Source organism: Sinohyriopsis cumingii, chromosome 16, assembly GCF_028554795.1.
Source record: "Sinohyriopsis cumingii isolate HCF-2022 chromosome 16, ASM2855479v2, whole genome shotgun sequence".
NCBI lineage: Eukaryota > Metazoa > Mollusca > Bivalvia > Unionida > Unionidae > Sinohyriopsis > Sinohyriopsis cumingii.
Window position 1 is genome coordinate 25104384 of NC_142976.1, and position 72089 is coordinate 25176472.

Consider the following 72089-nt stretch of genomic DNA (forward strand, 5'->3'; position numbering starts at 1 on the left):
TTCTCCATGTTAATTTCCCTTGTCGCTCAACAGTCCCACGATTTTTCTCCATGTTAATTTCCCTTGTCGCCAGATTGTCCCACGATTTTTCTCCATGTTAATTTTCCATTGTCGCCAGATTGTCGCAAGGGGGGTCTGTAATGCTAATTCCCATTGTCGCTAGGGTATCCCACTTCACTACTTACATAACAGTATGATTCCCTATTTAGTGTGTATTTTTATAACTTGGAAAGTACAGGCTTATTCCTAGCTTGAGACTGACAGGAAAGCTGACTTGCAACATTAGATCAACTTCGTGGAAAGTGAAAATTGTTCCGCGGCTTACTTCGTGGTATTCGCTTTGAATGTGTGTAATATACAAAAATAAGTTGGTGCGTGTATAGTGTGTTTGATCCACATTTGCCGATAGTCTCTCTTTAGAATTTCAGTACAATTATTCCTTGACAATTGTACTGTTTTATGATAATTGTTCTGTTATAATTGTATTGTTTTGCGATAATTGTATTGTTATAATTCTACTGCTTTGTTATAATTCAAAAATACTGTCGGGACTCCTCCTGTATAACAGTATATTTGAAAAACTACATTTATTTCATCGTTTAGCTAGAATAGTATCTATATATCTATTATGTTAATTTGTACCCATTTCAAGGGTTAGTTCAAGGGTTAGAGTATGTTTGCGTATGTGTAAGCACTCCTACCTTTGTGTGTGTGTGTGTGTGTGTGTGTGTGTGTTCCTATCCTTTTCTCTCCTTTCACTTCACTGCTAGGGCTTTAGGAGTTATGACGGTGGTAGGGGGATTTAGAGTTGTTTATAAAGAAGTTATTGGGTGAAATTATATTGGGTTGGGGAGTTGGGGAATTGTATTTTTGTTCCACTCTTTTGTGTGTGATCATGCGCGCGCGCGCGCGCGTGTGTGTGTGTGTTAGCATTCGTCCCTTTGTGTGTGATAGCATACCATCGATTAATCTTCTAAGGGAAAACAAATATAGTGGAAATCTACATACGTCCATAATGAGTATCCATCAAGGTAAAAGGATTCTGTCTTACACTATGCAAATAATTAAAACATACCCCTGCAAATCGGAGCCAGTTTCACGTTAAAATCTACAATGAAGTATTTGTCGTACTATTGCCATTGTTCACAGTATTTGGAAAGGACAGAATAAGAAAATAAAACAAGCACACACACACTTAGTAAAAATGGTACGTAAGGTGGTTTTTTTTATATTGGGTCCAGAAAATATCCCACCTGATGTGGTTTTTATAGATAAATTATTATCTTTTAACAATGCCGACCACGTGACACAGTTATCAATTGACCTTCTTGTCACTCAGATTGTATCTGTACATTTGTCTAAGTTTCGTTTGAAACAGAGTTACGTACATCCCGTATCTGTACATTTGTCTAAGTTTCGTTTGAAACAGAGTTACGTACATCCCGTATCTGTACATTTGTCTAAGTTTCGTTTGAAACAGAGTTACGTACATCCCGTATCTGTACATTTGTCTAAGTTTCGTTTGAAACAGAGTTACGTACATCCCGTATCTGTACATTAAATTCGAAACCTACACCATTCATGCCTACTCATCCAACTTACATTGAAAGCTATTAAGTGTAATTGCCAATAGACACCTTGAAGGTGTACCTTTATCAAAAAACAAAGCCTATTTTATGGCAAGATATTTTAAATTTAAAACTTACCAACTTTCCTTATTTAATTGTTTGGGCTAAAAATATATATCTTACATTATGGAAAGTTTTATGTCAAATCATACAATTCTTTTCGTTATTTGAATTTATAGAACGGATTGGTAATCGTTGGTAACTTATAATCAAAGGGGACATTTTACCATTGTTTAAAAGAATACCTGAAATATGTTAAATTACTTAGTACTTTTACCTAGAAATCAGTATTTACCAGTGATAAAGTTCCGGACTTCTAATCATAAACTCCCCGTTTAAATCGGTCGTTGGGACAATAGACCGTTTGAAGAAAGAAAATATAATCATTGTGATACAAATGACACCAGGGACGTGAAATTTTGATGTCATGTTTCGAGAAATCGAATATCACGTGAGGGATCAAATTGCATGTCCTTAAAGTTCCATTGTCTAGATGGAGATTTTAGATGTTATATCTTGAATTATACAGTGGTGGTTTAAAGTTCTATTTCCTATATCGACGTTTAACAATTAAAATTTCAGTATTATATGTCAAGAATCCTTAATTCACACGCTGAATGTAACTGCTTGTGATGAAAGTTCCATTTTATATAGTGAGTATTTAGATTTTATCTGAGCGAAATTCATGGTAATTCTCGACCTGTGAATGGTAACTTTCAAACTGTAAATGTATGAAATGTAATGGCGCCTCGTAATTGAATACACGAATGATGTATCTTAATACACGATATTATTTTGAATTTTTAAAGCGGACATTGTGTAATTTTACTTTTCACACTAACACATCATTTCATCTTATAAAAATAGCAATTCTGACAAGCACAATAAAATGTCCAACTACCGCTGTGTAATTCAACATATACAATCTAAAAACTCAACATACGAAATGGAACTTTCAGCACAATCAATGCGATTCAACATGTTAAAATGAAACTCTCGACATATGACATTAAAAATGTCAACACCCAACGTGTAATTCAAAAGATACAATTATTTTTTTTAAAAATCGACATTGGACATCGAATTTTCAACCAGCGGTGTGTAGTTCAACAGATGAAATCTAAATACTCAACATATGAAATCGAACTTTCAACATAAACTCTTTGAAACAACACGTAGATTAGGAATTCTCGACGCACCGCCGTGTAATTAAAAAATCTCGGCATAGAAAACATAACTTTCAACCACTACTGTTTAATTCAAAAGATACAATCTAAAATCTCGTCCTAGAAAATGGAACTTTAAGAACAATCATTTTCGATACAACACGTGAATTTGGAATTCTGGACATATTACATTTACATTTCAACGGCAAAGTTCTGATTGGACCAGCTTTTGTCCGCTATGGCGCCCCATACTATTTGCCACCAAAAATCTCAAAATTCTTCAAAATCTTGCTAACTTTTTAACTGTAATAATGAAAAGAATATCATAAAATTTTCCATAATTTAATTCACAGCATTCTCTCTCTCTCTCTCTCTCTCTCTCTCTCTCTCTCTCACACACACACACACACACACACAACTTTTGTACACTCTATGAAAGGCATTGTGCTCAACGAAAACAATGTTACATTTATGTAACCAAATGATGTCACAAACGTCTGAATGTTTAGTCTTACTCTGATTATAAATGTTGACCTATGATGTGATATGTATCTTAATATGTTAGTGACGTCGCCTTACAATATTTTAGCAGTTGTGGTATTCTCATACGCTACCTATGTGCATCTTCGCTAGCCAAGGTTCCGATAACCCTTTCTACACCTTGGCATGTCAAGCAGATATTGTTGTGCTTCATGTCTGTGAATTTCATTGGTTGCGGCGGCAAGCCACCGCATCCAATCAAAATTAACTTGTTCAAATTTGAACACTATTCCTACGTGATCCAGACAAGGAGAGTACACAACTTGAATGGACTGATAAATAAGCACTTTTCCAGTACAGGTCCATGTTTGCACAAATACCTTTCACTCAAATAGACCTGTAATGGCTTCACTCTGGTACGTAGTCATAATTTCGATGTTAAACTTGTCAGATATATATATATATATATATATATATATATATATATATATATATATATATATATATATATATATATATAATATCAGCAGTTTTATATATACCAATAAATGTCATCAGTATATATATATATATATATATATATATATATGTGTGTGTGTGTGTGTGTGTGTGTGTGTATCAATAAATATATCAGTTTTATATATATACCAATAAATGTCATCAGCATTTTATATACGTAAATATGTAATTAGTATTTGATATACCAAAAAATATGTCATCAGTATTACTTATACCAATACATATGTCATCAGTACTACATATACTAATCAATATGTCACACAAAACAATTTTAATCAGATTCTTTTTCCTTGTTCACAATAGCTTACGGAAGTTAAAGAACCAGGCGTTTTTGACTGTATTCCTCCCTGTTTATGTTTATTCTATCAAAGATAGACCCAGTGACATAACGAGTGTCAAGCCAATATGAATATCAGCCTAATGGCACTTGGATCTTTTCTTCTTCTTTCTAACCAGCGGAATCATTAAACCTATGATTTTCATTTAGTCACTACATTCCAACAACACGAGACATTTTGAATACAAACAGCATGCAATTGAGCCACATGGACTAGTTCCACGTACAGAGACTAATTCTCTATACACAGTATGGAAGTTGCTTCGTCTGCTTTCTTACACACAAACACATGCAAGAGTAGCTGGTATTATTATTACACAATGCCCGTGTTTTCTTCAGGAAGAGGAATCAAATAATTACGCCTATTTTTATGATATCGGAACAAACACGTCAGCCTGAATCAAAAGTTTATTTAAAAAAATGACCCCAGTCCTCATCCTGCATAAATATTAAGTACATCTTTATAAGAAATATTAAACACATCTTTATAAATAATGACTCCAGTCCTCATCCTGCAGAAATATTAAGTACATCTTTATAAGAAATATTAAGCACATGTTTATAAATAATGACTCCAGTCCTCATCCTGCATAAATATTAAGTACATCTTTATAAATAATGACTCCAGTCCTCATCCTGCAGAAATATTAAGTACATCTTTATAAATAATGACTCCAGTCCTCATCCTGCAGAAATATTAAGTACATCTTTATAAGAAATATTAAACACATCTTTATAAATAATGACTCCAGTCCTCATCCTGCAGAAATATTAAGTACATCTTTATAAGAAATATTAAGCACATCTTTATAAATAATGACTCCAGTCCTCATCCTGCAGAAATATTAAGTACATCTTTATAAATAATGACTCCAGTCCTCATCCTGCAGAAATATTAAGTACATCTTTATAAGAAATATTAAGCACATCTTTATAAATAATGACTCCAGTCCTCATCCTGCAGAAATATTAAGCACATGTTTATAAATAATGACTCCAGTCCTCATCCTGCAGAAATATTAAGTACATCTTTATAAATAATGACTTCAGTCCTCATCCTGCAGAAATATTAAGTACATCTTTATAAGAAATATTAAACACATCTTTATAAATAATGACTCCAGTCCTCATCCTGCAGAAATATTAAGTACATCTTTATAAGAAATATCAAGCACATGTTTATAAATAATGACTCCAGTCCTCATCCTGCAGAAATATTAAGTACATGTTTATAAATAATGACTCCAGTCCTCATCCTGCAGAAATATTAAGCACATCTTTATAAATAATGACTCCATTCCTCATCCTGCAGAAATATTAAGCACATCTTTATAAGAAATATTAAACACATCTTTATAAATAATGACTCCAGTCCTCATCCTGCAGAAATATTAAGTACATCTTTATAAGAAATATTAAGCACATCTTTATAAATAATGACTCCAGTCCTCATCCTGCAGAAATATTAAGTACATCTTATAAATAATGACTCCAGTCCTCATCCTGCAGAAATATTAAGTACATCTTTATAAGAAATATTAAGCACATCTTTATAAATAATGACTCCAGTCCTCATCCTGCAGAAATATTAAGCACATCTTTATAAATAATGACTCCAGTCCTCATCCTGCAGAAATATTAAGTACATCTTTATAAATAATGACTCCAGTCCTCATCCTGCAGAAATATTAAGTACATCTTTATAAATAATGAATCCAGTCCTCATCCTGCAGAAATATTAAGTACATCTTTATAAATAATGACTCCAGTCCTCATCATGCAGAAATATTAAGTACATCTTTATAAGAAATATTAAACACATCTTTATAAATAATGACTCCAGTCCTCATCCTGCAGAAATATTAAGTACATCTTTATAAATAATGACTCCAGTCCTCATCCTGCAGAAATATTAAGTACATCTTTATAAGAAATATTAAACACATCTTTATAAATAATGACTCCAGTCCTCATCCTGCAGAAATATTAAGTACATCTTTATAAGAAATATTAAGCACATGTTTATAAATAATGACTCCAGTCCTCATCCTGCAGAAATATTAAGTACATGTTTATAAATAATGACTCCAGTCCTCATCCTGCAGAAATATTAAGCACATCTTTATAAATAATGACTCCATTCCTCATCCTGCAGAAATATTAAGCACATCATTATAAATAATGACTCCAATCCTCATCCTGCAGAAATATTAAGTACATCTTTATAAATAATGACTCCAGTCCTCATCCTGCAGAAATATTAAGTACATCTTTATAAGAAATATTAAGCACATGTTTATAAATAATGACTCCAGTCCTCATCCTGCAGACATATTAAGTACATGTTTATAAATAATGACTCCAGTCCTCATCCTGTAGAAATATTAAGCACATCTTTATAAATAATGACTCCAGTCCTCATCCTGTAGAAATATTAAGCACATCTTTATAAATAATGACTCCAGTCCTCATCCTGCAGAAATATTAAGTACATCTTTATAAATAATGACTCCAGTCCTCATCCTGCAGAAATATTAAGTACATCTTTATAAATAATGACTCCATTCCTCATCCTGCAGAAATATTAAGTACATGTTTATAAATAATGACTCCAGTCCTCATCCTGCAGAAATATTAAGTACATGTTTATAAATAATGACTCCAGTCCTCATCCTGCAGAAATATTAAGCACATCTTTATAAATAATGACTCCAGTCCTCATCCTGCAGAAATATTAAGTACATCTTTATAAATAATGACTCCAGTCCTCATCCTGCAGAAATATTAAGTACATCTTTATAAGAAATATTAAGCACATCTTTATAAATAATGACTCCAGTCCTCATCCTGCAGAAATATTAAGTACATCTTTATAAATAATGACTCCAGTCCTCATCCTGCAGAAATATTAAGCACATCTTTATAAATAATGACTCCAGTCCTCATCCTGCAGAAATATTAAGTACATGTTTATAAATAATGACTCCAGTCCTCATCCTGCAGAAATATTAAGTACATGTTTATAAATAATGACTCCAGTCCTCATCCTGCAGAAATATTAAGTACATCTTTATAAGAAATATTAAGCACATCTTTATAAATAATGACTCCAGTCCTCATCCTGCAGAAATATTAAGCACATCTTTATAAATAATGACTCCAATCCTCATCCTGCAGAAATATTAAGTACATCTTTATAAATAATGACTCCAGTCCTCATCCTGCAGAAATATTAAGTACATCTTTATAAGAAATATTAAACACATGTTTATAAATAATGACTCCAGTCCTCATCCTGCAGAAATATTAAGTACATGTTTATAAATAATGACTCCAGTCCTCATCCTGTAGAAATATTAAGCACATCTTTATAAATAATGACTCCATTCCTCATCCTGCAGAAATATTAAGTACATCTTTATAAATAATGACTCCAGTCCTCATCCTGCAGAAATATTAAGCACATCTTTATAAATAATGACTCCATTCCTCATCCTGCAGAAATATTAAGTACATCTTTATAAATAATGACTCCAGTCCTCATCCTGCAGAAATATTAAGTACATCTTTATAAATAATGACTCCATTCCTCATCCTGCAGAAATATTAAGTACATCTTTATAAATAATGACTCCAGTCCTCATCCTGCAGAAATATTAAGCATATCTTTATAAATAATGACTACAGTCCTCATCCTGCAGAATTATTAAGTACATCTTTATAAATAATGACTCCAGTCCTCATCCTGCAGAAATATTAAGTACATCTTTATAAGAAATATTAAGCACATCTTTATAAATAATGACTCCAGTCCTCATCCTGCAGAAATATTAAGTACATCTTTATAAATAATGACTCCAGTCCTCATCCTGCAGAAATATTAAGCACATCTTTATAAATAATGACTCCAGTCCTCATCCTGCAGAAATATTAAGTACATCTTTATAAATAATGACTCCAGTCCTCATCCTGCAGAAATATTAAGTACATCTTTATAAGAAATATTAAGCACATCTTTATAAATAATGACTCCAGTCCTCATCCTGCAGAAATATTAAGCACATCTTTATAATAATGACTCCAGTCCTCATCCTGCAGAAATATTAAGTACATCTTTATAAGAAATATTAAGCACATCTTTATAAAGAATGACTCCAGTCCTCATCCTGCAGAAATATTAAGTACATCTTTATAAATAATGACTCCAGTCCTCATCCTGCAGAAATATTAAGCACATCTTTAAAATTAATGACTCCAGTCCTCATCCTGCAGAAATATTAAGTACATGTTTATAAATAATGACTCCAGTCCTCATCCTGCAGAAATATTAAGTACATCTTTATAAATAATGACTCCAGTCCTCATCCTAAGTGGAGTTGTCTTATTTAAGAGAGGTTGGTCCTCAACGTAAGTGCAGGTATTGGGTTTAATTCTTTTGTTTTTTCTTTGCTTGATCGTCAAGCCCTTATAACCATGTTTGAAACTCTTGATCGATTTCTCATAAATTTTCATATGGCGCATCTTCATGCAAAAGTCGCGAAGAAAAAACGATTCCACTAGGAAGATATAAAGAAGTAGATGATCATTCGGTCCTTCTGAATTTTGACGGAAAAGGACGAATGATTATAACAAAATGAACACAGACAACAAATACAACATCATCATCATCATCATCATCATCATCACAACAACAACAACAACAAGAAAAAAGTAGCATCTTAGGAATTGTGTTGTTTATGAATTGTGTCCAAAAGTTGAAACAACTCACTAGCATTATACATCTCAGACCACGAGTTCTATACAACGACTGAAACAATATGATACCAGAGAGACGGCGACAGAGAAACAGAGACACACAGCAAATATTGAAACAGAAAAAAAAAATCAACAAGGAGCTCTTTTTAATTACATTTCATTTTTTAAAAATTTTTTAAAACCTTGTTACTATAAATACATTAGGAATGGCATGCCGAATGCCGACACATATGATTGAATAGTTCACCCTTAATACCAATGGAAAAATCACGGGGAAAAAAATCACTTTTAAAATGTCGATTAGGCAGGCAATTACTGCGCGCGAGGGGCCCCGAGTGGCCGAGTGGTCTAACGCGCTCTCCGTTACGGATCACTGCCATCTCACCTCTGTCTGCGTGGGTTCGAGTCTCGGATTCGGCTAATGTGGGTATGTGAGAAAGCTTGCCAGTAGCTTCTCGTGGGTCGGTGGTTCTTTCTGGAGTTTTCCCGGGTTCTTCCTCCACCATTAATACTGGCCGCCATGTATAGCCTATCATGTGCTGAAAAATGGCGTTAAACCCTACAACAACAACAACAAAATTACTGCGCGCTCATGAGTGTGTGCGTGCGAGCTCGCGCGCGCGTGTGTGTGTACATCTACTTATTTGCATTTGATCTGACTCCCGGACCTACCTACCTCACATACCTATTTCACTACCTATGCATATACATTCTGAACAACAGTAAAACAAAAACCATAATGTACATGAAGAGTCATGTCAGTAAGGGAGACGGATGGAGGGACAGATGGTTTCCTTAACACGAGGATTATATTATTCCCTACTAGAGTATAGTTGCCGAGTATATTATAAACCAGGGTGGTGTTTCAACATTATGATACCTGATATTTGTACGTATTATTTAAACTGCTCTCATTCAGATCTTATCATTCATCATTAACGATACCTTCTGATCAAGTTTAAACTTTTCTTCTCAGTTTGCGCTAAAGTTTAATACCTGTTTACTTAAAATATATTACAAACCTGACGATTATTTCTATTTCATACTGACAAATAACTTCTCAAACTTTAACTTAACAAAATGACACACACACATGTCGTGGATAGAAAATATATTTATTGAAAGTATTACAATATTCTGTTGTCAAGTTTCGCTGATATGAAACTTACTGAGACCATTATAGCATTTATGTATGCTTAGTTTCGCTAAGATATCAAATGGGTGAACACTATATACGTCTTTTTAGTAAAGATTACATCGTCATTTGAACCTGATTATTTCTGTAACTACAGTAAATTTGCCTCAAGTGTGCCACAAAGCAAACTTTCTCCATCGTCATTTTGAATTGTAAGCTTCACCTTGATAGTCCCCTGTAAAACGACAAAATAAAATTAAATCTAGGATAGAAATATAACCATTGAAAACATCCAATGTAATCTACAGACATGATAGGTCTTCAACTATGTAACAGAAGAAAGCGAAATCAGCATGTTTGGCAAAATCAACAATTTAGTTCCCATGAGAACAAACTGAAAATTCGAACGACACAATCTGTCACATGTCCAAGAATATAAAATGATCCGAATGAATTCCAACAGTCTTTAATGTTCTAATATGCAAATAGTCATGATACACTAATAAGGCTTTCCAGAATGTCCTTGAATGAATTCACAAAAATCCTAGGTAATGTATTAAGTCAAAGAACACTTTGGTAACTCTGATAACAAACGAATTCCAGAGACTGATCTTGAGATAGGAAGGAATTATTTGTTTATCAAGTCCCTGTATATACAGATTTTCACTACAACTCAATAGAATATTCTGAAAACCTTATAATTTGAATGGAAAATGTAACTAACTCGTAAAAAAAAGATGCATTGAACTCAACTTTTAGTAAACATCTTTTTAACTACTTGAAAATTCATGGACAAAAGTCAGGTATGCAAAACCTCCATCCACATCACTCAATCATGGACATAAGTGAAGCACACAATATAAATTATATATACATAACAAGGATACCTTATCGTTTAATTATTAAGTTCGAGAAAAAAAAATCAGCAGAAAGAAGAAGGTATTAAGAATGATCGAAAGGTCCTTTTTTTCTATCACTAAAATAGCTTGATAACACCCAATCAATGATATATCCATACTTGCGCTATTGAATAAAAGGAGATCTTAAAGATTGGAGGGCATGAACGGCGTTTGGGGGTGGCAAGTGGGGCGACTTCCCCAGGCCCCGCACTTTAGGCCTTAAAGTCGTCCTCATGTGTTTGTCAAGCTATATTCTCCGGAAAATTGAAAACGCTGGTACAGTTATGACCAAGACGTCGACGTTCAGAGTACACTTGCAATTAAGCAAATTATTGTTCTTCGTGTCTTCATGTTATTTGAAAAATGACAACAATAATCAGTTTATTAGGCCAAAAACTAAATTCGTGCGCCAAATCGCGAAAGTTGATCTAGTCTAGACATAATCAATGTCTGCAGCAGCATACCAATCGAGATACAAATACTCTGGCTCCGCACGGTCATGGTCGGCCCTAGGCCCCGCGTACTCCTAACACCACCGCTGTTGGAGGGTTTAGATTGATATTCAGCAACACGGGAGCAAATACATTATAGTTAGTGATGTGGCAATTAGAATGGAATACCTTGCCCAATTACACACCACGATAACCGACCCTGGCTGATCAAATGGTCGGATTTAAACCCGTATCTGTTCTGTCGCAAGACCGGCACGCTAACCACTAAGTCACTGCGGTTTCTGTATCCATATAATGAAAAGCGACTTGGGTTATATATATACATATATATATATATATATATATATATATATATATATATATATATATATATATATATATATATATATATATATATATATATATATATATATATATATATTTCTTTAATTTTACTCAGTCCCTCACAAAGACTTTGCATCTGGAACACACTTACGAGGAATAACAATCGACAGTGAACATTTTTTTATAGAACTTTTGAAAAGTACTGTAATATTTTGTAGGTATAATAGTCCGTTTAAAGAAAATCTCCCGTTGACAGTCTTAAAGCAATTGGATGTTGGAATACCAAGCTAGATTCATAATTTTTTTTATCAAATCAGACACACTTTGTATATGGTCTCTGCAGCTGCAATCCTTGCTAAAAGATCTGGAATCAACCATTACCTCGACAGTTGGGTAAAAGATGGCTTGCTGATCCAGGAATCCGTACATTTCCAGTCTGTGCATAAATCATATATTATTTGACTAAAAAGGGCTTTAAGAGGAAAAAAACACCGTTCGAATGAGAACCACCGTGCTTCCCCTAGTCCTAAAATTAATTAGTGCCTAATTATAATTTGCCATTATACAAAAACCTTATGTATCTCAAATTACGAAGTTTTTGGTACTTTTGTTGTTGCTGACAGCTTAACAAAACAACGATATATTTTCTTGCAACCAGTGGTGCATATCCGTGTCTTTGTCTGTGTCTCTGTGCAATAACTCAATCGTAACTAACCTTGAAATTCTTGAAACGGATGACATCTCTGTAGACCACTTTGTAGTTGACAATACCGAACTCTACAAAAAATAAAAATATGATCCAAAATATTCTTCATTAAACATCTTAAAATTTAATTACTTTAATTAAAACGGCAAAGGTAACGAATCATTCCCAATTTTGTAAACGTTCATAAGCTATGCATCATATTTTCCAGTCGTAAAGCTGATACTTAATCATGTATTGATTTTTCTTTTGATTTTCTCGTAAAAAAGAACTCCGCATTCATCGCCTCCTACAATAGGTCGTGTTTCCTGTCATGGAATCCGTTCTTGTAGTGTTTGATTATTATTGTTGCTGTTGTTACTACTACACTACTGTGGTAACACCTGTCATAATTAATTGACAGCTAAACAAAGAAACCAGTGGGTTTCTAATTTAATCTCGTACAGAGGGAGACATATCAAAGACATTTATCTATGTATAAGAGGGATCAATTTGATTAAATTCGAGATCTGCTTATAATTGTTAGATTTGAAGTCTCCGATAAAGGTTCATGTTCTACGGACCTCTGGAATTTTCCAGTCCACTTATTTCTAGTATCCTATTAGAAACGGCGCTTCACTTCGTGTTAGGGAGAGTTATTGTTAGAATTGAGATATTACAAATGAAGTTTTCATAACTGTGGAAACTGTATATTGATTGGCGAATCGAAAGGTCAACAAAACTTGACCTCGTATATATGTCCGTCATATTTCTGTTACGTCGGAGATCTCGATTTTGATGAGATTTAACTATGGTCGTAATCGTTATTCTGTTTCCTTATACAGATGACAAACTCGTGGAGAGTTTCGTCTCGGTTTTTAAGCAGCTGAACGAGTACCAAAATGATAACATGATGAACACATTTACCCCATAGTCTAACGATCTACTCATGTAATTGGCATTCCAAAACCATTATTTTAAAACATTGAAGTATGACATATAATACTGCTACAAGTCAGGGATATTTGCTTGACGAGCGGTGTCAAACCCTGGCGCGATTCCGCTAGAAGTCATAGTTTACCCCAAATTTCCAAAGACTTCTATACAACTTCAGTTGTAAATTAGAAAGCCCGACGTGTCCATTCTATATATCAATTTTACTCTAATCAGTGCAAAACCACGGATCTCACAACTTGCCAAATATCTATCAACCGCACATCTGCATGGTTTCTCTTCATCAGGTTTCCGTACCGCCAGCAGTTCATGCCGTTGAAATTATACGACTATCATCTAGCACAGGGAACTATTTAAACTACGCCACCTTAGGCCAGTCAATTCATGGTTTCGAGGCACATTTCGCCAGTAAAACTACATCACATTTGCCACCATAGCGACATAAACGGTGTCTGCTAAGTCCCATCTTGTTGATTCCATTATGTAATTTACCAGCTTCCTACTTCAGTCACACCACCAATGTACACCGCTAGATTTTAATAGGGACTATGGTACGACATGCGGCTCTGACCCGAATTCACCACTAATTGACCGTGGCATCATGGAAACTCACTAACACTTCACTTCACGACGTTTAGCAGCAGAGAGGGCGATCAGACCACTTTAGGGAATGGTCACCCTTGTTTTTAGAAAAAAAAAATAGTGACCCTTCATAGAGGTCAATACCACGTCTACGATTATTGTTTCTCCCAAACAGAATTGTAGACGGGCCCTCTCTGCTGCTATGTTATTCTGAATAATTTTGGGAATCTTCATCTGAATCCTGGGAATTTGTTCTATGTTTCAAGTAATATTCAAGTTCTGATAGTGGTTTTTCTATTTTTGGATTTATGTTCTTTCTTTTTCTGTAATATATCATCAAACTTCTGTATCGATCTCCAACGCAATTTTTGCAGATCTGATATAATCCTCTAACGCCGTTGTCACAACCAACACAGCTTCGTGGACCAGCATGAGGGTTTTTCTTTATAAGATAATTATGTTTTTTGCAATATTCCCCACGGCACCTTTTGTTGCATTTATTTGTTGTTCCTTGATGCAGCCACGCACAATTGTTCATTATATTAATTATATCTTTTTAATTAAATTTACACCCCTTCTGCTGATATCAATTAAAAAATTGTTATATTAAAAAAAAATGGTATATCCAGAATCTCATACTGCAAGAATAGCACGAGAACGATTAGAAGCAATTAAAAAATTTCTTCCTGTCAGAGACTCATTTAGAAAAAATCTGCAAGCGCAGCAAGAAGCACAAGTTGAGTACGAAGAGGACACTAAAAACTGTTTAAACCCGTCACTGCAGCTACTGAACAAGTTGCAACTGTCATCAAAGAAGATCTTCTTCCGGTATCAAAACAAACAGCAGAACAAGCTGAAAAAAATAGCAAGAAGAACTAAACAAACAAAGAAGATTTTACGAGATCTTCCAATTGATATAGCTGCGGCTCAGCCTCCACCTGTCGGCGAAGAAATACTTGAAAGTATTGGAAAACTTCTTACTGAAGTCACCGGTGCCAAGAAAGAACAGTAAAAGGAAATATAAAATTAATTGCAAAATTCAAAGAAGGGGTTGTCGAAGAAATTAGAAATACTGAAAGAGAAAAATTACCCGAAAAAATATTAGGTTATATATCTGACAAATCTGGTATTTTAAAAACCCCTTATGAAAAAACAAAAAATGATGATTTTATTAAATGGATATATCATGTATATGCAAATAAAAAACGGGTTGAAGGTGGTGATTCGGAATATGGAAAACTTTATGAAGAAGTAGAAATACTTCATAGAGAGAGAGACTGAAACAACTAGAACAAGAAGAATTCTCCCAGTATCAGCTTCCTCCACCTCTGCAACAAATATAACAACAGCAATCTTCTTCGCCGCAGCAAAGGTTGAAGTCGGAACTTAAAAGGTCTGAAGAGCTACTTAAAAAATCAGCAGATAAAAGATCACCCTTAAAATTATTTAAGAAAACAGTAGAAGAAGAAGTAACTGAAAGTGGTCTGGGAAATAATTTTATTTGTCCTGATAATATCATTAATGACTTGTCACGGTTAGAGGTTCTCATAGGGGGAAAACGAGCTGGAAATAATTCACCAGAAATAATTAATGAAGCAGCTGATATTTGTCGGCGATTATTTCAAGGTGGTATCATGGATATCGGAGTTTACCGAGAACTTATCGATGAACTTGTTGATGACTAGTTGTTAAATAAATGGTAAATTAAAAAAGATGATCATACATAATAATCATCGTAAACCCGTACAGGTCAGAGTGGTGAACTCACGATTACCAATCTATAAAGCTACTTACGGAGATGGACTTGGTGATGCTATTCAGGGATTATTCACAAGGATGGCTCCAAAAGTAGCACCTGTTGCAAAACAATTATCGATGAAAGCTATTGATATTGTTCGTGATAAAGCCGCTGGAGCAATTGTCAATGTTGCTGGTAAGGCGTTTTCGGCAATCAAAGAAAGACTAGCACGATTATTGCGACGAAAACAACAACCGGTAAAATTACCAAGTACTGAAATTATGCCCGCAGACGTAAGTAAAATAATAAATCAGGCTGCAAATAATAAACTAGCGGAATTATCTGAAGAGGCAGAAAGAAATATAACATCAAATTTGATAGCAGATCAAGGACTTGGTGAACAAAGGAATAATATTTCAAGTTTGATATCAGAAAGTGGAACTTCCCGAACGCGATAATCAACATGTTAAACGAAAATAATTATAATAAAATGTTCAAGCGTGAATCAGACACAGCATTTGATATGGAGGCACCTGTCCTTAAAGATGAATCGGTACGTGATTATCAGTTTTATTCTTATGAAGCACGAATACCAGATCAACGTGAAAGAATTGAACTACAAGTTCATGACACAAGTAGATACTTTTTACCCGCTGAGGCTTTTCTTGAGGTAGAAGGTACAATTGTGAAATTGGATGATACTAATTACTTAGATGTAGTAAAAATTGGTTTTGTCAACAACAGGATCATGGCACTGTTTGATAGCGCCACTTATATGATCGATGGAAAAAATATCGAATCGATTAAGAAAGATGTAGACGTTGCTACAACAATAATAGGATTAGCAAGATATTCTGATGATTATACAAGATCAGCAGGTCCTACAATGATGTTTGTGAAAGATAATACTAATCTCCCCAACGATAATCCGTATAATATAAGACGACCAAGAACTTTTGCCGATGATGCTGCTGCTGCTGTGTGGCCAGTGGTTCATGGTTCTAACACAGATTTCAACTTGGGATTTGCAGCGCGTAAAAGTATGTTGCTAGGAGCTAATAGAAGATTCTCATGTGCAATTCCACTATCGCATATTTTTGGATTTTGCAGAAATTTTAGAAAGGTTATTTTTGGAGCTAGACACACGGTTGTTCTTGTAAGAAAGGGTGATGATAACGATGCTCTGTGGAGACCTGCTGGTGATGCTGGTAAAGTAGTACTATCGAAACTTTCACTGTGGATGCCGGTAATGACTCCAACGATCGCAGTGGAACAAAACTTAATTTCTTTCATGGATGCTGGTGGTAAATCCTTATTGTCATGGTTAACAACAAGCACAAATAGTATGCAAACTAACGTTAACGGTCAGTTTACATGGCATATAGCATCACAACAGAGTGTTTCTGCACCGCGACATATTTTTATTGCGTTTCAGGAAACTAATCGATTAAACTCACAAACTCACTCTCATATGATATTTGACAAACTAGGTATCATAGATTTTTCTTTACGGATAAACGTACAACAAGAACCAACAGAGAATATACAACTAAATTATGAGCAGAATCATATAGGACGTGCATATCATCGTTTGATGTCATTTATGGGACGTGATCAAAATGTTGATACTGGATTGCAAATATCGCAGCATGATTTCAGAACTTTGTATCCGATTTATTATTTTTCATTAGAACATCTTGATCTATCAAAACAATCTGTCGTTGATATACATCTTAATGCAACATTGAATACAGGTGGTGTTGATTATAGGGCAATCGCGGTCATACTTAGCGATAAAGCCATGTTACTTGAAAGTGGTAGTGGTCGAATGAGAGTCGTTGATGCACCAGTGGAAAATCTTTAATTATTCAGAAAAATATTATTTATATAAAAATGTCGTATGGTCATGTTAATGTTACTCTGACTCCTGGTCAGGTCAAAAAACTTCAATCAAAAACCACCAGCAAATGTGGAAATAACATATCACTAAAACGAGATCAGATGGGTGGTGGTCCAAACAAATTATCGTTGACAAATAATCAGATTAAACATTTCAATAAAGCCCTAGAATCAAAACCCGGAGTTCAATTACATCTTTCTCCGAGCGCCATCAAGGACATGGTTAAAATAGGTGGTATATTTCCACTTCTCGCGGCTATACCAGCATTAATAGCTGCTGCTGCTCCAGCCGTAGCAAAAGCAGCCGCGTTAGGTGCTGTTGGAACAGCTGCTGGAATGGCTGTAAAGAAAGCAACTGGAAATGGATACAAAAAAGGGACGCGGCCTAAGATTACCGGGATCTCGCTGGGGAAGAGGTCTGATGCTTCCACGTTAGATACTCCAGCATCAAATTTTGATTTACTTAATGCTGCTAAAAAAATTAAAAATAAAAGCCTTTAGAGGTGTTTTTATGCGAGATCAATTACCAAAACAACCGCATAAACTCGAAACAGGTATTATTAATCTAGACTCGAGTTCAGGTCCCGGTACTCATTGGGTATCATACGCGGTTGATCCACGTGGAATCGTTTATTTTGATTCGTACGGGTTAGCTCCACCTGTTGAATTTATCAAGTATGTTGCACCACTTCACGCAAGAACCTCTGGTTGTAAAGTTTGGTATTCAACGCTACCCACACAAACAATGACAGATCCGCCAATATGTGGCCGTGAGGTAATTAATGTACTTAACGCTATATCAAAATCATCCAAACCGCCACATAAAGTTGTGCATGATTATACAAGCAACCGATTCGTTGCGCGTAAAGCGTTTTAAACAGATCTTTAGATTATAATGGTTGATATTTACGGAAGAAGATCTTCTACCAGTAAGAAAATAAAATCCGACGTTGATCTGTCGAAGTATGCGACTAAAGATGAACTTGCTGATATCATGAATCTTACTGGAGTTGACCCAGATGAGGTTGTTATTTTTCAAGATCGATATGGTAAACTAAAAACGAGCAATATCAGATGGAATGATTTAGTTCGACGAGTACTCGGTGTAGTTACAGATAATATTCCTGTGTTTACTGACGGTGGTAGAATCAGAGATTCAAGTGTATCATTTACAACCATCAGAGATGAAATTGCAAGAAACTTTGCTAATCGCGTGAAAAATACCGGTAACACAATGACAGGTGAACTTAGCATGAACGGGAACAAAATAGTAGTTTTAAGACATCCAACATCCGACGAAGACGCAGCAACAAAAAAATACGTCTACACCGTAGATGGTAAACTATCCACGTTGCGGGCTGAGTATGACGTTCACGTAGGCGCGTTTACAAGATTTCGAAGAAATCATCAAAAAACCGATGAATGTATGGATAAATTCTTCGGCACTCCGCACTCCGTTGACATGAAACTTTCTGATATCAAGACGAACATCGACACAACTAAAAAAACAATTGAAGACATCGTAGCGGAGATTCCTGAGATCGTTAATAAAACCAATTTGATTAAAATTCCAGCCGGAATAACTCCTGGGCATATCACAAACATCGTATACACAGTATCATCGGGATTCGCAACATGGTCGCAGAAAAATAAAACCATCAAATATACCGCAACAGTCACTGGCGTGTACAGGTTGTCTGTGTTCAGTGCTGCAAAATTTGAAATATTTACAACGTTTCCATGGCGTCATTCAACTGATAGGTTTTCCGGGGTTGTATCTGTTATATTAAATAGCGGAACCGAAGAAATATTTATCCTGGAAGCAGACGATAAGAAATTAACCCCAGCATCTTACTGGTGGTGTTTGGAATTTGTAGCTGAAACACCTCAATTGGTAACTGCATAAAAATATATGGACGGTGCACAGTACAGATACAATCAAGTGCGTGAATGGCAGGCGGCGCTAAAAGATCAAGTCGAACAACATACAGTAAAAGTAAAAAAATATCGACGACGATTAGTTATCGTTGATGTGATTGTTTATTCAGTATCCGCTGTTGTTGCTGAAGCAGGTGTTATATTATCAGCGGTGACAATGATGGCACCAGTAGCCGTAACTATTTGTATTTCAGCAGCAACAACGATTGCAGGTGTGTTCAATATCATCACAAAAAAATATGTACTTGCATGAATGAAAAATTATCCGATTACATGATAAGATTGCATACAGCGACGGTCGCATACTCGAAGTTATCCTCGTTGTTATCAGCGAGTCTCAGTGATGGAATTATATCTGATTTCGAGTTTTCAATGATGACTAAAATATATGACGAAGGTATCGGTATTAAAGATACAAGTACTAATAATGACAGAATTACTCCAGCAGATCGTGACTAACACAACTCCGTCAAAGATAACGATGATCTCGGTAAGTTCAACTAATCCTGAATTTAGCATTAACTTTCCTACTGCAATTCCAGTAAAGGAAATTGCACTAGCGCAATTACGAGTATATTACAGCTGGCCAAATATCAGATCAAAATCATTTCATGGTACACCAGCAAATAATTTGCTTGTATTTGCTAACAAGAACAAACCAGATGGTAATCCTGACTGGATAGATGTTGGAATACCCACTGGCAGTTATGAGATCGAACAAATCAATGAGGAATTTCAACGTAGAATAAAATCAATAACCGGAAAAGAAACAAAAATATCAATTAAGTCAATACAACTATACTCAGAAATAAAAAGGATATTTGGAATTTAGGGAGAAGGAAATTAGAAGAATTTAGTAAGTTCATTAAAAACAGTTTTTGGAGAGATGTAATTTTGGCAGTATCTAAATGGAAAGAAGAACCACAAAGTCCTAACGAGTATCTATCCATGAGTATTTTAAATTTTGTCCCCCCTAAAATGATTGATCAATGCTTTGGTCGTTACCCGCTGACATAATTTTTCTTAAGTATTTTATGCGGGTACTGATTGTTTTTTTGTTTCGTTTCGTACTCGCTGGATAATCCCGATCTGACCTTTTCTACTGCGACAGAAAGAGGAATAAATTCATTTACTTGATCATCGCTCACCATAGCCAGTGACTGAAACATAGCTGCCTGAATCCGCTTTATGAACTTATATTGAGATGATAGAACATACTTATTTTCATTTTTAATTTCTTCTAACGTTTCAAAATCAGATATTATTTTTTCAGGATTTAGTTCATCAGATATATTCATTCCGTTTTCTTCTTGTTTTTTAATAGCAGAAATAATGTCTTTGATATTTTCATGGTTCATTATATAATACATAAATTTTTAAAATAAAAAAAATTTATCCCTATAGAACCCCTATCGAGTGGTTAGCGAGTTCGTCGGGATGTTTCAAGAACGGCACAACATATACAATGAATGAAGAGCCCCTATTCGAGTGTCTTAGCGAGCTCAGATTATGGATGACGAGCCCCTATTCGAGTGTATTAGCGAGCTCAGATCATATGTAATGAATGAAGGACGGCACAAACATATATTATGAAATGAACTTGTATTCGAGTTTTTTAGCAAGTTCATTAGGTATGAAATGAAATATATACAATGAATGAATGAACTGAAATAAATGAATGAATGAAATCAATGAAGGACGGCACAAACATATACGCTCAGCAAAACCCCACCCACAATAATCAAGCCCATGGGTGATACGCAAATATGTATCAACCACCAGTTGATATGTGGCTGAGTTTTGCTGAGCTTTTGCGGTGCCCCCAATTATTATAAAAATCGCAATTATGCGTAAACCACCAACCAGTTGTCAGCCATGGGGATTCGATCCTGGACCGCGAGCGTCACAGTCCAATACGATACCGATTGAGCTATCGAAGCTTCTTACAAACATGTTTCGGAAGTTAATATGTAGTTTCGGTACATATATTTACACTAAAACAACGGTTTCTGAATAATAATAGTTTCTACATTTAAATAACTATTTCTGCATTAAAATAACGGTTTCTGAATATATCTGTATTCAGAAACAGTTTCTGAATATATCTGTATTCAGAAACAATTCCTAAACAGACTGCAAATACAAACCTGCGAAATCAATAACAGGTCCTCTAAGTGGTATGAATACAGCGTGTTCCACCTGCATATCGATTTTGTACCATAACAACAGTTTCTAAGCTGCTTGTAAATGTAGCGTGTTTTGCCTGTGTATAACTACCTTGCGGATCAATAACAACGGTTCCAAGCAGATTGTAAATTGCCCTGATTTCTCGTAACAGATCCGCTATGTTGTTTGATGGGAATATTTAAAAACCATAAATATACTTCTATGAGTAATTTATATAGAGCTGATATATGACGTAAATGGTTAAATTGACTAATTACGACCATAAAAAATCAGAAATCTACAAATACAGAAGTGATCTCCCTTTCGTGAGTCAAAAATAAGTAATGTATGGAGGAAAAACTGTGACATAAATTTAAAAAATTAATTCAAGGTGGTGATGATAATTATTGATATCGGAAGGTGATTCTATGTTTACATTTTTTGAGAAAGCGGTTTTATATATATTTTCCGCGACAAATTGTACTGAAGGTGAATTAATATCAAAGTATTTCGCAGCTGAGTACATTGACTGAAATGTAATTTCTTCACCGGTTTCTATGTTTGTAGACTTTACTGCCCTTCTTACAATTGTTTTACATCTTCCAGTATTACCACATGCAGAGTTCACGCTCTGTGTGACAACTCGAAGGTTGGATAAACTATTATTTTGAGGATCCCAGTCAACATGATCGACCACAAGACCGTCTTTGATCAATCCGTTGAAACACTCGTACGTAAATCTATGACAGCGATAATGTTTCTTCCCAACAGTAAATATGAGATAACCAAAAATATTAATATAACCAACTGGTTTTTTCAACCTACAATTTCTAATCATGCCATTACGATCCGATTCATAGTTTGTTATAACAGGATGTGGGACAAATTTATTTTGCTCCATATATGCAACAATATTATTTGTTTGAATCATTGTTTGTCTGAAATCTTGATATATAATCCTCCACGGATTTTATAGCGTTTTCACCATTATTACTTTTTTGTCATAATATTTTTTAAGTTCTCTGAACCGTTTTCCACCGCACTTTCCACATAATCCTGTTTTTCCTCGCACTCCAATACCACATCGCAGACATGGTATTGGTCCTAGACTTCCTCGTCGTATACTTTGTAAGTGCATCCAGCAAAATTCACCTCTACAGGATTTACTGCATCGATTTACTGAACCGATCATGAACCATCTGCATTGAGACATTGTATATATGATATTCTTTATTTAAATATTTGTCTTAATTATATGAATGAGTTTGAGAGATTATCCCAAACTAGGCTTTCTAAATATAAATTCAACCTCGACAGATTATCTCCAGACTTACCAGTACAAGATTTGGTTGATCCGAAAAATAAAAGTTTGATCAATAAAATTCATGACGCCAAGAAAGAATTTTATACAGATGGTGCATCTCATACATGGTCAACGTTCAAGATTATACGCAATACTGTCAAGGACGTTACAATGAATGACAAACGAGCGGCAACTATCATTAACTACATCGCTGAGTATGAGGGCAATCAAAAATATTTCTTCAGAGTAAAATTTATTGTATTAACAGAAACAGGTAGTTGGATTATCCGTGACAAATATGATCCTGTCCTTGGTAATAATAAAATTGCCATATTAAGTAAAAATTCCAGACCGGGTCTGTTGACGGGTATTGACAAACCTTATTATGAGCGAGCGTATCCTGTAACAGCGGTTATTTATGGAATCTATGAGATAAATAAAAAAAACCAACGTTGATAAACTGACACCAATGAAATTTTCAAGGTTAAATTGTGTAGCCGAACGAGTAATAGAACACTTTACAAACGCGATGCGTGGAAACGGATTAACTGATTTAAGACGTGAAAAAATAAACTCGTGGGCTGATTCAGTTAAGGATACCGGTGCTACAATAAAAGATGTTGCTGAGTTAGGAAAAATATTAGAATTTCCAATGACCGTAGCAACAATAACGGGAGAAATACTGTACGAATCGAAATATAAATCGAAAGGAGCTTCAATAAATATTATTGATCATAACGCGCACGCATGGACCAGCGCAGTAACAATATTTCCACGTGATCGAACTATTAGATTTTACCCCTCAGATATGAGTACGCTTGATTTTATCAACGAAATAAGTAATAACGATCCTGTATCGGTATGGTTAGTTAAAAGTAATGAGGAAGGTGTATTTGATCAGTTTGTTAGACCAAACGGTGAAATATATCGAACAGAATTTCTCCATGACGAGATGAAAAATCTTGTGGAGAAGTTTTCAGACTGCAAGCACGTGGAAAATACTGACAAATTACTAACTAATTGCTTTACTGTTCCATCTGTTGCGGCTCATTTCGCTAGAGAAAAAAATTCATGGAAACCAACACGATTTGATTTACTCGAGGACGTACGCGCAAGTTGCGTCGAATACGGACACGGTGGATTATGGAATACCAAATATAATTACAATGATGTTATTTCGGTTGATATGGTTGCATGTTATCCGGGAAGTTTTCTAGGATACGGAGATTGTTCTGTGTATTTTAAAAGATTCGGTCACCTACAAACGAAATGACGCGAGTGGCAATTAATGGACCATTACCTGATTTTGATCTGACTGGATTCGCTTGTGTTGAATCATTCGAGCTTAAAGAAAATCTTCACAAGATTTGTTATGTTTGGTTTGGCAGACATTTATGTGAAAAACGTTGGGCGCCTATAGTTTTATTACGATATATGCTAGATTGTGCGGTACTGATATCGTTGGTTGTCAGTGAGGCAATTATATCATATCATGCACAGACCGAAGTTTGGTTGCCCATGTTAGATTCTATCAGTTTTGATGAAGTTATTAAGGAATTTAAGGAAAAATGTCCTGGCGTTTCCGAAGATGATATTATCAAAGAAGCTCCTAAAATTCTTGAGATTAAACTCAAAACCGCAAAAGATCTCGGTAGAAAAATTATAGGTAAATTTACTCAAGGTGGTGCATATGATCATAAAAGACATCACGCACGATTAATTCTAGATGATGCCGAGTACGATTTTATAATCGCTGATACAACAGCGAGAAATATATTTGTAAATCGAGAAAGTGTTTATTTATCCGACGGAACAAAATTGGGTACGATCGTTAGTTACATAAATGATATCTCCCCACAGTATACTCATCTAAGATCTTCCATGTTGGCTTATGTTTCTATAAATTTATTATCGATGATTAATAGATTTCCTGAGACCGCAGTCAGAGTCGCAACAGATTCGTCTCATATTTCGAGTAAATATTTAGAGTCTGTTATGAAATTTACAAGTAATGATGAACGATGGAGTTCATGGAGAATAAAAAAGGAAATATTACACAATTATACAGAATCAGCAGATGTTCCGATGAGACATTTTTATCGTAAGGGTAATAAAATATCAGAAATGTCGAAAGCGCCATCGTTGAGTGATCCAATAACTAGATATAAGACAGTATATCTCAATGGACCTGGTGGATGCGGCAAAACGACTCGAGCGATTAATGTTTTTAGAAATTCAGATATGATCGTGCTGACACCCACACATAGACTTGCACGGTAATGAAACAACGGCAAGTACAATCGTGTACGTATCATAGTTTCTTTCGGTGGCGCGGAGATACATGGACTCCTGAACGAATGGGAGAAAAATATATACCTAAAATAATTATTTGGGACGAGATCTGCACGGTGTCATTGGATACATTAAAAATGTTTCTTGATTGGTTGCTGACGAAAAATACCGCTATAATAATGTGTGGCGATCATGGTCAACCGCCGCCTTTTGTTGGACCATCTCCACATGATTGGTTAAAAAATTTCGTTGATTATTACGAAGACATAGATGATGATCATAGAGCTCTCGATGAAGATTTAAAGGAATTTTAAAAATTAATCAGATTACAATCAAACAAAATTCAGTGTGAAATAATACGCGGAGTAATCTCAGAGACCTCAATGAGTAATTTTTTAAATTTATGGAGACCCAACGATTTGATAGCAGCAAGCAGAAAAATAATCAGAGACGATTTACAACAGCAGTTATGTCAGCTGCATAAAGAAAAATATTCAGAATTACCCGTACCGTTGTGTTATAGACCATCAGATACACGAAAACAGAATATCAATGTTGATATTCCAGGACAGACTGAGAAGCAAAATCTCGTATTAAATGATATGGTCGCTGTTGATATCAGTGTGGTCGAAGATGCATTACGCGCTGACAAATCTCCATGGGTGTTGGGATACGCTATGACGATCCACTCGTCTCAGGGATTAACTATTTCTGATACACGAGTCTGGATTGTAGACGATCGTATCGAGTGGTCAAATTTAGTCTATTTAGCGGTATCGAGGGTGAGAAAAATATCTCAATTACGGAGAATTATAATTCCTGAAATCGTTGATAAATTTAACATCATCGATGATGATATAATAAGAAAAAAATTAATCGGATACAACAATCTGTTAAAAAAACATAAACGCGACTTTGATCTTGATGTTGAATTTATTATTGAGCTAAAACAGCAGCAGAATAATCATTGCGCAAGTTGCAATTGTATAATGCTGTGAAGGTATTCGAATAATGATTCAAGACAATTTACCGTAGACAGAAAAAATAATAGTCGCGGTCATACACGAGAAAATACCATGTTGACCTGTCTTGAGTGTAATCGACGTAGAGGCGCTAGTTAAGTGATCGCGATGGTAATTGTGTATCCTCGGGAATTACTTGTAATTGTTCACGTGTAAATCCACGCTGAGGAGCAGCCGAATCTAATCTGTAGATTGCAGGTCTACCTGAGGATCTTGTCACGGTGGATATTTTGTGTGTGGTAACACTCCAAATAGGATCAGTCGCTCTCGCTTTACCACCTTCAAGTTCACCCGTTTCATATAAATATCTAACTGTAACATCACCCAGTATTTTTTGTTTTTCAATATTCTTTCGTTGTAATGGTATATTTTTTTGTTGTAATTGCATTAATGGGTTTCATGTTGGTTGTTCGTGTAATCTCATTGTTTAATGCAGCTATCACGCTTGGTAATTTTGCAACCCATTCGCGAGATCTTTTATCTTGAATAAATTCCTTAGCGTATTGATATCCAAATAACCGCTCAGCAAGTGTTCGATTAAATCGCTCAACAATTGCCTGATCACGGTGAATTGCAGTATGACCTCGTCGTATTTTGGTATTATGTTGTTTCATCAACGATGATACTGGACCAAGAAACTCCATACCAGGATCAACCTGTAGTAGCTGTGGCCATCGCAGACCACCTTGTGGTCCGGGTCCTCGTTGATAAATTCGTTCAAACGCATCGGCTACTTCATATGCTGTTTTCGTTGATAGCGGCTCTGCCTCTTTATATCTACTTGCAACATCAACTACAGTTAACGCGTATTTATGTTTTTCTGCGTACAGTATCATATGGTAAAAACAGAATATCTGCTTGATGAACTTCATTAGGAACACTAACATCGAAATACGCATACTGAATTCGTTTCGGTGGTGGTAGATAAATTTGCCATATTGCCTGTTTGGATAACCACGCTTTAGCAGTAGAATATTTAACCGCTGCTGCATCAGCAAGTTTACCTATTGCTGCTTTACCTTTCCAGTATCCTCTTGGTGAATAATAAATTAATTCCATTATATATTACCAGACCCAAACGCTAATTTACCTTTCATCGCGGATCTTACTAACCAATTAGCTAATGATTCTCTAATATTTTTATTTTTTATAGAATTTAATACATGAATTAATTTCAGATCTGCAATATGCCTGTCTTGTAGATTTTTACTCTTATACGCAACATCATGAACATGACAAGCTTTATCAATAGCGTTTACTGGTTCCTCGCCTGGTTTTGGTTGATCTTGATTATCAAGTCTGATATTAAGTCGAGTACCAGGACCGCAATAATTATATCCTGGTAGATGTTTTTCTCCTGAGTATTTAGCCCATGGAGTACCTGGAAACTTTGACATCAAATTAGCAATATCACCACCGCGTTTATTAGATAAAAACGAAAATTTCTTTCTACCGCACACAGAACATTTTCCACCATACGCTATTTTTTTATTTTTTGTTATAACTGTAGCTAAATCAGTAGTTGGAGTTTTAACTCTACAGCGCAAGCAATATAAATTCATGTTATAAAATATATGGATATAATTGGTTTCTCAGCGACAAGAAAACGAGAACCTGTTAAGCATCATCCTGCGCTACCGAATTCCATCAGAATGATTATCATAGGACCATCTGGATCGGGTAAGACGCAGTTATTACTTAATCTGATAATGAGATGGTTGAAATGGGATAAATTATATTTAGTAGCACCATCCGTTGATGATCAACGATGTTATGATGTACTTAAAGATTTCAATGAAAACGCAAGATTACTGGACGAAGATAATGATGTTATAGAGTTTATAACAGATATTGATGAAGCACCGTCCGTTGATGTTTTAGACGGATTTATTAATAATTTAGTTGTGTATGATGATGTGATGCTAGATAAACAATCAAATCCAGCCAGAATATTTTCTCGCGGCAGACATAAAAATACAGATGTGATCTATGTTACTCAACGATATACACAAATACCAAAAGTGATCAGGGACAATTGTAATATTTTAGTTGTGTTCAATGGCGTAGACACACACACGCTGCGAAATATTCGTCAAACTTGGTGCAGCGGTGACATGGATATAATTAAATTCAGAAATTTCTTCTCACGAGCGCAAACTGCTCCGCATGGATTTATAACAATAAATTTGCACGATCCTAGAACAAGATATCGTGTAGGTCTTGATAAAATATTTGGATAACAGGGGTGATGATAAAATTAAACTTAATTAAAAAGATGTCATTAATATAATGAACAATTGTGCGTGGCTGCGTCAAGAAACAACAAATAAATGCAACAAAAGGTGCCGTGGAGAATATTGCGAAAAACATAATTATCTTATAAAGAAAAACCCTCATAATGGTCCACGAAGTTGTGTTGGTTGTGACAACGGCGTTAGAGGATTATATCAGATTTGCAAAAATTGCGTTGGAGATCGATACAGAAGTTTGATGATATATTACAGAAAAAGAAAGAACATAAATCCAAAAATAGAAAAACCACCATCAGAACTTGAATATTACTTGAAACATAGAACAAATTCCCAGGATTCAGATGAAGATTCCCAAGATTATTCAGAATAACATAGCAGCAGAGAGGGCTCGTCTACAATTCTGTTTGGGACAAACAATACTCGTACACGTCGTATTGACCTCTATGAAGGGTCACTATTTTTTTTGGGGTCTAGAAACAAGGGTGACCATTCCCTAAAGTGGTCTGATCGCCCTCTCTGCTGCTTGTTTGCTCCTAGTAACTAGCTAATTATTTCGGGCGAAGGAATATTTCGATTACACCTAGTTGCAATAATCAAACAAGCATTCACACAAATCTAAGAATTCCTTAAAATGGGGCGCTATAACAAAATGTGTATACTACAAATTTATTAGAATACCAATCGTACATAAGAAGCAGACAAATAATACGCAATTGCAGGACATACATTATATGTTTAGCAGATGAATCAACGCACACATCATAGACACTGATCGAACATTTTTATATGAAGGTACTTCGGGATCTAATTTTTCATTCTACTTTGAATCCATGAAAACCGCGTCGACTGATTCACCAGGGTACTATTTGATAGCAGATCAGGATCCAGCGATTCATCTTACTTAAAAATCCATGCGAACAGCGATGACCCAGATTGACCAATATATTATCAGGGTCTGTACAGTTTGTAGTTGATTGCTTCTTATACCGGGTTAAATACGATAGATTAAATTTGTACAATAGAACGTAGAACACACGTACGTCTGCATAAAGACTAAGATTATCATGAACGAATGAAGGCGTTGTGTTCAACATGTAGAGGAGGAATTGCATAATATATAGCAAACAAACACAAACATACGAACAAACGGTATTACATAGATCTTGTAAATTATAATGTCTTACTTTCTTTCTCAACTGGGCAAGCTAAAGAAAATATCTTGAGTAAATCTTTTTGACACGTTATTTTCGTCGTCTTGCTGACATGGATAAAACTGTACTTTATGTCCACGGTAAATTCTCCACTAACAAATCGAGCAGCTGTTAAAAAATGGAATCAATCACTTTAAAAAATCTATTATTTTCTACAATGTTACTAATTATATATACGAAACTGTGCATGCATACATACATACATACATACATACATACATACATACATACATACATACATACATACATACATGCATGCATGCATGCATGCATGCATGCATACATACATACATACATACATACATACATACATGCATACATACATACATGCATACGTACATATATTAGGACAGAATTGTTTTAGTAAAAGTAATAAGATTGAAAATTCTCTAAATTGTATGTAAAGTTTAAAAGAATTCATTAAATTGTATTGAAAGTAACTTTCTATTAAAATACATTAAGATTAAATCCATTTATTTCAGTATTACAATTATATACTATTTAATAAAGATTGCGCCCTTATGAGCAAAAGGCAAAACTCTATACATTTCTCGTGTATCATAAGTCAGCAAACACTACACTCGCTAAGTTGTGTAAGTTGCTGAATTAGCGAATGCCTAAAATTCCTGACAAAGCTATAAGCTCCATGCGCTGACGTGGTAGAATTGTCTGTTTAATGACGTACATAGACCCAGATGACAGTCTGTAAGGAACGATGGAGCCTCACTTTGAGATTCTGGCGATAACACACGAACTAGACGTATGTCCATATTTGGCCATGTCCTAAGAAACTGGTATCAAAAGCATCAATCTGCGTACACGCTAGTTCATTCGTCAGAGACTCAAACAGGCTTGTGTCGTTACAGCACCCCTTACCTCCAGCAACGCCACATTCCCCAGATGTAGCCGTGTCTACACCATTATGAGTGACACATCTTTCAAGATAGCCCGGAACTCTTTCCCTCTCTCTCTCTCTCTCTCTCTCTCTCTCTCTCTCTCTCTCTCTCCATGAGCAAAGATGCTTCTTGACTGATGTTTAATTCCTTCTCATAGCAAGAAACGAGAAGAAGGTTATGAGAAATATCCTTTTCTATAACAAGAGGTGGAGAATCCGGGTATATCTGAGATTTATAGGTGTACATAAATTCCAACGCGAAAGGACGGTTCCTTCGCTTTCTTGTCAAACCTCTGTTTGGATGTGTGTTGCATTTGAACCTATTTTTAATTTTTGAATTAACTGATCTATTATGCATTACTGTGTTTGTTTCTGGACAGTCTCTCGTGGTGTAAGAGACACATCTAAAGGTAAATTCATTTCTTTCCCAAAGGCTATGTAATAAGGTGAGTAGTCCGTCGATTTAACTGCACAATTCATTCGGAATGCCATCATTATACTGGGTAATAGCGACGGCCAATCATCTTGGTGTTTACTACAGTATGCCCTTAGCGAATAACTAATGGTGCTATTCGAATGTTCACATACGGCGTTAGTTTGAGGGTGATATGAACTGGTATGGTGACGTGTTACTTGAAATAGTTCACAGAGTGCTAGGACAATTTGAGACATAAAGTTTCGTCCACGATCATTGACAAGTGCTCGCGGTGCACCATAACGTGTGAATATTTCATTGTACTAAACACTGGCGATTTCCATTGTTGTTTGAGAACGTAAGGGAAATGATTCACACCAATGTGACAAACTATCTGTCACCAATAAGACATACTGGTAACCTTCCTTACTTTTTGGCATGCACAAAATGTCCATGTGCCACCGAGAAAATACGTCTTCCGGAGGCAACGGGTGTAATGGGGCCTTTCGCGCATTTGTGTCTTGTTTAATGAGTTGACATTGAGAACATGATGTAATGTAGTCATACACATTGTGATACATTTTAGGCAAATAGTATTTTTGTTTGATAGCTTGATATGTTCTTTGATAACTTCATGCCTTTGATAAGATAGAAGAACGTCGTGTCTCAAATTTGTTGATCTGAGGAAGTTTTGTGTTTTGCTCGAGGCTGGAAAATATAATGTAAGACACCACTGATAAGTTCATACTGACTTGATTCATACGGAATAGCTTTTGCGCGACTAGAATTTTCTGGTAATATTCCTTGCTCTAAGTAAACATATATATCCTTGAAATCATGACACTCGCTCTGATATTGGGCGACATCTGGTAGTTCTGAAGAAGGATCACTAAGTGTGCTCTCATTTGTGTGTACTGCGGATAGGATTGAAGTATCTTCCTTATTGTAGTATAATGTCATTTCCGTTCATTATTTTGGAATAGTGTGAACAGCTGGTAAATATTGTTTGTGGGTGTAGTACGTCCACAGATATTAATACTGTATTGGCACGTACATGCATTGCCATTGGAGTGGGGTTGCTGAATTAGCGAATGCCTAAAATTCCTGTCTAAGCTATAAGCTCCATGCGCTGACATGGTAGAATTGTCTGTTTAATGACGCACATAGACCCAGATGACAGTCTGTAAGGAACGATGGAGCCTCACTTTGAGATTCTGGCGATAACACACGAACTAGACGTATGTCCATATTTGGCCATGTCCCAAGAAACTGGTATCAAAAGCGTAAATCCGCGGACACGCTAGTTCAGTCGTCAGAGACTCAAAGGGGCTTGTGTCGTTACAACATCCCGTACCTCCCGCAACGCCATATTCCCTAGATGTAACCGTATCTACACCGTTATGAGTGACACATCTTTCAAGAGAGCCCGGAATTCTCTCTGTCTCTCTTTCTCTCTCTCTCTCTCTCTCTCTCTCTCTCTCTCTCTCGCCATGAGCAAAGATATTTCTTGACTGATGATTAATTCCTTCTCATAGCTAGGAACGAGAAGAAGGTTATGAGAAAAACCCTTTTTCCATAGCACATACTTACAAACATATATTGTGGCTTGACACAGATTAAAAATGGTTAGAATTCAAGGATTTTTTTATCATAGGTAACAGAATGATTGCATGACTGCAAATGTCACATATACTTGGTAGCATAGGACCTACATCAAAGGGCAACACAATTCTATTACAAAAACAAGGATATATTTTTAAGAAGCAATGACAATGCCTAACTGACCTTTCACTTCTATTATACTGAATATTGAAAATATACCGATTATCATTCATAAACTAATAGATATATAGTAAAGTTATACAAGTATATTGTTCCTTTAAATGTTTCATGAGACACGTACTGTATTTCTATGTGGACTAACTGTATTTTTACATACCCACCCACCTCACATTAAGAATTTATTTAATTACTTGCTTGCTTTCCTACAATGGTTTTATTGTGTTAGACAGTGGTTACATCTCTGTTAAACAAGTTATTTGCATTTAACATCTTTTATCTAAAGCTCTTCAATCTTTTTTCCTTATGTTAATGTTTTTTATTGTTTGTTTTTTTTTAATTTTTATAACAGTTATTGTATTTTAGTGGCTTTGTTACTAATCCGATTGACAAAATGAGGTTCATCGTCTATTTGTTCTCTCAATGCTGTACTATTTTTTCAAATTATTATCCTCCAAAACCTCAAACATTTGACTATAATATGAGTATTTACAAATTGTCTGGTATAATTATCGTTTGATTTCATTGGCGAATTTAAAAAGTTCAATATTGAAGTTATTTGTGTTTAAATGAGTGTTTAATATAAACCTCTTATTGTTCTTTCATTGATTTCTCTTCCAGTGAATTCAAACCTATTTCGTAAAGAAACTTCATGATAATTCTGTTTATTGTTTTATGATATTTGCCTAACATGAAAAATGAATGGTACTCGATCCATGAATGTCCCTGTCTTTTCCATCTTTATCTTTTAAGCTTATATTTAATATGTTTATTGATCCTCCTTCGTAGTTGCTTGTAATGACTACTAGCAATGTAATAAATAAACTCACAGTGGAAAACATGTTTAGCATATTGAGACTCAATCAAACTTAATTAATATGTACTAGAGTACTTGTTTGCGTGATTGGGTTGATATTAGAAAATGCATACTTTATGAGGTCTCAAAAAATGCAAAAGTATTATGTAAAATTATTAGATTAATAACTGTAACTTTTGAATTTAAATTGTCTGCACTCAAATCCAACTCTTTCTTCATCATCGTCATTTCCGTTTCATGGCTGCTGAACCATCAGGAATTAAAACAGTCATTGTTTCTATTTTGTCTTTGATGTAATAAAATAAACTATCATGCTATTGATTGTTTACAATCTCTGTTATCAACTGGATTTTTTTAAAAACAAATTTCTTTTTCAGGATGTCTTTCAATTGTATTTTGGCCATTTGTATATAATAAATTATTTAACTTTGTTTCTTTTGTTATGATTCATCAATATGTTTCCCTCTTCCATAAACGTTCGATGCAAGGTTCTGCCTCAGCTCGAGTCAATACTGTCTGGCAGTGTCTTCTACTGTTTTGGATACTTTGTTCCTGACTGCATTCTTTACTTCCTTTTATCTGTTATACTCATTATCTATCAAATTAATTTCTTACTAGCTAATTTTTGTGTCAAAAGCATGTTATCAATGTTTAGTTAATAGCAAAAATTATAGTTTAATCGTGTTCTACATATTTTTAATAATAATAATAATAATAATAATAATAATAATAATAATAATAATAATTATAAAAGCAATAGCTTACGATTTGTGTAAGTTATGAAAAATGTCAATGAACCATGCGGATCAATGTCTTTGGGAACCCAGGAAAGACTATAGTTCGAACTGAGATCTGAAAGTAGAAAAATTTGTATAGTTTACATATTTCTGCTCGCAAATTTCGCACGAGTACTGCAAGAAAATCTTTTAGGAAAAAAAAGAGATCGAGAATATTGCAGCCTAGAAAAAGTAAAAGACATTACTTTATCGGTTAAAAAGAAAACATCACTCTTGTTCAAATATAAAAAATCCCACCCGTTTCCTGTGTCCGCTTCATGTGTCCGTTGCTTCCAATCTCAGGTTTCATAACCAGCTGAGAGGTATGCCTTTAAACATGTAGACAGCTCCGGTGGCCTAAGTTGATACTCTCTATATAAATTTGGAATAACATACCAAAATATGAGATTGAATAGTCCAATCACAATCTGGATATAAAAACATTACAAAGATGATTATTGTCCCAGCGATTGGTGACTTTGTTAACTGTGAGCCAAACATATATTTACAGTGTGTGTGTGTGTGTGTGTGTGTGCGTTTACATGCACCCACTTGCTCTTTAACCTGACGACCGGATCTACCTGCCTCGCCTACACATAGCTACGTAACTACTTAACACATAATGGCCAAAATATATATGCTAATTAGTTTGAATTTTAAAGAACAGTATTTTATTACATGTATAGTCAGATTAAAAGAGAGACAAATACAGGTGGTTTCCTTACTGCAATTTTTCATATAACCCATCTCTTGCCCATGCGATCCGAAATTAACTGCAGCCGATTCCAACGAAGGTTCGCCCAAAAAATCCAAGAAAGAGTCGTCTGTCGAGAATGACGTCGAGATAGTCTGACTGATCAGGAAAAGTAGGATAAGATTCATATCGGGAGATTACAGGTCTGCAAACAAAATAGGAATTATCATCAACATTCTCATCATCTATAAATGGCTTCTTATTTGTCCATGCATATCAAATAAGTACTCACAACATCCTTAAAGACTCCACTTTATACCGCTCCTTTCCACACAACGTAACTTGAAAGACTTAAAGAGAGACAGACGGACAAAGAGATAGTGAAAGACAGACTGACATATTGTGCTAGATGAAAAAAGAAAATTACCTGATGTCGTGTGAAAGGTGTATACTTTTATATCATGCTCTCTCTTTTTAAAGTTAATACCGTACGGTCACATATGTCATAAGCATTTATTTCCTTCTCGAAACAAAAAACAGCTTAAGGAACTTAAAGTGTATCGTCTCATTAACGAAACTTAGATATGGTGAGCAGTGTGTCAACATCACGATACAAGCTGAAAGAAAAATAAAATACATCATCCACTGAGGTGGCGCAGTGACGTATCAAACGTATTAAATGCAATCATTAGACTTATATAAAAAAATTCTGAATATGTTCTTATAACTATTTTGTTTATTTGTAGCTGCCATTAAATTTAATGTTGAAAGAAAGACAAAATAACGGTCGATATAATGTTTAGGCCGATAAATCAAGTCCCCAAACATGTGCTGTTACTGATGGATAGTTTTGAAGGCTGGTCTCGCCTATTCATTCAATCATACACTTTAGTGCAGCTATACTTGTTCGAACACATCAGTGTAAATTTTAGATGGCGATTTTTCTCGCTGATACTGAGTTATATGCAGAATATTTCCATGTCAAATCGGATGTCTTACAGCTTGTAAATCCACTTGGAATAACACAACCCTGCCTCCTGAGCCCTTCGTGGCTATGTCGTGGAAAAAACTTGGAATAAGCCTTTTCTGGAGAGATTTCACTTACCAAGTCGGAATTCCAAATTGCTGTGCTCTTTCTCAGTAAATTGTATGGAGAGGTTATCGGAGTGTTTTAAAGTCAAAGTTGATCAAGAAGCCTCTTCAGAGATTTTCATCAGGGTACAGGAATAATTTATGCCTCTCCCGATACAAATTAATAACATAAGATGCATGAACATGTCTATATTTTCCGACTTGGGAACATTTGTTTTTTTGGGGGTTTTTTATAGTGAAAATTTGGAATGTTGAACACTGTCAAGATCTTCAGAGTGTTTTAAATTGTTGCATGATGTCGGCATGCCATTTTTGTGAAAGAAGAAATACATATAATATTTTGAAGACAATGTGTGTGGTTTTTCTTTGTTTCGTTTTTAGTTATTTTTTGGGCTGCATTGTTTATTTTTGATAATTTGGGCATATAAAGGATATTATAACGGTAGGATATTAAAATGGCAGGATATTATAACGGCAGGATATGTGTATGAAGGCTGTTACTATTGGTGTTGTACTTCCAAGTTGTTGATTGATCAATGCAGGTTATTTCTAACACTTTCGGCATGCAAAAAGTATTTGCATGGTATGAAAGATCTAAGGGGACTTTTACCATCACCCAGTGAAGCTGTATTACATAGTTATAAAAGTGAATTGTTGCACGATGCCTGCTTGGCATTGTTTTGGAATTTAGTCCATAAAAGACTATTTTAAAGGTGGGGGATGTCTTTAAGGGAGCTGAAAGGTGGGAGAGGTCGTGGAAAGAATATTTGGGAGGTATTAAATCTCTAAAAGGACTGTTATTATTGCCCGGGAAGCCATCATTCACAGTTACGAAATTAATGCACTATTTATGCATGCCATTTTTCGGAATTTTGTTGTTAATACTGTATGTTTGTTTCATGGGGAAAGCGTGTTCAGTTTTATAAATAAAGTGCTTTGTGTCTTACCTAGAAATTATAACATTTAAAAATAATTATAGTGGATAATAAATAGTTGGTTTTTGAAAATATATATGTCTTATATTGTAGGGCGTTCAGTTTTGAACCTAAAAATACGCATAATTATTTTCGGGTAAGTTGGGAGAGATCGTGTAGCGGTCAGTTTTTTTTTAAGTTTCACGGATGTAGGCCAAAACATGTTCAGAGGTGAAATGGGGTGGGTGGAGGGCGCCCATGATCCCTACATAGTCATACTTATTATTAATTTCCCATCAACTCCCATGGGGCCCTACTTATTGTTTATTCCCATAGATCCTCTTAGTGTGCCTTATTTCCTGTATTATCCTATTTTATCCCACATATATTAGATACACTGTTCACATTAGTCTGAGTAGCAGATTTACCTGTAGTTTTAGTTTTACCGTCAATATATTTGTCACTGCAGTTTGTTAAAAATGAAAATGATCTTTTCAAAGCTTTTCCTATTCACAGAACTAACCAGGTGATCGGATCTTGTTATTTCTCTAGAAAAGGCGCAGCAACTCTTCCAAATTGTTGGCCAACCTATCCACGAACAAGAAATTTGCCAGCGGAGGTCCGGTTGTGTTATTCCAAGTGGATTTACAAGTTGTCAAAAATAAAATTTGATCTATAAAATATTCTGTACATATCGTTGATAGGACCCTTCAGGCGACAGCAACTCAAGAACGCGTGAAATGCTGGTAAGTATATAAAAACAATGTACACTGATGTGTGCATACAAGTTTGTTTGCACTAAATTGCACGATTTAATGAATAAGCTAGATCAACATATAATAACCGTCCATTAGTATCAGCACAGGTTAGGACAACCGATTTTAGTGACCTATACAATTATTGTGGTTGCATATGCAGCATGCTGGATATTGACCTAGCTGTATTGAGTTAAAAGATAGAGGCATAAAACGGCCCAGTGAAAATAGCAGAACAGCAGAACCAGACACATGTACCCGGACGACCTGCCTTTTGCATGAAAAGATAATGCGCATAAAACTCTCTTGATAAACCGATTGCGTAGAGAAATGTATGGTCTCTGCTCGTTTCCTCCGATCCAAACATTATTATTTTATCTTGAGTCGGGTTAAAAAAGGAACTGAATGTTTAATCACCTGTGATAATCTTTTCATGCAAAAGGCCGTTCACCCGGGTACATGTGTCTGGTTCTGCTATTTTCACTGGGCCGTTTTATGCCTCTAAATGTTGCCAAAAGCTGTAGAACACTATCAAACTACCCGTTTGCGCAAAGGTAACCGATGATATACAGCTACTCCATGACAGCGAATAAATCCGCCGACGTGACAGACTTCCTGAAGGAGCACAGCATCCAAACATTGCCACATCCTACACCTTGCTTGGATTTAGCTCAAAAAACTTTTTTTTAAATTCCGTTTTCAAAGATTTGCTGAGGGGCGGACGATAAAACCGCTATGCGTTTGGAAGTGCAGATTTTAAGGGTGTAAAACAGATGAAAATGTAAATACAAAACACTATTTAATAATTGAACAATGAGGCGGAGAACGTGTGTAGAGATGCATTGGTTATTTCGACAGGATGCAATTGCGTACTGTTCTCTAATAAAGAATTTTCTTGTATCTGGCTGATGCTTATCCTGAACATAGCTGCAGATTTAATTTTTTTTTACAAACATTAGTCTCCATTCCTTTTTATACTAATACAATCATTATATTTATATTTCTAAACGCTTTACCAACATATCATCAGTGATGATATAAATACCTTTTCACGCAAAATTGGTGAAAAAAGAGGAATCCAGCATAAGGATATACAAAAGTGGAACAACCTCGGCTTTTCTGAGTTTTGACAGAAAAAGCCGAATACTGTTCCGATTGAAGGTGTAAACTCATAAGTTGTACCAAATGATACAGACTGATCTGGGAAAGACTGAAAAATATAATCTTTGTTATTATCGAACATTTTGAAATTATCACGTTTTACGACGCTCAAGTTAACACACCATTGGTCAATCAAAGCATTCGAAGGTTGAGTTAGGACAGTTGAATGAATGCTTGCATAGAAAGCGATGTGGTCAAGCATCGTTGTCACAGCAGGTCACGGTGATTCCTTCTGACTAAAATAATTCACCATACAATTATTTGGAGAATTTTATCATCACCTTTCCATAGATTTGTGATGAAAGAGATGAACAATTTTCGTTCCAGTGAAGTGCAGCTGCGTTCTGAAACATTATGTTTCGATGGGATCGATAAATACATTTTTCGTAAGTATTTGCATCATATTTTCACAACAGAGGAGTCATTTTCATGTCTTATTGTAGCTTCTTTATTATCTTATTCCCAGGGGCCGAGTGGTCTAAAGCGCTCGCCGTTACGGATCACTGCCATCTCACCTCTCTCTCTGCGTCGGTTCGAGTCCAAGGCTCGGCTAGCGTTGGTACGTGGGAAAGTCTGCCAGTAGCTTCTCGTGGGTCGGTGGTTCTTCCCTGGGTTTTCCAGGGTTCTTCCTCCACCAGTTATACTGGCCGCCATGTATAGCCTATCTTGTGCTGAAAAATGGCGTTAAACCCTAGAACAACAACAAGAACAACAACCTTATTCCCAGACCAGATTAAGCATCGTTGTTGTTTGTTTGTTTGTTTGTTTTTTGTTACCCACAACTCCCTTTATGTTGAACACCTCCGTAGGTAGAGCGTAGCAATAGAGTCTGTTCCTTGGGGATCACCACCATTAATTTCACCTTTACAACATGTTTAGTATTTCTGGTAACCATTTCCTCGTAACTTACGTTCCAAGTATTTACGACGCCATTTACAAATTAGGACTTCGTCATGTTGAGTCTCAAATGTCCATTCTATAGATTTTGGTGCGACCATGGTCTCGACTGATCATCAAAGTGCTTGCAATTTTATTGTCCTAGTCGCTTATAATTATAAAATGATAAATTTATACCATACGACATACAGTACTTAAATTATACTAATCGTAGTCTTAATTTGTGCTGTAAAATTTAAAATAAAAATTATTTCAGTCTTTCAGTATATAGCTGTTTGCTTTATTAATTAGGTAACAAGCTGATCGTGCATGCGGCTAGCAGGCAAAGCTACTTCTATATAGTGCGGGTGTTTGGTGAACATGTTTAGTTATAAACGAGCTCTGAATGTCCTTTGCTGTTGTTATGTATATTTCATTTACATTGTGTGATTGACCTTTGTTCTTAATTGAGGGTAGGAGTTTGGGCATACGTGACTGTCTTTTTTCGAAACAACATATTACATAGTAATTTTTGTCTATGATTGTAGGTTATATTTTAAAATAAGTATTACTTGTACATGTTTACTTGGATTTGGGTCCAGGACATTGGTTCTTCTCTCAAGAATTGCCCTTCTATCAGATTTTCATCATGTTCTTTATTAAAGTAGTTAAAGCCTTGATCATATTTACAACATAGAATGTTCTAGAAATGCACTTTTGACCCTCATTCTGGTCCCCTTATTGTGTCTTAGGTTTTTATATCAATGTTGTTTGCATCAGAATTAATTATTCGTATCTTAACATATGACTAGTGTAATTAGTCTTTCAGTTGCCTTCAGTTTTAATTTGAGAGGATTTATTTATCTAAAGTATTCACTGGAATTACAAAGTGATCATTGGTCCTTTCGACAAAATCACTGTTTTGGAATTATTGTTCATACCTTTAGAGGTATTTTGGATATTGTTAGCGCATTAACACTGTTTAAGGCTATTGGTATATCAGCACATTCAAAATTGAAATTCATTCGGAACATCACTGGAATTCATTTGGAACACTGTATGTCACGGAATGGTGTAAATGTTGTTAATTAAATACATGTACTCGGGTTTCGTTTCTTTTTCTCTGTACAACGATACCCGAGGGTGATTATAATATGGTCTATGTATTTCGAAATCGTGAGTACGATTCGTCCTGTGCCACACGTGCAAGGCGCCTTTGATAAAGAATAACGAAAATTCTAAAGGTATAAATACGTTACTACATGTAAAGGACCTTTACAATACTAATGGTTTTGTCAGCAAGCGGCCTGCTAAAAGGATTCGCACAACTCCAGCTGTAGGGGTAGGTAATGTTTTGGGTTTTAAGTGATAACTAGTGTATTACCATATTTGCCTTTGCATATTTGTTATGGTTTTCTTTACATACCATAATGCGTGCATTTTTTATTCTTGTTGCGACGTAGTGCAGGACTTATATTAGTAATGTAAAGCTACATTTTTTAAAAGAATTGTTTACTATTGTCTTATCAAGCAGGGTTAGGTTTACTATTGAACCTCTGTTTTGTAATTGCCATAATAATATAATCTTTTTAACTTACCATGTATAACGTCCTTACGTTATGTCTGTATCAAGTTTAGTACACTGTATCGGGTATATTTTCAGCTGAGTGAGTGAGTGAGGTTTTGATGGTAGGAATATCCGGGGTGTCCGGTGTTGTCAGAGGGTAGAAACGTCCGTGTGTCCGGAGCGTTTAAGGTGCCGGAGCGTCTAATGTCTAGCGTCCGGAGTGTCCAGAGGGACTAAGGTGACCCAGCTGTAGAGCCGTCAAAGGACCAGGGGGTCCGGAGGGTCTAATATTTCAAGTGTCCGGAGGGTCTAATGTTTCAAGTGATCATAGTATTCCGAGGGTCCGGAGTCTATATTGGTTGTGAAATTGATTCAGGGGAGCTGTGGAGCGGATATGGTGCACGGGTGACGGAGTGCATCTCCACACATGTATTTTTAGCTGTATGCTAATTTTGGGTTAGTAAGACCCAGTGTATTATTCAGGACTGGAAGGATAGATTGTATATCCGTTCTTGTTTAGTGACATAATTTCGCTACCTGAGCGAATACATTTTTTACTATGTGTAAAGACTTACATTGTTTACTATTTGAGCGAACTATATTCATCTTTCCATTATTGAATCATTTGGCTTACATTGTTTACTATTTGAGTGAACTATATTCATCTTTCCATTATTGAATCATTTGTGAAATCATTTATCCTGTATTTTAGGGTTACTGAACTAAATTTATTTGTATATTTTTTCCATTTTTAAAACTGTGCGTTTTTTATGTTAAATAGATCCAATATTTGGATTATAAATACGCACACATCTTCATAATCCACTACTCATATAAATCGCCATATTAAATCATATGTCTGTGTCGTCAAAACGTGTTCTGTTGTTAATCCGAGATATCCCACCCGGTTATCTTGTTACACTGTACTTTTGGACTTGTAACAGAACCTTTAAGACAATTTGGGATAAAATTCACAATAATTTAAGTTCTTTTTATTTTTCACATTGTATTTTATGGAAATAAATTATTTGTTGAACTTTATTAAACTTGTTCGTTATCGCTCTTTTCTGTTACTTAGTTTAAGACCAAAGAGTAGTAACCCTATTTGTGGTAGAGTGGTTAACTTTAGTCTACAATTCTACCAACTAATTAAATATAGCAAGAGACTGTTGTAACATCTGTAGCTTAGGTTAAATGGATTAACTAATCCATTAGTACGCTTTAAATTAATTTTTCAGTGGCACTATATTAACGACCGACTTATACCGTTGAAACTTTAAGAAGGTACCCTGACATTCTGAATTATTCCTATCTCTAACTACTTAACACTTGCACGTGAGATTATCCATAGGATTCCTTATCTTAAGAAAGCTTGATCACTCTGAGAAACTAATCCGTGCTACCATAAAGTATAATGAATACGGCTCATTATACCAACTAATTGGCTAAAAACTGGATTTTATAAAAGTTTTCTCATTACCGAATTCCAATGATCACAAATCACACATTCATACAAGCAGACGAAAAGTACAAATATCGCTTAGTTTAGCTTTGTTATAAAACAAATCTCTTCCAGTCGAGGGTAATCAAAAACCACCAAACATAATTTAATGTATCCCATTCGCTGAATTACACCGAAGTATATATCTTCCCAAAATGATCAAAGCAGACAGAACAATATGCAATAGAGAAACGTAGCCTAAACGCGGCCATTAAGTTAACAGTAGAGAACGTAAATCGCAAATAGGGGAACAGTCTGGGCTGCTCCTTTATGTTCTTTCAAGATGGCGGCGGACAAAATGGGGTTTATCGAAATTTAGTACAGACTCTAAAATTTGCATCGGTTTGTTATTTCAGTAAACAACCTCGTGAAATAACATCTGCATTGTTCAATATTCAAATATGGTGTGACTTTTTATCTTGATTGTTAAGTCCACCCATGTTACTAGTTCATCTTCAACGTAATTATACAACACTGTGTGCAACAATAGTGTAAGCGATCAGCATTTTCTGTTGTATCATATATTTTCCCACCCAGCCAGAAGCGAATCAAACACGCCCAAATGATGAGTATTCCGACAACTGCCTTCGAGGTTATTTCCTGACGGAAAAGGCCCTGCGACGCTCCATTGAATATCTAGGGCCAAGCCCTTGTTGTAAGAAAAACAGCCGATCTGACATTGGAAACAACAGGCCATTAAGCATTCTGAGCAATCTAACATCATACCTATCGAACACACCATATTCTTGATGTGAATGAAACAATAGCTGAACCCATGACTGAACCTGTGTGATGCCACATGGTAATATCCGGGCATCGTCTTATTTTGCTCCACATAAATGAAATAGTCGTTCAAATCGTAAACTTAAAAGTATCAGGAATTTCAGTGTTGAATGTAACGGCCTTGACATCAAGTCATATGAACAGTAAAAAAATAATTTGACCCTACACTGGATCAATACTAGTCTGAGAGATAATAGCAAATGGTTGTTGTTATTATTTTGGGTGTACTTTTGAACAAACGGTGAGCTATACATGGCGCCCAGTATAACTGGTGGAGGAAGAATCCGGGGAAAATCCCAATAAGAACCACCGGACTATGGAAGCTACAGGCAAGCTTTTCTCACGTACTGATATTACCAGAGCCTGGCAATAAGAAAGTTAATAATAGGCCTAAGATTATTTAAAGACAATAGCATTTTTTGAAAGAAAACTTGAAAAGTCTGTGTGGTCTGTATTCAGTGTTGCTTAGATTATTGTTGTTCCTCGTAGTTTTTGGACTTAGTAATTGTTGGGAAAACAAACCAAGGTAAAAACTAAGTCTTATGGACAACGTTTATTTGCATATCAGGGCCCAGCAACTTGGAGGGAACTGCTTATGGATCTCAGACATAGAGTCAATGTTTACATTCAAGAGTGTTCTCCAGACACATCTTTTCCACCAGCAAGAATAAATTTGACATTCATCCCTTTGTCATTATGTTTACATTAAAAATTTATTGTAAACTCATTTTGTGGTTTTGTTATTGTGTATACTTTTTAAAGTTATTCCGTGAAATTATTCATTTGCTTTTACGTCGTTTGTGAGACATTTTTAATGTTTTATGTTGCTTGTATGCAAACATTGAATTCCCCTATGTGCTAACTTGATGTTGTAAAGCGCTTAGAACTTTTTCTGAAAAGGATTAAGTATTCTATTAAGTTGTCATTATTATTATTATTATTATTATTATTATTATTATTATTATTATTATTATATTGGTACAATGTATAGGATCTTCGGACAATATATTGCAAGTTTTATGTGGAATTATTCAGCAAATTGTCTAATCGTTTCAGTTTTTAATGAAAGTTGAGCAAGGTGTCTAACCATTAAGTGTACCGACATTTGAAAATATATAGATATGCAAGACCTCGATTTATTAGTTGATTTTAATACAAACACCATTGAGACTGCCGGAACACGTACCATTCCGCTCAAGTATAACAACGTGGTTAATGGGAAATGTGCACTGTCCTAAAATAGATCCCGTAGGCAGCCGATCAGAATTTGAAACGTTATCTATTCTGTCATATACAGAATAGCATTCGGGTAGAGTTATGTATGTTTTTGTGTTAAATAAGTAAAATTTGATACGGTGAAGTTGGCATGGTCTGAAGTGTGGTGATAGATATAGAGTGCATTCAGAGAGGTATATTAGTGTGAACTGGCTAAAGTTATTATAATGAAGTGGTCATGGTCTAGAGCACGATCAGGGACTGACAGAATCCGCCACTAGAGTGTAATTATATGTAGCGAAAAGTCAAAGTACTAACTGACCTTCGGCTTGAGTAGCGTACCATGCATCTGTTTGTAATTAAAAGTTTGTGAATTGGGAATCGGAGTGAGTCAAATTAAAACTACATTACTTCTTTTCCAAGTAATGGAAAATTGTTGATATTAAAGAATTACTTTATATGACGCAAAAATGGACGAAACAGTTCGTTTGGAACGCGATATAAATTAGAGAATGCTGGACACACACTGACTAAATAATAAAGAAATATGGAGGAAAAGTGCACATTTTGCATATTACATGGATTCTCACTCGAACTAGCGATATTGTTTTTGTTTTTTTTTTTTCTTTCTGTTAATTAAATTGATGAAATCCAGAGCAACCGAGACTGCTGTCACTGGCGAGCTAAATATTTCATCATAAAAAGCCAAATCTTAACACGATGTGTTCTCCTTAAGACGAATCCCTTCGCCGACAGCAGAACATTTGTTGTAGTCCATAGAATACTGACTTAATTGGAGGGCTGATGCCGAGGCAGTAGAAATTCGCTGCCTTGAGTACAGATGCGCCACGCCAGTCGACTCTGGCTGCTCTTAATGGGATTCGAAACCCGCTACCCACTGGTTATGCTTGTAAGCTACCGAATGAGCCTCCAGTGACGAATTCACTCACTTGTAAAAACTAAGTCATGAAGGCCTAAGTTTTGGTATGGTGGAGTTATTTGAGATGCCTCCACGTACCAAATGTTCGTGAGGGTGTGAATGGAGGCTCCGCTTAACTATATTAGACATGCAAGCAGGTTTTCTTGTGTGAAAATTGAGCAGGAAATAAAAACACGTGGAAATCAAATAAGTACTGAAGTATGAAAGTTATACAATGGATGGTTTGTGGTTTTAAGCTGATGGTCGAAAATAGCACAGAGATATGGAGTATAGTATAGAGAATGAAAATAGGAATGAAGAAGGAACTATAGTACAAAACACATTTTAAATTAGAAAATAATAATAACTTTGAGATATTGTTGCAATGAAATTAAAACACAGTTTAATTGATTCTTCTCTTGCAAAATTATTAATGCAAATTCAAATAAAAATAAATGTTTCAAATCTAATTTGTTTAATATAATCATTATGATAGTAGTCGGTGTCTTCGTTCCAGTAATATAGTATGCTAAATGACGTTAGCTTTCACGATTCCACAAAATAGTTGTGTCTCACTGCTGTTGTAAAGAAGGATCTTCACTACTATAGAGCCCTGCAATTAAAATAATAATTTTACAATACTTGAAATCACAAATAATAAGTGCAGACATAATGAGATATTAGTTTAGTTCGATTTTTGGGACAAGTTTAATCCTAACGCTAGGCTAGTGTGTGTGTTTACCAGACTGTCATTTTTAAACAAATTGTTGACAAGTACATGGGATCCTTGTGGACTTCCATTTATGGCTTGACGATTGCGAAGACATTTTTTCGATAAATGCACGAGAATAAAAATAGACAATTTTAGTTGCTTTTTTAAAAGTTACATGAAACTAATCTTTTAAGAATTGTTTTTACGAATTTCACACTGATTAATGTTCTTTGACCTTATGATTTCTTTTGTAATATGAAAAAGTTGTTGACAAAGGCAAGAGATAAGATATGATTTTCCTTTCTCCATTGTAATCGCACGAGTTAAAAATCAAACAAAGAGCTATGTTTTCTGTCTCAAACTCATGGTCCTCACAGTTCTTACGCTTGCAGAATATATCTAATGTAGGGATATCGAGCAATTACATTATGTCACTGACAAGCAAAACTAAGCTGAACAATTAAAATATTTGTTTGTTTTTTATTTTAAAAATTAGGGAAATACTTAAAGACAATTGACTCTATGTCCAAACCTATACTGGAGTATCTATGTACTGCTACGTATTTAGTATGTAACATTTATAAATATTTACATACTCTGTTAAGCTTACATGGTTTGTTATTATTGTCTAATGTTTGATACGTATTTTCAATCCATATTTCCGTGCCGCATGCATAGAATGAAATTATCAAGGTATTTTAAGTGACGTATGAGCGTCTATATCACAGTTTATTCAGAATTCCATTCACATTGCAGAGCAAAATAAATACAAAACCACATTCGTGTTTTGTTCTGAGTCAGGAGAAAGAACTCGTTTGATACCCCAGCCTGTCGGTTGTCGACGAATACCTGCGCCATAGCAAACTCGCTCTTTCTGCAGACTCTTAAACAATGCAATTAATATATAGCGACACTTACACGAAACCTCTTTAGAGCAGACAGATCATTGATGGTAAACTGACCTTTTACTGTTTCTGTAAAAAAATATGATTATATATATAAATATAAAATATACATCTGTGTGTGTGTGTGTGTGTGTGGTGAGAGAGTGAGTTACAAATATGCACCGAACAGAACGTTAAGTGCTATCTCTGGATTCTACAGGAGAATGGTTGATAACACTTGGCAAATTAATATTTAATGCAAATAATACTGTCATGCGGGTTAAATAATTTTAATACATACTCCACGTAGATTCGAACCAAGGTCCTAGGATAAAAGGCACCCATCGCCTTGCCTCTGACACCAGTACATTTAACGTCAAGACTGAGCACACAACACCAAAAATGTGTGCTACCAAACCGGCGGTATATGCACTCATGCGAAGCAGACACTCTAGCATGCCGATATATATATATATATATATATATATATATATATATATATATATATATATATATATATATATATATATATATATATATATATATATATAATTTGAAGAATAAAATAAATTGCGACAACGGCAACCGAAAATTAAATTATCGTTATTTTAGTAAATGAATTTGCTATGTGTGTTAGTTGTTGTATAAGTTGTAAGCTAAAGACTGTAAGTATGGTGAAATGATTATGCATACACTATCATACACTATAGCTCATATCCTGCGAAAGATATTGTTCTGGTGTTAGAGAGCTTGGTAATAAAAAATTGGAAGTGTATATGCACTCATGCGTAGCAGACACTCTAGCATGCTGATATATATATATATATATATATATATATATATATATATATATATATATATATATATATATATATATATATATATATATATATATATATAATTTGAAGAAAAAAATAAATTGCGACCACGCCACCCGAAGTTAAATAATCGTTATTTTAGTAAATATGAATTTGCTATGTGTGTTGTTGTATAAGTTGTAAGCTATGAACTGTAAGTATGGTGAAATGATTAATCATACACTATAGCTCATGTCCTGCGAAAGATATTGTTCTGGTGTTAGAGAGCTTGGTAATAAATATTGGAAGTGTTAGTAGTATAGGAATGGGGGTTCCGGGCCACCTTTATCACAATGATATAAAAGAGTGGCCAGAAAAGTCCACCATGGATCTGTACTACTGAGTGATGGGGGTTCTGATCCACTGGGTGTCCCCTGTCTTTTTTTTCGCACAGCTCTTTTTCTTCCTAGTTTTTTTCTTTTAGTCTCATGAGTCCTTTTGTCCATGAGCGAGTGTGTGAATGACGTCGGTGGAGTAACATTTATCATTAAAGGTGCATATCTCTTTTTGTGAATGAGTATGGTAAATAATTTGTGCTGCTGTGATCAGAAAGTTTTCATGGAGTAGTATTGGAGATGTCCGTATAGTGCTTATGTGTAATGTTAGTGCGTGGCTATTTTAGAAGTGACGGAGATTTTTAAAATTCTTTTTTCATGACAGTTCCGTCGTTAAGAGCGATACAGTACATCTTAGTTCAAAGTCAGATGAATTTCTTGATGGGTATGCCCTGAGTTTCATCTTTAAATTTTCCGAGTACATTTTTACCGTCATCGTAGTGTAAGGGACTGTGTCGTGGATACTCGCTAAGATCGAAGAGGTATTTGTGTTGATATAGGTCACGTAAACGTTGTCGGTGTGAATTTCATAGAAGAGTGAGTGTATCGGTCATGATTAGCGTGGCTTTGTCTCCGTAGGTTTTATTGATGAAGTCGTAATGAAACTCGAGCATGAGCGTTCTGAAGAGCTTGAGAACAGCTGCTCCGACGTAGATGGGTTTGTCTAGCTTGAGATTAGTTTTTCTAGATTCGATGGTGACGAGTTCTTTGTCGAAGATTTTCATGTGGAGAAAGACGACAGTTGACCACGAGTTTATCTCGTCGTCGAACGTCATTGACGATTTCGATTTTCTTGCGATGTCAAATGTCTTCCATGGTTTTTTTGAAGAGGCTAATATTCATGAGGTTGAATAAGTTATTGTCGAAGGTGGTGGTGACTCTGGCTCGTTGGGTCGTGTTGAAGTCGATATAGGGTTTCATCCACGGCGATTGTTTAAACTTGAGTACTCTGTGAACTTGCCAAATAACGAGTCTGTGTTAGACAGCTTGTTCGAGCAGTCGACGATGCTTTTTGTAGTGGGTTTGGTTGTTGAGAGGTATTTTTTTACCTTGGCATCTCCGAGTGGCTGATAAGAATGGACTCAACGCAGAAAGGATAATCGCTAGCAGCGTCGTGTAGATATTGAGGATATTCAAGATCGACTTAAAAAGGCCGCAGTCATCGTCTTATCCTGCTTGTCTTTTCTCAAGAAACTGTAATCTGATGATCCAGTGAAACTCTCCTATGGGAAGTGGTTGCGACATGGCCCAGCCATACATCTTGTTAGTGTAAAGGTACAGAATGTAGGTGGAAGGTTGAGTGGGATCGTAGTTGGACATGTATTTGTAGTTGGCTACCGTATGTTTTTTGCTGATGACGCAGATGCCTCGTCGCACCATCTGCGTCTGTGAACATGAACATGTCTGGATCAGTGAGGAGTTCTAGGGTCACTCCGGATTGTTTGAGGAGAACGATCCAGGAGAGTCCTGATGAAGAGAAATACCCAGAGGAGATCAAGTTGGCAATGGTCTAGGCATGTGTTTCTGAAAGTTTTGAAGATATCCGTGAGTAGGAGTACGTCAATTTTCATGTACAGGTCATGATAATCTCCGAGAGTTTGACAATCAACCTCTTTCAACATCTTGTACGCGTATTGGTATTCGTCGGTGATGCCTGAGAGATGCAGATGTTAAAAAAGGCATCTTGAGGTTTCAATGAAGTTTCATAAAATCTTGACCACGCATCGATGTATTCGTAGGGATATACACCTTTTACTTGAGCACGTCCGCTTTGTTACCAAATTCTTTTTCCAGGTGAGTAAACTGAAGACAGTTTTTGGCGAATTCTTCTAACGATGCCGATATGAACTGAAACGAATCGATGAATCGGAATGGACCAATTGAGAAAAATATTAGCATTGTTGGATATATTTCATCTGAGTTCCCACTTCGGCGAGAAGTGATTTGACACGTGGATGGCTGAGTGCTGCCACGATAAAATGTCCATTGTATCCTCTTAAATTATGCGCGATGACAGGAAGGAAGTCTAGATCTTTGAAGCGTATATTACAGTGATCATGAGCGGCTCCTCATATTGTCCAGGTGACACGGCAATGGTCTCTAACTTTTTATCATGAGGTTGAAAGTACTCTTCGCAGATGTGGCATCGCTGTGCTGCTTTATGTTGTCGTAGTTGTGGTGGTATGAGTGGAAGCAGAGTGGCTGGATTTTTTCGTATGGCTTGGATATGTTTCCAGGTATCGATGGGTTGCTCAGAGAACCATGTGACGCAATCCACACTACGATGCTGTCGATAGGGTGAGGACAAAGGCTCATCGACAGAACAGCAGGTTTTATAGCCAATCGCATAGGAGATGTGTTTGTGTTCTACTTGTCTAAAGGAATGGTCTGGACTAAGAGAGGGTTCTTTTACTTTTTCCAGGATGGCTTCCGAGTCGAAGTCGATATAAAAAGGTGTTCAAACTGCAGTATTACCTCGTTTGGTATCTGTACGGTTTGTAATTTCTGATAGTATCTTGACTAGATGTGATCGTGTAGTCGTTGATGTTGAGTAAAGCATTGTAAGCAGCGATAGCAGAAATAGCCGTGATTTTTATGTTTCGTGTACTGATATCGGCATAACCGGCTGAAGTATTTGATGTACACGAAATTGTTTTGGTAATAAAGTAGATACAGGCTGTGTTGTGAGGCTATTTTGGATATCAGTATGGGATAGACCACGAACTGCCTATTGCCCGCCTTCTTGTCATCGATTCCAAACACGTTGATGAAGAGTCCCTCGCTCAGTGTTTCCAATTTAGGAACGTCTTTGACCGATGCTGGAAAGGTGATGCCATTGGTATGAAGTGTATTAGTATAGGGCTTGTAGTGGGAGACTCGATAAACATGATCTGCAGTGGGATGTAACGCGGAGAGGGTCGCCCAGACGAGACAGAAGTTATCGTTGTTTTTTACGATGATGTACTCTTTAGTAGTTAGTTTTTGCTTGGGCAGTGGCACGTACTTACTTCCACGTAGTGGTGTGAATTGGGAAGTTTGAAACAAGATAGAATTGACTCCGTCAAAGATCCATACCGATCCTGACTCTCGATGCTGTGACTGAAACGTCACTGCGATACACGATGAGCGATTTGGCTCTGATCCACACGTGGTTACTTTTGTGTTCCTTGACCAGATGAACATTGAGAGCTACTCCAAGTTTGATGGCTGTGTGTGTGCGTAGTTCTGTTTCTACGGTAGGTTGTAGAATGGGCTATATAATATAGTCCCGTATTTCATTTCTTTAAATGCTTGTTCATTTGCCATTTCTTTAATTGTTTGTTATGTGGTAAAAATTTAATCTATTATATAGCACAATGCCTCTGCGTGAGACGCATACGTGTGCGTGATTATCTCAGGGCAGCACGGAAATGTGCAACCATGAGAGAGTACTGCGCGCAGCATCATGCTCTTATCAAACGTGGAAGTCCCTGAATTAAACCCAGCTTGGGGTGCCAGGTAGGTGTTCGATGTTAGCTTCAAGTGTGTCAGTGCTGCGGTGGACGAAACATCAGGGCGATTAAATATTACTACGAAAAAGCGAGAAGTACACAGAGACCAAAAAAAAAAAAAAAAACATTCAACGTTGTTCAGCGAGTTTCTGATCAAGATTAAGCATGAATAAGGAAACAGTGTTATGGAAACTGCATCCTGTGTTTAGTCGTTACGAAGCTAACACAGAGGGAGAGGTGCGTAGCGTACGCACTAAAATTAGGCATGTGGTGAAGTTTAGCACTATTGGTTACTCCATCAAACAGCATAAGTTGGAAATGTAGGGTGGATCTGTATAAAACATGTATTATTGTAGACACTGCGAGATCGACACGAGCTGTAAAGACGTTCGCGTTCAAATAAATCAGTGCGTTGGAGAAAGTGTACCCACTAAAATTAGGCATGTGGTGATGTTTGACACTATTGGTTACTCCATCAAACAGCATGCGTTGGAAATGTAGGGTGAATATGTATAAAACATATTATTGTAGACAGTGCGAGATCGACAAGAGCTGTAAAGACCGTCGCGTTGAAAGAAATATGTGTGTTGGAGAAAGTGAAAGCTGTGGACAACGATAAATTCTTGGGGGGGGGGGTGCTTGGATGTTCATGCGCTGATCGGAAAACTTCCCAGACCTCGGGGTAGATGAACGTTGCCAGGACATAAGTACAACAGACCGTGGAATCCCTAAGAGCGACAAATAGTGAACACAATCAGCTACCGCCAGGTCTGGAGCCCTACAACTGCGTTGATGCCATCGCGATGCAGCACGATATATGTTACCGAGATCATCCCGAAGGCAAAGCGGGATGCGATCAAGTCAGTCTGAGGGACTTAAAAAACTCAAGCCAAAATGTTCCAGAGAACGTGTAGACCGAGCTCTTTTGCGGGACATCATTGGCACTAAACATACGTTGGGCATAGGCGTGCCATTTATGATGAAAAAGTCAGCAGAAGATCTTTCAGAACTAAAAGTTCTCGCAGCAAGCATTTTCCACGACGCAGAGTCATCGAGGTCGCACCAGACGTAATGTAGTCGACAGATCTAGTCGAACTTTGAGATTACAGCGCGTACAACGATGATTTCAAAATATTTCATGACGGTCATCGATGTGTTCATCAAATACGCAAGGTTAGTTCCTCTGAAAAACAAAAAAGAAAATTATATCGTTGAAGCGTTTGATAACATTGTAGGTGCACGATAACCCATTAAATTATGGGTAGATCATGGTAGTGAACTTTTATAACAAAATCGTCTCAGACTGGCTTCAAAAAATAATATTATTTTGTACAGCACACACAGTCATATCAAAGCGGCCGTCGGAGAGCGGTTTTAACAGAACTCTCAAAATTCACATGTGGAAGAGAGTTAACAGCGCTAACACCAATCGGTACCTAGATATTTTGCCAGAAATCGTTGACCAATACAATCACACATGATACCGCAGCCTTTAAATGAAACCCACGAAAGCCTCTTCTGCTGACAAAACAACAGGTCACAGACGCCTTATTTTTTTAGGTCCAAATTCAAAGTAGGTGACCACGTCAGAAGCCGCAGACAAAAATCCGCGTTCGAAAAGTAATACACCCCTAACTGGACTGAAGAAGTTTTAGTCGTCGTTACCAGTCAAAAATTAGTCAAGTCATCTACACGCTGAAAGACTCCTCAGCAGAGCCCATCCAAGTTTCTTTTTACGAGCAGGAATTATAAAAATCAATCCAGTACGTCTTTAGAGTCGAAGAAGTCATCTCTACCAAAGGGAACAAAATCGCTCGTAAAGTGGTTTGGCTATCCTGAACGATTCAACTCGTGGATTCCCTCAGCCTCTTTAACTAGTGTATATCAGATAACGCCTCTGAAATAAGCTTATCATACGACTCACCTAGGTTCTTTCCAGAGACAGACTTACATTTCGTTGCATGCTTGTAAAGACCATGCATCAGAGATGCGCTTAAACATGTATTCAAATTTTATGAACTTCGCACTACCTAGCCGTTGAACTCGAGTCACCTTGTGCAGCCAATAATAAAACTCATTTCGCTTAGACTCTGACAGATGAAAACGCTTCAGCTTATTCTTGATGTAGTATTGCTGGCTGTACCGCTGCACCAGACGCTGACGATTATGACTACGTTTCACCCATTCCTCGTTCTCTTCTTCACTCTCCTCACAATACATCATCTCAGGCACATAACTCAGATCCTTATTCGCATACGCTATCAACTCCTTCGCACGCTTTAACCATTCCTGAGACTCATTCTCACTTGATTCAAACACTCTCCTCACTCAGTCCCATCTTGTCTACACCCCAGGGATAACACGGAAGAGACATTCTATTACACAGGCATATCTCTAACAAAGAGACCCTTACAGGGACAAAAAAGAGCTAGCGGATACCCAGTGGTTCAGAACCCCCATCACTCAGTAGTCTAGAACCATAGTAGACTTTTCTGGCCACTCTTTTATCACGTAGTGATAAAGGTGCCCCAGAACCCCATTTACCTATACTACTAGTGTAATACCAAAGCCTACAATTTACTAAATATTCTATAGATATCAAGGTCAGAGAAACTTTGCATGGGATGCGATACCCGAGCAAGATATTTGTCAAAGAGGAACAGTAAACATAAAATACACTGACTCAACAAATGGGAAATATTTAGCGGACTTGAAAAATTACATAAAATTCAAACGGAAAACAACTACAACAAAAATAAAATTCTCTAAAAAAAACTAACAATGGCATTTATTATTTATCTTTAATCCGAATATTTTCGAAAAAGCTGGATTTGAACCAAATTTATTTTACAATACACCATTTTACCACAACATTGGCATATATAGCACGTGTCAAACATTTGATTAAAAGGTTATGCATATTATTATATATGTAATTTTCAAAGTTAATTTGTGACAAATACAACTGTTTTGTAAAATAATGTTTTTAATTATTTTCTCATGTAAAACGCGCACATGCTGTCAATATCATTCGTATAAAGATTACTCAGGAATTTATGTACATTCCATACTGGCGGAAACTACCGACGTACTATTTCAGTAAGTACCGTGGTACCATCAAAAGAAATATCGAGGTAAACTGGTATACCTGTAATGGCTACATATTTTAGATGTGCAACAGGAATCATTGAAAGTAAGTCACACAATTTATTTGGTAAGATGACACTTCTCAAACGGCATCACAGATCTACCTACAAAGAGTCTTTAGTGGGACAGAACCTTTTTGCTGACAATACATATACCAGTGCCGTTTGTCCGAAGTCGAAAACAAAGAAGAAGAAGAAGAACAACAACAACAACAAGAAAAAGAAGAAGAGGAAAAAGAAGAACAAGAAAACAACAGAGAAAAATAATAGTTTGAAAATGAACAGAATAACAAGGATAAACAAGGAAGAGGAGAATTCACTTGATACACTGCTCCAAGGTGATCAGAAAATGAAGATATAGAGTATACTAAAAATGTAATGAGGTTTCTCGTTGTCATATAGGCAAGAAATGTGCAGCATCCTTCGCTCGATCACTTTATTCTGACATGTAACACATCTCATGCTTTCTTTGAAACTTACGATCTTGCTTCACTGGACACTGAACTTGTATGCCATACTCCTGCATCATGGAACAAGTAACTTGAAATTTTATACTACTATGAAAAATTTGGTAATAGACCTCCATCAAAATCGTTCCTGTCTGAAATTCCGCTGCTGTAAGGAAAAGAGTTATAAGTGAACAATTTTGTTTCATGTGCATGCATCATTGGTTTCTTAAGATATACACTGGCACCACAACATACCAAAACGTCTTAAAACTGACATTTTAATGTTTCCCAAATCAAAGATACTCGTGCAAGGTTAAAACACTCATATATTGCCAAATTTGTCAAGAAAGTCGGTGCGGCTAGGAGCTGATGGTGACAGACTCGCAGTCGAAAGGTCGCGAAATGAAATCCTGCCTAGATTCACCCAGGATGGTTACGGTTGTATATCTTTGGGTACGGCAATTTGCTCTCATCTCTGCACTGCAGTGCATTTTATGTGATGTTAAACACCAAAAAATTCTAAAATACTAACTGTCTTGAAGGACATCCACTGCATATACAAGGACATCCACTGCATATACAAGGACATCCACTGCATATACAAGGACATACAATGCATTCATCAGAATATCCCAACTAGCCATATACACTTACGAAACTCAGCGTATCCATCAATTGTCAGGTTCCCCTTATAACGTATAGTCTTCGGCGTCCATGTGACACCCATATTCGATGATCCTATAATAATAAAATAATAATACAATAATGAATTGTCTGAGTGAATGAATATATATAATTGTGGTATACCTTGATGATTTATTAAACTTATCGTGTAAAGCAAGTGTTAAATCGCTACACGAAAGCAAACCCACACTTGCTTATAAAAGGACTAAAAATCTTAAAGATTTCCTAGCTAATTCTAAATTAGAAAAAAAATATCGTATAAAATAGGATCATCAACTAAATGTAATATACCTAGATGTTCGGACTGTTCTTTTATTAATGAAAATACTTCTTTCAATAGTAATAATACGAAAGAAACTTTTAATATGCGTTGTGATACTAATTGTGCAACATCAAATGTTATTTATTTGATCACATGCAAAAAATGTGGCATCCAATATATTGGACAAACCAGTCAACACATCCAAACGTATGAACCATCATAGATCAGATATAAAAAATTATATCGATGAATCATTTTCATCTCATGTTGAAGCACATTTTAACAAAATTTCCCATACTTTGCAACATTTCTCCTTCCAACCTATTGCTAAAGCTGATTCTGAGATGGAACGTCTGCTAAACGAAACCTATTGGATTCACCGTCTTAATACGGTATATCCAAAAGGTCTAAATTCCAAAACACTATACGACATCCATTAATCCTGTTTTGTTTTTTTTTGTTTTGTTCTTTTTTTGTTTTGTTTTTTTTTTTTTTTGTTTTTTTTTTTAATTATGTCCCCTGTTTACAATTAGATAAGAATATTTTTATATTATTCTACTTTGCAGAATAACTTAACTGGTGAAAGCATACACTAATATCATAAAAATACGTTTACTAATTCATTAAAAATGAAATTGCATTAAAATTAATTCTCATTATAATATGATTAATTGTTTACAAAATACTTGATAGTAAGTAGTATGCACACATTAATTTTTCATTATATAAATTGAGTTCTGATGACATATTTAACATTTGTAAAGAAAATATCAAAATATAATAAATTCTTTTTTAAATTTATTTGTTTCCTCTATCTTTAATAAGAGTGCATTATACGTAATAAAAATATTGATAAAACTGTTTATCTCTATTTAGTCATAAATTTTAGAGATAGTTATCAACAGAGATATATGTATCTTTCAGATCCAGTTTTATGTATTTTTATGTATTAAAATATCATTAATCTGTGCTGCATATGAATTAAATTATTCGTTAAAGTATAAGATAATTAGGTTAAAAATGTAAACCTAGCTCATCTTTAGAACAATTTCAGACACAAGAACCAAAACTCAAAATTCGTGCAAGTACATCCATTTAGACCAGTACACTGGAATGAGCGGATATCTGCCTGTATATGGTCGCCTGCCTTCCTGTTCACTACCTCCCTTGCCTCAGTTGGACACAAATAAGACTGCAACGCACGCATGAAACACCTAACATAAATGAAAGCAAAAATAAATGAATAGCGAGTGGCACTATGGTGTCAGAATCCTTACACAATTCTATCAAGAGGCATACAAGAACTACCCAGTCCAGCAGCTAGTGGACGCAGCTAACTACAATTTTACGCTACACAGCTACCCTTTCCCCGAAATTATCTGAGAGGAAAAAGGTCTGTGGAGAAATGTAAAGAAGCAGAAGAAAAACGGGGACATTCTGCTAAATAAGCCTTCTAAGGGCTAACAATATTGCTTCTTATCCAGGGAACCATTTTGGCTTGGCATCCCGTTTCGATAAAACTATTACGTACACTAACTTGATCCTTCAATCCACCGGTTCAAAATCCAAACCTTTTATGACCTAACAGCGACCAAACTTTTTATATGTCGCTCAGGCATATTAGTTATTAAAAATGTGTAGGGCATCTACAACGTACACTATGTACTAGAATTTTTACGATTGTTAGGACGTAGGAAAATGTTACAACTTGTTTTGATTTGGCCCAATTGCACAGGTGGCTAACACATTATTGGCATTTTTTATTGTCCATTAGTACAAATAGACTAAATTTGACTAAGTACGGGCTGGCGTTCTTGGGAGTGCACGACATCCATGGATGGCTTACCGAGTTACTTGCCCTCTTGCCTCTCTCGGACATCGTATAACGGCGGAGATGTGGAACAGTTTCCACCCGCCTAAAGCTAGGTGTCCCAATGTGACGTCATCGTTGCGACCAATCGCAACGGGCGTTACATACTGCTTGGGACGACACCTAGTACAGTCAATAACGGATGAAATCAACTCTTTGTTAACATGAGTGTGTGTTGGGCCCATTCCCACTCATGAAAGCCCTTCATTCAGGTCGTTAGAGACATATAGTCCTACGACCTGACGGCTAAATTAGCAGTGCTCCTTGAGCACATAACGCCTGGGAGATGTGGCACTAATTCCTTCACCCACGAACATTTAGCATCCAGCTGTGCGGGAATAAACCCGTCGCACATGCCCTTCTGGGAGCACGAGAGGTAAATCCAATCAATCAATTAAAAATGTAAGCTATGACGTCATCTTGTTTATGTCATTGTTTATTTCATTGATCACATATTAACAACATATTTAATGACGTAAGCAATGATAATGAATTCAGTTTGAATTCAGTCCGGTGAAGCATTAAAGCGAAACCGGTCACACCTTATACGTGTTGGTGTGGTTTATTATATATATATATATATATATATATATATATATATATATATATATATAAAACGTTTCCGCCTGTCGATAGCTGGACAAATGTATTGCACTGATTTGTAATGACACCACATTATATCGATTACATTTTCAGAAGAAGAAAAAAGTTATCTTGAGATGAAAAAAAGAAAATATCTCATTTGAAATGAAAATCGCTGCCCCCTTCCCCGAAAGAAAACCTTAAATAGTCAGTATCTTATACTACATGAATTTGCTAAATGCATGTAAGTTGTCAATTAAAGATAGATATACTGCATGACCTTGGGAGTGCAGTGCATGACCTTGGGAGTGCAGTGCATGCATCTGACAAAATGACTTCATATTTTCCCATACAAATGCAGTAGCCTTTTGAGTATATGTTCAATTTCTTATATGACCTAAGGCTTAATTATATAAACAAAAATACATTTCAGAAAACGAAGAAACTGAATTTATGCTGTATTCCAAACTAAATGCACAAGCGCAGATTTATCATTACACAAGAACAACATTGTTAATGCGCACATAACTCCACCCAGATAAATTTGAACTTAGTAGCGAGCTAGAAATCACTTTTGAAAGAAAATGGCATTTTGGTCTACTTAAAATTGAAATTTATAATCATACTGAATAGATTTTGGTTTCGTGTCCATTCTACTAAATTTTATGATCATGGACTGAATTTATCTGTGCCAATTCTACATGAAGTTCGTCTGATTTCAGCAGCAAAGGAGCAGCGTGTTGACATCTGCATGTGTGTTTCTGTTCTGTCATTGAAAGTTTGGAATCGTAATGTTGGAAAAATATGAATACTTTCAATTGTAATTATCTAAAAGACACTATGGAGTATTATGTTCATTTCATTTTGAGTGCAGTAAGGAGGATGTAATTGCACCTGGGATATAGTCGAAATTACATTGTAAGTTCGAAATGTATAATCAAGCTTTAGAACCCATGACATTCGGATTTGTAGAACTAAGAAAGTAAATTTTGAGGAAATTCAGGATGTAAAACTGCAAGTATATTTTGCCATTCTTATTACCAGCCAAAGAAGACACGTTTATGCCTCATCACTTGCAAGTTATTTGTAGGGACCCAGCAATTTTATGACCTGTCTGGCGTCTATTGCTAGCCTAAATTCGAAACATTGTATCAATAAAGTTAACGCAGAATATTGAAAAGCAGCTGGTATGTGGCAGTCCACGAAACATCTGATTTAGTTCAGTCAGAAACAAACTGAATCAACCGAAACGCAAAGCATCTACTACGTGAGTGTACATTATTTGTACACAAAGTAGTTCCTAATACACTATTGGGCACACGTGTCGTGCACGTGAGCGCAATATGAAGGTCTGTAATATCGAAAAATATTGCACGATTCTGACAATGTGAAGTTAACGGATACAATAAATGAGTATATAATAACACGTATTATCACATACAACCTACCCACCACCCCTAAAAAATACATGCAACAACTTCCTCAACTAGTGGATAAAGACAAAGAAACACGAGATCAGTTCCCTTACGAATGTAAAAAATGGCATATTTTTCTAACTTTACCTTTATTTGGACCCATATAGCCACTATTGTGTTTAGGTGGCATTAAACGCTACTACAGACGTACACTATTTAACAGTAACTTGTTTAACAACCTGAATCCCAACATGATGACGATCAAGGATGTACAGCAAACGAATCAATCGCTATAATGGCTATCAGCTGTTGAGTGTGGTACATCATGTACATTATAATAGCCATCAGCTGTTGAGTGTGGTACATCATGTACATTATAATAGCTATCAGCTGTTGAGTGTGGTACATCATGTACATTATAATAGCTGTCAGCTGTTGAGTGTGATACGTCATGCACACTATAATAATAATAATAATAATAATAATGAGGACTTTGTATAGCGTTTGATTCTGGATCGAATGGATAGCCAGTGTAGGGTACAGAGCAGCAGGGTGGTGTGTTCTGATCGTGGTACTCTAAATATGATCTAAGCAGCTGTGTTTTGAACTTTTTGAAGTTTCTGGAGTAGTTATTGAGATGAACCAGACAGAATTTAGTTACAATAATAGCCATCAGCTGTTGATTGTGGTACATCATGCACATTATAATAGACATCAGCTGTTGAGTGTGGTACATCATGTACATTATAATAGCCATCAGCTGTTGAGTGTGGTACATCATGTACATTATAATAGCTGTCAGCTGTTGAGTGTGATACGTCATGCACACTATAATAATAATAATAATAATAATAATGAGGACTTTGTATAGCGTTTGATTCTGGATCGAATGGATAGCCAGTGTAGGGTACAGAGCAGCGGGGTGGTGTGCTCTGATCGTGGTACTCTAAGTATGATCTAAGCAGCTGTGTTTTGAACTTTTTGAAGTTTCTGGAGTAGGTATTGAGATGAACCAGACAGAATTTAGTTACAATAATAGCCATCAGCTGTTGATTGTGGTACATCATGCACATTATAATAGACATCAGCTGTTGATTGTGGTACATCATGTACATTATAATATCTGTCAGCTGTCTAGTACTGCTAGTGGATTGACATTGCAAAAAAAATTGAGATTTAATCGTTTCGATAAAAGGCAATGTAAACATTGTATTTGTATTGACTTTTGGTAAACGTTTTAGACGTTACATGTGGCAGCATTTTATCAAAAATATATCTGGAGGGTGTGGGTGGAAGTTTAGTCACCTTTCAGGACACAATTCACTGTTCTTTCTTGCTGCGAATTAGAATGGTTGTTGCCATGCACGGCGTTTGGGGGTGGCAAGCGGGGCGACCGCCCCAGGCCCCTCTCTTGAGGGTGTCCCGCGCTTCAGGCCTAATGTCGTCCTTATGAGTTTATCAAGCTATATTCTCCGCCAAATCGCGAAAGTTGATCTAGTCTAGACATAATCAGTGTTTGCAGTAGCATACCAACAGAGATACCGATATTCTGGCCCCGCGCGGTCATGGTCGGCCCTAGTCCCCGCGTTCTCCTAACGCCACCTCTGGTTGTTGCCCTGGTTTTTATGTTGCCCTTTACTCAGGACCAGGCAACGTTATCCACTGTTGTAGTGACATTAATTAATATGATAGAGAAAACAAATGAGCGGTGGCATTTAAGGATTCAAATATCACGAAGTAGTGCTTTAATTGGAGGCTCTGCCGATACTTTTTAAAAAAAATAATATTTAAATTTCACTTGCGTCCAGCTCTCTCATATAATAGCTATTTGTTTCTTTTGGAATACCACAATTTCGGATAGTCCCATGCTCGTCCAACTGCAACAAAGTCTCCGTGTCAACGACAGACTCAGTAAATGCCTCCTTGATGTTATCACCGAGTGTCATGGCGTCCAACAGGGTGATACGGTACATCGCCAAACACAAATTTAACAGCTTTAGGTTCATATCGAGAAATCAGCTAAAACCCTGAAAATCGAGTAATATAAGTTAAGAACTTTTTGAACCTTTCAATTACGACTTACATAAACTATATCAATGTGGGCTATACATATCTGAAGAGGCATTTGGAGTGTTAGGTACAAATGGTTGATTTTCGGTAAATATATAAAAACATCCTGGTGTTATGGGTATCAAAAATGGAAAATTGTTTCTTTCATAAATTAAATACAGCATCTAGATGTGTGTGATGTTTAGTCTACTTCAAATGGCTCTGACGCAGATCTGCACGTGCAGATCTGAATCTACGGCGTCAGACGATGGGCGCTCCTTATATACGGGTAGACACAGTAAGATTATTCAGATCAGTGCTTCAGTCAAGTAACCAGCATTGCAGTTTAACTTAAGATTAATGTGCTTTTGCTTTTTAAACTGCGAAATAGTTGGGGGGTTTTTTAGTGTTCAATGCTGCAGAAATTAAATGCAGATTGCATAGGGCCCCGGGTGTAGTCCTAAGCTGTAGTATTCAATAGCGCGTCATGTTCATTATGTGCGGGATGATACGGTTCTATGCTGATTGCAGTTGTGCCCGTTGTACGCGAAAAATGGCAGTATCATCATGATGTACAGAATATTACAACTTCAGCTGGTAATTGTTCACATCCAGTCATAATTAAGGCACAGACCAGCTTGTTATGTGCTTTTGTCCATAAAAAGAGGACCAGTTTTTCAAGCCCCAAAATTAAATTTCAAGAGAACAAGCTACGCTCATATAGCTGACTCGACTCAATCTTCAATAAGAAAGAATTTAAAAAGACATTTTGTGCTATGCTTTTTAATTTTATATGGGGTTGTTTTTAGAAAAAAGGGAGTACCTCCATAAATATTGCTCTGAAAAATGCTGTAATATCAAAGATAAACCATCGAATAACCGACTGCGCTTTAAATGAAAAAGATGCCTTTTGAATATATTTCAAATCTGTTTTCTATGCTTATAATGCTCTAACGTTAACTGAAATTTCCACCATATTGAACCTCGTTTTCAGATTGGAATATTCCGAATGTCTGGTACTAGTCCGAAGATAGAAACCCAAGGTGTGGGGGCATTATTTTTCTTGTTAATTACTTTACTATCCTGTCAGAATAAATTTGGGAGTCGTTTTCCCTTTCATTGGACAAGCAAATCACGTATGGTTTTCAGTATATTATTGTTGTTGTTGCTGTAGTTGTTTTAGTTGAAAACCGGGGCCCCGAGTGGCCGAGTGGTCTAAAGCGCTCACCGTTCCGGATCACTGCCATCTCACCTCTGTCTGCGTGGGTTCGAATCCAAGGCTCGGCAAGCGTTGGTACGTGGGAAAGCCTGCCAGTAGCTTCTCGTGGGTCGGTGGTTCTTCCGTGGGTTTTCCAGGGTTCTTCCTCCACCAGTTATACTGGCCACCATGTATAGCCTATCTTGTGCTGAAAAATGGCGTTAAACCCTAGAACAACAACAATAGAATTGAAAACCTATGCAGAAAAAGACTGCGTTATAAAAGCATTTATTTTTCCGTAAACCAAAGTCTAATGGCAGGTTGACAGGTGATCCGATACTCAGGTGTCAGAGAAATCAATATACAGACGTAAATCAGATTATGCGACTGCCCGGGAAAAGTGTTCTATCGAGGAAGTTTTGTCATCAAAGAACACCTTGTTAAAATAAAGGGCGGAGGCGACTGGTCCCTTTCTAAAAATCCTATTACTAATAAAGTGTGTGATCAAGACTATGTTGCCTTAAGAAAGGTGAAATATTGCAACTTAAAATATAACAGAATAAGATAATCAAGATACAAATGATGCATAGAAAAAATGAGAGAGAGAGAGATGGGGATGGAGACATAACAACAAATACATATTTACGAGTAACTAATAATAATAAAGTGTTGCAAAAATATTTCAAGTTTTACCTATAATCTTGTTTCTCTTCGTACACTGATGATGTTGCACTGAACAAGAAGACAGGAAATATTTGCATCTACTAGGAAGTCATGCTCAACTGAAACTGAAATTTCCCTAAATTTGCGGGATTTTGCTACGAGATTATTTCCAAAGCTCTCACGTGAGAAGGAACTTAATAGCAGAAAACTTGTACTGAAGCTAAAAAGGTCTAAGCTAAACAATTCGTTGACAACAGAAACAAGGAAAGCAATAGTTGTTAAACAGATATTACTTGACACCCCTTCTTAGACTTGTGCCAATATAAATAGCCGACTAAGTTAATCTTTTTCCTCATTATCCTTTCCGTACTATTTTGTTTTCCTTCTTTAAAACTAAGACTATAATGATAATCATCTTCGAACATGTTTCCTATAAATTATTACTTTTATTATTATTATTATTATTATTATTATTATTATTATTATGATTATTATTAAATATGGATATTCTGTTGGACTGGATGGAATAGTAGCCGAAATGATAAAAAAATACGACTCCAAACTTATGTCTCTATTTATTCAATTATTTAACGATATTTTTTACATCAATCGCTTTCCTATACACTTTGACGATAGTATATCCCATTACATAAAAAGGCTCCTTCGATGACCCTATCAATTATAGGGGTATCTCTCTCATTGATATCTTGAATAAAAATGTTACCAGTATTTTAAACCAACGACTCATTCAGTGATTCGACGCTAATAACAAATTTGAAGAAGCTCAGGCGAGATTCCACAAAGCCTAAATTTCGCTTCAAACAATGGTTTAGAAATATTGGAGTAAAAAATGAGATCGTTTTTATTGTCTTTTTGTACACTTTTCAAAGGTTTTGACTCTAGTGATCATATAAAATTACCGACTCGGTTAGTCAACAAAGGTATCGGTGGAAAGTTGTTTAAAGTTATGTTCTAGACTTGATGTGTGTGTGTGTGTGTGTGTCTGTGTGTGATTTGGATTTTTAGCATAGTAATATCCTGACACCAGGCCGATCAGTCCTAACACTAACCTCTTAATGTTGATCGCCATGTGAGGTAGCTACTAGTACTATTTTTACGAATCTTTGGTATGACTCGGCCGGGATTCGAACCCGCAACCCAGTGCTAAACATTACTATAAACTACCACACAACAGACATGGAAGCAAATCACCTTAATGTTTAAAAAAACAAAAACAAAAAAAAAACAGAACGATTATACAAATACAAATTGAAATTCCATTTATCTCGGTATACTAAATGCACTTGATTACATATCGAACTCATGAAACAATAGCATTAATTAGCACACTTGTTGAATCTATCAAATCTGCTAAACACTGAGCGAGAGTTTCAGATTCTCTGAGACAACTAATAAATTGGATGAGCCAATATTAGAGACGTTGAAAATTGTAAAATATTATTCCAAAATCGCGAATTTCTGATGCATGAAATGTTGCGCCATTATTAATTCACCTTTGATATTTTTAAAAAGAAAATACCGGAATATTATATGCACGTCTCCAAGTGATTCTCTATATTTTAACTCACGAGATGCATTGCAGTTTTATTTTCTCCTTTTGAATCTATACTTATGGACTATGCATAATGCCTACATTCAATAACCATACCGTGAATTGAAAGTAGCAGGGCCAAGAGTCCAATTTGTACAGATCAAAGTCAATAAACAGAACTTCAAAGAATAATTGACCAGATTACAGTAAGTCTATCGGTTGCAAAAACAAATCTAATACAAATATATTACAAAAGGTAAGAAGTAAATGTAACATAGAATTCAGTCTGGTAGAATTACGTCTCAATTACGTGATTTCCACCCGCAAGCAGACCCTCACCCCCACTCCACTTCTCCATTTCCGCAAGCAGACCCTCACCCCCACTCCACTTCTCCATTTGAATGCAACATAAACACTTTAATTGAATCTAAACAACGGAGTGAGAAAATACATTTTTTGGCATTGAACTTACTATTTACTCAAAAATCTTTGATCTTAATTTACTGAAAATGGTAGTCATGTATAGAAAGCATCCCTTTTTAGTAGAGATGTCGATCAGTTTCCACAGCAAAAAAGTTTTAATTTGAACGTATTTACTTGCTGTACTCCTACTATATATATATATATATATATATATATATATATATATATATATATATATATATATATATATATATATATATATATATATATATATATATATATGATTCCCTTGACATTTGCTCAGATTCATCTGTTTCAAACTATTACAATCAGTGACCTATAGACCATTCCCGGATTGTATTCATGTATTCATGTGACCCTGGGTCAACGATTCCAAAACGAGGCTAAGCTAGGCACCAGCTTCATTTTACCTGGCAACATGTTGTGGCTCGTTCTTCTTTTCTAATCTAAAGCACCGTCCCTTGACAAGGCATTCATTTCCATCTTTATAAACTGAAAATTAAAGAGAATATTATTTTTTTCTAAAAAACAGATTAACAGAATATCACATACCTACAAGTTTATATTGTTTAGACAAGATTCTTCCCTATTATGTTTACTTATCTAACATCTGCATTTACATACTGGGTGTTAAAATTCGTCCATCTACCAACACCACAAAATAATATTAATAATAATCAATGAAGAAGTGTGTTTGGGGGCAGGGTGCTTTGATTTTATATATATATATATATATATATATATATATATATATATATATATATATATATATATATATATATATATATATATATATATATATATATATATATCTTTCAAACAGCCTTGAACAAATAATCCTTCTGTTTTGTGGGTTAATAAATAACTGCCAATATGTTATTGAAACGAGAGAAAAAAATGTGTTCTTATGAATAAAATCATATATCCTTATTGTCAGTTGACAAAATGATATTGTACTGAGTTCAGTAAAGATAAAACATGTCATTTAAAGGGAAAATCCCAGTCCCTCCCACCCCCAGGCACCAAAAGCAACAAGCACCATAACAACAACCAGGTTGTGTATTTTTGATACAACTTAAAATGCAAGCATACCGACATGTACCCAAAAATATTTAAAGGGCACCACAAAGTCTCTACTGGTGGGGGGGGGGGAGGCGTGGTTGGTTAAAAGGGCAGTTTGTGTCACTATGCACATTTTGTAAATGTTTTATTCTGACCGCGTGTTTTGATCACAGTACTGATTGATCATAGCTGTATATTTAGACCATACCTAGTCAGAGACAAAATTCATGCTTTATATAGTTTCTTTTCTCTATCGTTAACTTGTATTTTGTGTGCTGTAGAGAAAAAGGACACTTAAGATTGGACGTAAATCAACTTTCGTTTAAGAGAATGGACATATCCCTCCCTGTAATACTTGAATCGTTTTGTCATCTGTTCATTCCCTGAACTGCTGGAGACACCCGTGATGAAATTCTCAACGAATGCAAAAGAAATATATGGCAAACAGCTCAGATCGTTACTCGATGTACAGTAGGACGCCATATTTTTTTCTTGATCTGCCTAGCTTTGCCTCGTTTTCGTGATACATTAATATTCATGAGGATCTTTACCATCTGCTAAATGTCATCACGTAAATTTAATGGTCTTTAGAGAAGGAGAGAGTGTTTTTCATTTCCCATGTTTGACTCGGTTACTCATCTGTCACTCTTTCTGTCGTCTTTGGTACTCCAGTACCCTGACCAATCAATATATATATATATATATATATATATATATATATATATATATATATATATATATATATATATATATATATATATATATATATATATATATGGAAACCGTAGATTATATAAACGTGATTCAACAAAAGACTGTTGGCACATCATTACTATTCAGGCCAATTGTTACATTAGAAACTATCGGCCATTACAGTCACATCAACACCTTCAGCCGTGGAAATTATTTTGAACACCACTAAAGTTTATTCACAAATTTATTCATTATGACTTGTGTTAGTAATTCTAAAACTATATGAGATTGAATTGGCAATACCTTAAGTTCTTTTTACTTTTTCACATTGTACTAAAGGGAAAAAAATTATTTGTTGAATTTGACAAAGTTTGTTGCTTCTCATTCGTTTTCTATTACTTGACTTAGGACAATAGATTCGTAATAAGTTGTATATATCTTATATCATATGACAAATATAAATATTCTCCAAATTTTATAGCAAATTACTCGCTGACTTTTGGAAGATCTGTTAAGAGGAATATTGGTAAGCAAAACGTGGTTAGTACATTAACTGAGGTGCAAGATAGTGTTGGCGAAATAACATAAACAATAAACGAATGAGTAAAAATCGCACTGATTCGGAGCAAGAGTCTGCTACTGAGATTCATGCGGTAAAAGGTTAAATAAAAAAAAAAAAACGACTGTTGCATTAAGTGCTTAAACCAATACAGTTGAAACCTAAATAAATAATGAAATTAATTGAACTCCGAAATGGGTATAAACTATATTGTATTTGATGTTATAATGGAAGGATTAGAAAATAACATCAATAAACTGGACGGAGATAGATAATAAACGAATCAACTGTCGGGATTTATAGTGCTCTGCGATCTTCAACTGTCATGAGCATCATGTGTTGTTGGAAACTTATATCTGAAACGACATATGCTAATTGACAGTTTTAGATTTAGACCATGGCTGTTCAATAAGTGTTGTACATAATTTAAGTTTTTATGGAAGATTCCATTTCAAAACTATAGAGATTATTATATATACATAAATTTGTTAACTTCTATATTATTACAGTTGTTACTATTGACGCAAAATTTTCTTTAACACTGGATTACCAGTATTCTTCAAGACCTGTCGCTGTTATATCAGTCATAAATATAGAATCGGTACATTACAGTATCACATAAAAAACAAGGCTTGCTAACTTATCAAAGACGTAGTTATAGACGTTAATTGACAGTTACCGAATAAGCTATGTTCAATCACTTGTTGAATACAGCCATCTAACGCTCAAGTACAACAAGAGTAAAATGTAATAGTACTTGTGATGGGTGTTGGTGTGTATGTTGCTGAAAACTTTGCAAGGGATAAATTGTGACGATGTGTGCCGGACAGTCGATGTCCATGCGCAGAAGGCGTAACATTATTTTACCATACGAAATTACTCGTACTTGGCTGTTTAATAGTCGCCCAAATGCGAAGAAAAGAAAAAAAAACGTGAATATAGATCTACCTCCCCAATGGCGTTCCTTAATAACAGAGTCTATGGAGTTCACTCGAATTCAAAATTAAAAGGAACAGCATAAATTATGATGTGCACGCGAATTATGGTTCCACACGGTTCGCAGTTTGCTGCGCTGTTGTCATGAGCATCAACAGTATAATACAGAAAAGAGAATATGTAAAGTAATTACTCGTGTCAAACTTTTATGAAGTGTGCGTCTTTTAGTAAATACAGTCACAAGTCCTTTACGACACATGTCATCGTGATGAACTTTGAATGTCAGAGTGTATGCGGGATGATGGATAGGGTTAAGATTAAATCTGTCAAGTGCATGCATGAAATCACTCATTTTAAATTTGGTGCCGTAGCTTAACTTGAGAGAAAGAGGAAATGTATATGTCGCACATCGAAGGTCTGCGTTTCATTACCAAGTTAACTCCACCTCAGGTACCATCTTTTGCCAAACGACCCCTTGAATTTTGATCTTGGGCACTATGGATGTAGCGATGTATCGACAATGCATCGGATATGACGATATTTTCTCGATAATACAGTTTATGGTGTCACGCCCCAGTATCGGAGGCGTCACAACATTATAACATAATCAAAGTATGTGAAATTCATAAAGCATATTGGATGAAATGCATATTCCAGTTGTATCTGTACTTACCACAAAAGCAAATCTTCATATCTTTACAATCACTTTTATCAATTGGAAGATACGAATTCTTATCTGCATGCAACAAATATTTCAAGTTAATGCTATACTATCTCGATGATATTGACTATGAAGACATGTTGCGGTTAAACAGCCAACAGACACGGGGTTTTATCATGATACCTATCGCATCGAAAAATTCGTATTTCGATGTGTTTCGCATCGTGACTTAATTGGCTATAGACAACTACTGTATCCGATACGCGTTGGAGAAATAAGCAAAATACTTTGTCTACGTACCAAACATCTACTTGAAATCGAAGAATAAGAAATTTTATATGATACTCTAACCACTTCTACAAAAAAGAAAGCGGACGTTTTCTATAGGATCATGATAAGGCCGATGTAATTTTGTTTTCGTTTAAAAGTTTAGTATACAACTAAAATATCATCAGATTCGTATCCGTCATCTTTATTCGGAAACGAATTACACATAGCTATACTGTTGGATAGTAGTTACTCAATCAACCCCCACAACTGCGGGGAGAGGTGTGTGCCATGTACATGGGGGGGGGGGGGGACAGAAACATTTTTTTAAACAACTTTTTCGTTGGAAACAGGTATCAGAGTCATGTTTTGCGGTGGAGAATTTCAATCTATGCCACTGGATGGATGGGTGGATAGACGAATAGGTTGGATGCAGGCAGACTTTGATATAATTACTGCAAGCGAAAATAGCCTATAGTTTTTACTATACAGTTCTGGACAGATATAAAGATGGATAGAGAAATGTATAGGATCTATTAACGTCAACACATTTTAAGGCTTTTGGCACATCTGAACGATAGATTGGACTTCATTTTGTGCACCACTGGAGCTCATTTGGAATACTTTCAACTTGTGATATAACTTCTTGGTACCTAATTCACAATACTGTAAGTTATTTTTAAATTTTCGTTTAGTATTCAAAGGAAAAAAGTAATCGTTGAATTTTACAAAACGTTTATGTTTTCGCTTTTTTCGGTCAGGCAACCATAACCAGATAACACATTCCTTATGTGTAATTACTATAGAAAAGCGAACAATGTCACCAAAAACAGATTTATTTGCAATGCCAAGAATCGATGATGCATTGAAAAAACCGGAAATGCAAAATATATCAAAGTTTGACCTTTTGAGAGGATTCTGGCAAATTCCACTCACAGAAAGAGCAAAAGAAATTTCTGCATTTGCATCTCCACATGGACTTATCAATATAACGTGAATGAACATATTAACATCTGGTCTAGATTATTGTAACTCTTACATTGACAACGTCTTCATCTACAACGATACATGGAAAGATCACTTGGAAACCATTCGGAACGTTTTGATCGACTAAATGATTCAAATTTGACAATTTATGCAAGAGTGAGATTTGCCGTGCTGGTGCTAATTTTTGGAACACGTTCAAGTTACATCTGAAGAAGTTATGGTCAAGGCTATCTCTTATTTCATAGTGCCTGTCAGGAAAAAAAAAGAGACTGATCCGAGTTTTAGGTATGGCTGAATATTATCGTTTATATTGTTTAACTTTCTCCATAATTATCTAACATGTGACACATTTGTTGTTTAAGAGAGCCAAATTTTATTGGTCTGCCAAATGTCAGGAATGGTTTGACAAATTAAAGGCCATGCTTAAGAGTGCACCAG

The 72089-nt window shown here is 35.8% G+C and overlaps 2 protein-coding genes across 10 annotated transcripts; both read right to left on the bottom strand.

Annotated features, from left to right (window-relative positions):
* Window positions 1-9984: 9984 nt before the first annotated feature.
* On the bottom strand, window positions 9985-35676 carry LOC149780089 (uncharacterized). Of its 5 annotated transcripts, none has more exons than XM_089936312.1 (6): window positions 35538-35676; window positions 35142-35315; window positions 34406-34492; window positions 29708-29842; window positions 12411-12472; window positions 9985-10255 (listed from the first exon to the last, which is right to left on the bottom strand). In XM_089936312.1, exons 2-6 carry the CDS (start codon window positions 35296-35298, stop codon window positions 10172-10174), a joined length of 525 nt encoding a protein of 174 aa, XP_089792438.1. In that variant the 5' UTR covers window positions 35299-35315; window positions 35538-35676; the 3' UTR covers window positions 9985-10171. The 5 variants fall into 5 exon arrangements, with proteins under 5 accessions (XP_089792438.1, XP_089792439.1, XP_089792441.1 ...); XM_089936313.1 differs by lacking the exon at window positions 35538-35676 and adding an exon at window positions 35403-35526; XM_089936315.1 differs by lacking the exon at window positions 29708-29842.
* A 10603-nt stretch (window positions 35677-46279) lies between these two features.
* On the bottom strand, window positions 46280-64608 carry LOC149780090 (uncharacterized). 5 transcript variants are annotated; one of them, XM_089936317.1, is made up of 6 exons: window positions 64521-64608; window positions 62427-62607; window positions 56422-56505; window positions 55799-55933; window positions 47524-47579; window positions 46280-46506 (listed from the first exon to the last, which is right to left on the bottom strand). In XM_089936317.1, the coding sequence occupies exons 2-6, from the start codon at window positions 62584-62586 to the stop codon at window positions 46423-46425; spliced, it is 519 nt and encodes a 172-aa protein (XP_089792443.1). In that variant the 5' UTR covers window positions 62587-62607; window positions 64521-64608; the 3' UTR covers window positions 46280-46422. The 5 variants fall into 5 exon arrangements, with proteins under 5 accessions (XP_089792443.1, XP_089792447.1, XP_089792446.1 ...); XM_089936321.1 differs by lacking the exon at window positions 62427-62607 and adding an exon at window positions 57821-57927 and having other exon boundaries at window positions 64521-64595; XM_089936320.1 differs by lacking the exon at window positions 62427-62607 and adding an exon at window positions 57803-57927 and having other exon boundaries at window positions 64521-64595.
* Between the last annotated feature and the right edge of the window lie 7481 nt (window positions 64609-72089).

What these genes read in the sequence shown, in the direction of transcription:
- LOC149780089 (XM_089936312.1), bottom strand. Translation starts at nt 35,298, where the DNA reads ATGAATCTTATCCTACTTTTCCTGATCAGTCAGACTATCTCGACGTCA. An exon ending in TTTCATAACTTACACAAATC is followed by an intron (nt 29,843 to 34,405) that starts GTAAGCTATTGC and finishes ATTTTTTAACAG; the next exon opens with CTGCTCGATTTGTTAGTGGA. An exon ending in TTGCCCAGTTGAGAAAGAAA is followed by an intron (nt 12,473 to 29,707) that starts GTAAGACATTAT and finishes TATTTTTTGTAG; the next exon opens with AGTTCGGTATTGTCAACTAC.
- LOC149780090 (XM_089936317.1), bottom strand. Translation starts at nt 62,586, where the DNA reads ATGAACCTAAAGCTGTTAAATTTGTGTTTGGCGATGTACCGTATCACC. An exon ending in TGGGACTATCCGAAATTGTG is followed by an intron (nt 56,506 to 62,426) that starts GTATTCCAAAAG and finishes TTATTATTATAG; the next exon opens with GATCATCGAATATGGGTGTC. An exon ending in TGATGGATACGCTGAGTTTC is followed by an intron (nt 55,934 to 56,421) that starts GTAAGTGTATAT and finishes TTTTCCTTACAG; the next exon opens with CAGCGGAATTTCAGACAGGA.